This window comes from Candoia aspera, chromosome 8 (assembly GCF_035149785.1).
Source record: "Candoia aspera isolate rCanAsp1 chromosome 8, rCanAsp1.hap2, whole genome shotgun sequence".
Lineage (NCBI taxonomy): Eukaryota > Metazoa > Chordata > Lepidosauria > Squamata > Boidae > Candoia > Candoia aspera.
The window spans coordinates 42,459,180-42,531,268 of record NC_086160.1 but is presented as its reverse complement, the minus strand read 5'-3'; the positions used below and the strand labels follow the sequence as shown (position 1 = coordinate 42,531,268).

At 39.0% G+C, this 72,089-nt stretch overlaps 1 protein-coding gene across 1 annotated transcript; it reads right to left on the bottom strand.

The window, feature by feature from the left end:
• Positions 1-38,418: 38,418 nt before the first annotated feature.
• Positions 38,419-47,001, bottom strand: PCDH18 (protocadherin 18). The gene is made up of 4 exons (XM_063310336.1): positions 44,063-47,001; positions 42,839-42,924; positions 42,563-42,726; positions 38,419-39,591 (listed from the first exon to the last, which is right to left on the bottom strand). The coding sequence occupies exons 1-4, from the start codon at positions 46,547-46,549 to the stop codon at positions 38,924-38,926; spliced, it is 3,405 nt and encodes a 1,134-aa protein (XP_063166406.1). The 5' UTR covers positions 46,550-47,001; the 3' UTR covers positions 38,419-38,923.
• Between the last annotated feature and the right edge of the window lie 25,088 nt (positions 47,002-72,089).

Below are 72,089 nucleotides of genomic sequence, written 5' to 3'. Positions count from 1 at the left end.
GGATGGGAGCCCCCTGCTCGCCATCCTTACTCATGACAGCACCCTCCCCTCCAGATTCACATTCCATTTCAGCCCCCTCCCTTCCAGAGGCTTGATAAGAGTCAACATCTCCTTCTAAGGTCCCATGGGAACTGGGCAATGATGGAAAGTCTTCAAAGGAAAACTCCTCCAAGGACGAATCAGTGCTGCTCTCCAGGTCTGATAACGCTTCTGGTGGCCGCTGCTGGAAAATAGCTAGATAATTAGAAGAGTCATCCCCCCTCCCCCCTGGGAAATGCACGCCTGAGGTGGAGGGCTGTGCCCCCCCCCTCCTCTGTAACTGGAGTCAAGGCTTCAGGCGGGGGTGGAAGGTGCAAACTTACGAATTTCTCTGCCTGCTCATCCAAGTGAGGAATCTCTGGTAGAGTGCGAGGCTTGGGTTTGTGAGGGAAAAGCTGATGGAATCGATGAACCAGTGCTGGAACACGTACATCTCTGGCATTCTCCCACATGCGCTCTTCCTCAGGGTACCCCTTCCGGTGTATGAAATATTGGATGCCCCTTCCCCTCCTCCTAGAGTCCAGAATTTCCTCAACTTCGTATTCCTCCTCCCCCTCCACAATTACTGGAGGTGGGGGGGGGGCAGTTGCGATCGTAAGGCATTTGGGGGAGGGTCTTTGGCCAGCAATGATCTGTGAAACACTGGATGGACTTTCATGGATGCTGGTAGCTGTAAACGATAAGCCACTGGATTTATCTGCTGTACCACAGTGAAAGGGCCCACAAACTTAGAGTCCAATTTCTTGGAGGGTCTGGTAGAGTTCAAAAACTTGGTAGAGAGCACACTCTGTCTCCTACTGCAATTGCTGGCCCCTCCTGCCTGTGAGCATCTGCCACCCTCTTGTAAGCACTCTTTGCCCTGTTCAGCTGCTCCTTTAACAACTCCTGTGCAGCTTGTTGCTCAGGAGCAATAAGAAAATCAGCCGCGGCTGGAACAGTTCCCTGCTGGGAGGAGGTGGGCAACAACTCCTGTGCAGCTGTTGCTCTTTAAGAAAATCAGCCGCGGCTGGAACAGTCCCCTGCTGGGAGGAGGGTTAACCCCGTAGAGTGCCTGGAAAGGGGACATCTTGGTAGAGGACTGTACAGAATTATTATATGTAAATTCTGCCATGGGGAGTAGGGCTGGCCAATTGTCTTGCTGATAAGTGGTGTAACACCTGAGATACTGCTGTAACCATTGGTTAATTTTCTCGGCTTGTCCATTACTAGAAGGATGATGCGATGATGACAGGTGGATCTGGACCCCTAATGACTGGAAAAGGGCCCTCCAGAACCTGGAAGTGAACTGTGGGCCTCTGTCACTCACCAAGTGATTCACCATGCCTCTATTCCTAAAAACATGGTCCATGAACAACTGTGCTGTGGCTTGTGCAGATGGGAGGCCCTTGCAAGGAATAAAATGCGCCATTTTTGTGAAAAGGTCCACCACCACTAGTATGGAAGTCAGCCCCTGGACCAGGGGTAAATCAGTGATGAAATCCATTGAGATTGTATCCCAAGGCCTACTGGGGGTAGGTAGGGGTTGCAAGAGTCCTGTGGGCTTCCCTGGGAGAGGCTTGGCTCGTCTGCAAGTGTGACAAGAAGCAACGTAACCCTTTATGTCTGCAGTCATCTTAGGCCACCAGTAGTCTCTCAGAGCTCTATGGAGAGTTTTGAAAACACCTCCGTGGCCTGCCATTTGATGGTCATGGCAAAGTCTCAGTACTTCTTCCCTCAATGAAGGGGGAATATATAATCGCCCACTATGCCAGAGGATTCCTGCCTCCACATTGAATTGGGGGGGGGGGGAGTGTCTTGCGAGCCCCTCTGGAGGTCATCCATCCTGGCCCTGGCATACAGGTCCTGTTGCTGCTGAGCTCTGACTCTTGTAAATAGGTCCTCTGCTTGTCTGCCTGCTGCTAAAATCTCTGTTTGGTTCCCCCTCATAGACTGATCAAAGTTGTGAGGTTGTAATATAGTAGCCTGTACCTCCTGGTGAGTGGCGGGGGTTGCCTGAAAGAATCGAGACAGGGAGTCTGCCAAGCAGTTTTGCACCCCAGGCACATAAGAAATAACAAAATTGAAACGGGAGAAAAACTGGCCCCATCTGATTTGGCAAGGGGTGAGGGATCTGGTGTTTTGTACAAGCTGTAAATTCTTGTGATTGGTGCAAACTTTCACAGGAAAGGTTGCACCTTCTAGCCAGTGCCTCCACTCTTGGAATGCTGCTTTAATTGCCAGCAACTCCTTGTTAAAAACATCATAGTTTCTCTCTGCTGGTGAGAGCATGCGTGAAAAAAAGGCACACGGAAGCAATGTATTCTCGGTTTTGTTTGTATATTGCAATAACACTGCCCCAATGGCAATATCAGAAGCATCTGAATGCATTATGAATTGCTTCGTGAGATCAGGGTGTCTTAACAGCGGCTGGGATGCAAAGCGTTGCTTAAATTCTTGGAAGGCTGCTTGCTCTCTCTCCCCCCAAATAAATTTTGATCCTTTCTTCAAAAGCTGTGTGAGGGGTCTAGCCCTGTCACTAAAGTTTCTTATGAACCGCCTGTAGAAATTGCAAAATACTAGATATCTTTGTACTTCTTTAACATTTCGGGGAGGTGGCCAAGAGAGAATTGCATGGACCTTAGAAGGATCCATGGATATGCCTTCTGTTGATACCTTATAGCCAGGAAATGTAATTCAGTTAAATCAAAGGCACACTTCTCTAGCTTGACGAATAGCTTGTTCTCTCTCAGTCTTTGTAAGACATTACATACATGGGTTACATGAGTTGTAGCATCCTCAGAGAAAATTAATATGTCATCTAGATAAATCACCAGATACTTATCTAGTAAATCAGAGAAAATTTGATTCATAAATCAGGAAAATATGGCTCCTGCATTAGATAAGCCAAAGGGCAAAACAAGGTACTCAAATTTACCAAACCTGGTGTCGAAGCCAGTTAGATATTCATGCCCCTCTTTCATCCAGATCAGATTGTACGCATTCCTGAGATCCAACCTGGTAAAAATGCGTGCTTTCTGTAAGCGATCCAGCAGATCAGAGATTAGAGGCAGCAGGTAAGTTTCTTTTTTTGTGAGTTTATTTAAAAAACTGAAATTGTGGACCACTCTCATGGGTGTTTCCTGGTTTGCAGGTGCCAACGGGTCAGGCTTCTTTGGTACAAAGAAGGTAGGAGCAGGCGCTGGGGAAGTAGATGGTTGGATGAACCCCTTTTGGAGATTAGAGTCCAAGTAATCCTTTAAGGTGGCTAGTTCCTTGGGAGACATGGGATATTGTTTCCTTGCTGGAATCCTGCCTCCTAGTATCAACTCAATGGAGCAATCACAGTCCCTATGGGGGGGTAGTGCTGTGGCCTCTTGTTCGCTGAAAACGTCCGCAAAATCTGCATACTTGGCTGGCAACTGGACCCCCCCTGCTTCCCTGTCTGTGTTGGTTGCTGGAGAGCGGAGAGCGTCTTGAATCTTGTGGTGCTGGCATTCCTTAGCTGGGAAGGAGATTGCTCCCATTGTCCAGTTCAGCAATGGGTTGTGGATCCTCAGCCAAGGCGTGCCTAGGATTACAGGTGCATTAAGCGATGCAGTAACATAAAGCTGGATCCACTCAGTGTGGTCTCCCATTGTCAGTTGCACCGGTTCTGTGAACCTTCTAATTGGCCCTGCCTTGAGGGGCTGGCCGTCAATGGTCTCCACTTCTATGGGGCATGGCAATTCTCTGGTCGAGATGTTGAAGTCTTGTATGGTCTGCACATCAATAAAATTGGTTGAAGCTCCGGAATCCATGATGGCCTCTAGCTTGACCTGGTGCTCTGGGCTAACATGCATGATTACGGGTAAATAGTAAAAGACTTGCCTGGAATCCTCAGAATGAGCCCTCCTTAATTGATTTACGGTCTCCCTGCTGAGCTCTGTGGAGGGAGACTGACGGAGTTTCCCTGGTTGGAAGCAGAGGCGGAGATGGCTCTTGTTTCAGCTGCTTGCCCTGGGGGTCTTACTGAAGTTGCTTGGCTTCTCGCTGGGCAAGCTCTCACCATGTGCCCCTGGGCTCCGCAGTAAAAACAGAGGGCTCTCTCTCTCCTTCTCTGCCTCTCAGCCTCGGAAATAAGCCTCCTGCTCGCCCCGATCTGCATCGGCTCCTCTGGTCCTGAGTAAGGAAGTGCTACGGAGAGAGCTGGAAATCCTGGGAGCATCCTGAGGGCCCTGTTTCTCCCCGGCTGCATCTGTCTGAGCTCTTCTAGCCTGGCATCTATGACCACAGACAACTGATATAAGGCTTCTAGGTTAGCTGGTGTTCCCTGGCACACTAATTCATTCTTAATTTCTTCATCCAGCCCCTGTTTGAATTGGTCTTTTAATGCACTCTCATTCCAGTCCAGATCTCCTGCTAACAACTTGAAATCAGCAATGTAGATTCCCACCCTCTTGTTACCTTGCTTGAGCTTCCAAATTTTCCGGCTGGCAGTGACCTCTCTGATCGGGTCGTCAAAGTGTGCTCGGAACCCTGCCAAAAAGTTCTGGTAGTCGTTGAGAATCGGGTCGTTGTTCTCCACCATGGGAATAGCCCATTTGGCTGCTGGTCCCTTTAGCAGACTTAGGATGAAGGTGACTCTGGTTCTGTCTGTGGGAAACTCTGCCGGTCTGCTGTAGAAAAGCATTGTGCACTGTGTGAGAAAGGTTCTCAACTGTCCTGCTTCTCCTCCAAACTTCTCTGGTGGACTGCCCTGGGATCTCAAGACTACTGGTGGAGCTGCTGCTGCTGCTGGCACCGGTTGTGGGTTAATTGGAGCTGGTTGTTGTAACTGCTGTAGCATGGCAGCTTGTAATGTGTTGACCTGTAGATCTACCTGTTGTTGGTGTTGTTGCAGGGCTGCTGCCAATTGTTGGATGGCGAGCTGAATTTCTTGGTTTTCTGAAGACATTTTCAAATGTCTCCCCTTTAATTTCTTTGTTCCTCCCTCTTTCGATGGGAGTAGGAGTTTGTTAGGATTGATGTCCTAACAGCCAGGAATCATGCTGAGACAAGGAATAGGTCTCTAGTGTTTATTACTGCTACATAACAGAAAATCCTAACAAACTGAATAAGTGTGGGAAAAACCCAGACATATAAGCTCCAAAGGCTAAGGTGGGCCCGATCTGTGTCTCTTTGAATGGCTACCTAATTCCTCAGTACTACACATGCACTTTACAGCCTGGATGGGAGCCCCCTGCTCGCCATCCTTACTCATGACAGGTGGTTTGCCTTTGCCTTCCCCAGTTGTCAACTTCCCCAGCAAGCTGGATATTCATTTTACCAACCTTGTAAGGAGGGAAGGCTGAGTCGGCCTGAGCCAGCTACCCGAGAGACAATCCAGCTTCCATTGGGACCAAACCCGGGTCATGGGGAGAGTTTTGGTTGCAATACTGCCACGTACCACTCTGCGCCACACAAGGCTCACATATGAGAGCTTTCATAGTAACAAATCAACAGACTCTGGTGACCTCCACCTGAGTTTTTGGAGAACTAAAATGTGAAATTGCTGACTTCCCAGAAAAAATAAGTGTCCTTCAGATTGGGCTCAATGTCAGAGGACCTGAAGGTAGTCAAATTCACATTGTTTTTTTAAAAGGGACCCTGGACTGATCTGGGAAATCAATGAATGATCAATTTAACATCTGTTCTGGGCAAATTTGTAGAACAGATAATGAAAGGAAGAAAAAAATAACACATAAAGGAACATGTCTGGCTGAAAGAAAACAGCATAAACTCCACAGATGTAAATACTGCCTCCCCAAACTTCTAGAGTTTTTTGAGAAGGGATATAAATAACTTGGTCAAAATTGTATGCTTAGCTTTTCAAAAACCACCCAGAGTGCCCTTTTCAGGAGAGATGGGCAGTGATAGAAATTTGAAATATAAATAAATAAATAAATAAATAGCCTTTGACAAAGTTTATAATCAAAGGCTCCTGAGTAAACAGTTAATGCATAAGAAGACCTGTTTTTGTATTCATTGCTTATTAGTTAAAAACAGAAAGCCAAGTGTAAAAATAAATGGTCAATTTTCTCAAAAGAAAAAAGTAAGAAGTGGAATTTATCAAGAATCTGTACAGGAACTGCTGCTTTTTAATTTGTTCATAAATAATCTTAAGAGTAACCAGTGAACTGGCCAAATTTACCAGTTTCAAAGTAGTAAAAACTGAAAGTGATTGCAAAGAGCTCCAGAAGAATCTTCTTAAATTGGTTAAATGGTTAACCAAATACCAAATATAGTTTAAGCAAGCACTGAATTGACAGTGAAGATATTGAAGTGGTAGATAGCTTCTGCCTTTTAGGACCAACCATCAACAGTAAAGGAACAAGCAGTCAAGAAATATGCCTCAGATTAGCACTTCATATAGTGCTAGTATATGAAGTGCTTATAAAAGATATTCACATGCTGTGATGTATCTATACCTACAAAGATCAGAATTGTGTAAGCTATGGCACCCCCTGTGACACTCTTTGGAAGCAAAATTTGGACTTTGGAGAAGCAAAATAGGAATAGTATTGATGCTTTTGAACTTTGGCATTGGAGAAGATTCCTGAGAATACTGTGGAGAGCCAAGAAACAAATAAAAGGATCATCAAACAAGTAAACCCACAGTTTTGTTTCAAGGCACAAATGACCAGGCTCAAACTATCCTACTTCAGATACATTATGCAAAGTCCAAGCTCTTTGAAGAAGACTGTAATGCTGGGAAATGTAGAAAGACAGAGAAGAGGACAACCAGCAGCAAAGTGGATGGAGTCAGTTACAGTCACAATGAGTGCATAATTGGAAGACCTGAAAGATAAGGTTGGGGACAGATTGTCATGAAGAAATCTATATATGTGGTTTCTAAGAGTCGACATTGACTAGATGGCACATAATCAAAGAAATTTGGTTGAGAAAATAAAAAGGGATTACATGTACAAAATGGAATCATCTGAATCTCTCATAAAATTTCACGAATGAACTGCAACTGCCTTTCATATTCAAAGCTAGGTTTCTGTTCTCAAGTTCAAGAAAGAACATACATAATTTCCAGCAGGATTCAACTACCACTCCAAGGTGTGAGTGCCATCTTGTTCTTTGACTAACCAGCCTAATTGTTGACTTATTGAAAACATAAGACCTCTCTTTCTGCTTATCTACTCCTTGAAATCAATGAATTCTAAATATTTTATTCTGATTTAATTATGTCAATGTAAAGGTGGTAAAGAAATGTGTTTTGTGTGTATTTTAATACAAATTTACCTAATTCTTATTTCTCAAACCAATGTATGGATTAAACTGCAATATACTTTGAACTGTGTACTCTGCTAAATTGTGTTACTATTTATTTATTTATTTATTATTCACATTTCTATCACTGCCCATCTCCCCCTAAAAGGGGGACTCTGGGCGGTATACAATAAAATTCACCTTAAAAACCTGACATCATAAAATCAATACTAAAATAATATAAATATAAAATCCAAGTGGGAGATTCCCATTCCGTTGGGAGAACTCTACATCTACATCCCAGGCAAGGTGGCAAAACCAGGTCTTCAAGCCCCTCCGGAAGGTCTATGCCCCCAAATGATGTCTTTAGTGGGAAAAAAAATACAAGTCCTATTGCATTAGAGAATTTTTTTTGTGAAAAGTGTGTTATAAGAAAAAGAAAAGGTATATTAGTGGTTAAGGTATTAGACTGGGATCGGTGAGACCTCATTTCAAGTTTACCTTTAGTCATGGAAATGCACTGGATGACATTTGGCCACTAACTCTCTCTTGAACCAAACTTCCTGAGGCTGTTGTTGTGGTGATAAAATGAAGGTAGATTCCCATAGAAGTTGCTTTTTGCTCTAAGAGGATATGCACATACACCTTTTCATACATTTTTTTTAATTTTAAATTAAAAACCAACAGGGAAGGAGACAAAAGAAATTTAAGTCTCGAAAAATGAGGGACTGAGTAAAAATGAAATAGATGGATCTATTCCTATTCTACATGACTCAATGAATAGGAAAGATACTCTGAAATGCTATCCAATTCATTTTTGTTTTATCCATGTCAGGCCTGCATTGTTTCCTTCTGTTCAACATCTTTGGGCCAGAAGTGATGTGTACTTCATAAATAGCAGTTGGGAAAAAGGCACATGACACTTCTCATCCTTTCCAATCCCTACTTTCTAGAATGGACTTTCTTTCCAACCTACATTAACTTGCTTCTGTATCTCTTTCTACTTCTGCAAGAGCAAGCTGAAGCAACAAGCTTTGATTTTCTTTCAGAGATTTGATGTACGATCATTTCCAGTACAGCTGCAAATCTGGAATACTTCTAACTTGACTAAAAGCCCTCGCATTTTTATAATGTATTATTTGTAAAATATGCCATTAATTAAAATGCTGCACGGCACTGGCTTATCTTACCTCCACATATTCCAAGATCACAGGTTTTAACAATTTAACACACGTTTGTTATCATCTAATGTATTTTGTGATCTGAAACTCTTTTCATGCCTCTTTCACACTTAATGATTTTTGCATTTTATTTACATTTGCATGAAGGGATGAGATGAAAGGAATTCATTTTGGAAAAACTGTTATGGATTTCTGTCATTTAATTGTGTTAATTTCCTACTTATCTTCTGAAATAAATTGAACCAAAAGGAAATGCATTTTAATTGCTTGTGTTAGTTGAGATTATTGTTCTAAAAGGCTGTCCTGGGTGTACGGTAGAGACACTTGATATTTTTCTATCTTAAATTATAGGTAACAAGAATATACTATTTTTTTTTAATGACCTCTTGTGAGTTATCTATACCATAATAGATGACTCTTCTCTTTCCCATGACCCTTGCACTCTTGACCTTTTGCTGGAAATATATAGTATATTTTTGCAGTAAAGATGAACCATTCCATATGTGCATTTATATATTTATGAACTACTCTGAAAGATGCTTGTAAACATTATGTTAAGCATAGGTTACCAGGATGAAGATTTCTTGTTGATCTTTCTGCTACATTTTTTGCTAAAGTACCTTCAGTTGGAGCTGGGGCTGGGGAATGGCAATGTATGTATAATCACCAAACAGAATAACCCCTCTCTTCTTAAAATGGAGTAATAATGTACAAACACTTACAAAAACTAAACTATGCCTGGAGCAGATGCAGAGAAAATATCTGTACAAATAAAGATTTTACAAATAAAGAGTAGATAGGGTGCTTATTCAATGCCTTTTTTTTAATGACAGCCTATGGCTGAATGGTAAAGTCATTCAGGAGGGAGGGAACAAAATATTAGAATTCCTTTGTAACAGAAATGTTTCACCCCATCCATGTTGTCACATTTCATGATGTTGGTTTGGAGACCTTGCCTCAGAGACAGGCTTATTAATGGCTTGAAAATCTAGATGGTTTATTTTAGCCAAAAAATAAATAGTTTTTCTCTTCAGAACAGTTCACTCTTTCATATGGTATGGAATTGCTTCTTACCCTATTCCACAGTTTGAAAGTGAACAGCATAAATGTAGGGCTCCAGATGCTTCAGACTACAGTATGGTGTTTTTTTAATGCAATGGAACCTTGGCAAACATTGTAACAAAGAAAGAAGGAAGGGAAAGGAAGACTTTATGGAACAAAGTTTTTGCTTTTAAAAAACAGATGGTTTCTGAAACACTTTGCCAACCCACACAACTCATTCCAAGCGCATGCTGTAGAGCCTTGTCTTCCAATTCTATTTCTACATTAATGTTTTTTAAGGCTTGAAAAACCACTCTGTCTTTATTTTATTCTCCATGTGACCTCCTGTGCTTCTAGTGGCTGAAAAGAATGTGGTTTAAAAAAATAAAAACAAATTACAGAGGACAAAAAAAAGTCTTTTTTTCTTCCTTTGTTTTTAAAGTAGCCATTTTTAACCTTAAGGTCTTTTTTTCCCTTTTCATTTTTCCCTTTTTCCTCATTCAGATATTTTTTTCCTATAGTATCATCAAAGAACTATTTTATTATATCTAAAAATAACTATTTTATTAGTTATTATATTATACTGCCTATACATCCAAATTGCTGTCAAGCATCTCTACCTTTGGGACTTTTTGTCATCCAGAAGTTACATGTGAATCTGGTTTTCTCTTTTCTCAGTCTTTCACCCACTGATACATTCCCAATTACAATTTTTCAGGTATATTATAAAGCAAAACAATTACAAACTAAGAGCATAGCTATAAAATAGAGTAATGGGCTTTCTTCCTTTCCACCTAACCACAGTACTAAATCCTTTGGCAACCCATTTTTCTTGCCATGTTCCTAACCTATCTTGCCTTTATCTTGTGTCCAACCCAGTAAGCATTTTAAAGTATCCTTTATTGTTTGGGTGTTAAAGTACTTTATCACCTTCCCCCTCCCACCTGAATAAGCAGCCAAGTAGCTATGGCAGTAAATGTAATCTGATGCAATTCACCAACCATTCTGTCAGTGGTGTAGTCAGATGACTCCTAGGAGGCAGAATCAGTCCAGAAGCTACTGCTATGTTGGGTTGGTGTGAATTTGTCCTCTCCCCAAGAAGGGGCATTCTGCTTTGGGTAGAGGGAGAGTCCTGTTCTTCGAATTCATGTTGTCCCAACGAATGCAATGGATCAGAGACATGGATCAGCCTGAATAGCTGCTGACAGAGGAGTTTTATTCCAAAGTGTCTGGTCACTGTTCTTCAGGATGCTTTTGAACATTCGTTTGGTGTTTTTATAGAACAGTAACCCATGTCCAAAAACAATCCAACTATCAACGCTTAGTCAGACTCCTTTTATACATACTGCACAGAACACTTAGAATGGATTTGGCAAATGACTAAACCTGTCTAGCCATTGTTAAAATTCCATCCTCCCCAGCCCATATTAAGGGTGTGATTGATGGTTATATTCCTGCTGTCAGATTAAGCTAGTTGGAAAAGGAGATAAACAAAGTCAAGACAATCCGCCACTTCCTTTTCTTAAAATGCTGGTCATACAGCAAGGGCAACACCACTATTTGGTAGCACAGGACCTGTGACAGAATAGGGAGCAGCAGTGGGAGAAGCTATAGAAATCAAATAAATAAATAAAATGCATGATGATATAATTTTATGCTGCTCAAGGATTGATGTATAGCACTTTAACTCAGCAGTGAAGAAAGGATCAATTAAATGATTCAGCAATCTAGGCCTTTGCTTTCCTTCTTTTCAATGAGGACAATGACATTTTGCTATCTTACTGGCGTCATTTTTCATGTGGTCAAAAATTGTTTGGTATCTTCTTAATGCAGTTTATTTCTTTTGATGTTGGCTTTCCATAATCCTCAAAAAACACAAATTGAGGACAACTTCCTTCAAGCTGAGAAAGTCTGACTGTTGCTCAGTTTCGGATATAGCTAGAAGGGATATCAAGGACCGACATGAGTTGTGGTCTCCACTCTGTTTTCTCTATGAATTGTGAAACTTGGATTAGATGATTTGCATGCATTCTTCCATATCATGTTGCAGTGATTTAAATAGAAATGGAGCACTGTGCCTTTTTCATTCTTTCTGAATGTAATGCCAAAAATAATAAGATTTAAACAGTAATAAGACATTTTTCTTCTCCTTCTCAGCATTAGAGCAGTGAACCAACTTCCAAGCGGAAAGGAATTTAAGGGTTTCCAATACATTCTCTAGGGTATGGTTCCCATATTAATATGTCATTGGAGAGTTTCTATAATATTATTCTATAAAGATATATTTACACACAAATTGGAGGTTCATAGCATAATCAAAGGATCACTATTTCACAGGGATCACAGTTTCTGGTGGACATGTTACTATCACAGAATTTCTTGTACAGTCAGCATGTTATCTTTTTCTCAAATCACGTTCCAGTACAGACCACCTTCCTGATATGCATACTGAAGACACCCTGCTCTTGTATGATGAATAGATAAGTATCATTCATCACCAATCACTTCTGCCTTTTTGAACCATTATGTCATGTTCTCATTTCAATGTGCTGTTAACATTGTAACGTTTCACATGTCCTCTTCTGTTCCGTGTTCCTTCACCCGGAGTTTTTCCATTCCTTCACCCTCCGTTGTTTTGAGGGCTTGGAATGTATGTTTGGGTTTGCGCTCCTGCTCAAGGTTACTTTCCCAGGCGCGTCTAACGGCTTTTAGCACCTGGGAGGGGGAGCGTCCTGACGAGGGATGGGGCGGAACTTGCTCACAGGCAAGGCTTTTAAGTTTGTATTTGGCGCGCTTTTGCTCATTCTCAGCTTTCTCTGTATTTGCATACTATTCCTTTAATAAATCAGTTATCTTTAAGCCCGAGCTTGTGAGACTGAGTATTTGGGATTAGGCAACCGTTACATAAAGCTGAGAATCATTTCATCCATTTTCCGCTAGCCCCATCCAATCGTTGGATAAGAGGGAACGCTAGCGATGACAGAACCTCAGCTTCGCGCAAGTGAGGGAAGCGAGGAGGAACGGGAGGCGGCCAGAATCCGGCCAGCGCTAACCTCGAGAGCGCAAAGAGCAGCACGTCGGGAGTTGCGAGATATCCAATTAGACGAACTGCTGATATCCATGCAGGAGAGTCTCAGGAGTGAACATAGAACTGTTATGGAAAGAGCACCGGGGAGGGGGTCTCCACAATTGTCCTGGGAGCCCGAAGTCCCCTTGTCACCGAGGGTGGTGGTAACCAACCAACCTCTGGAAGAGCCGGTCACTCCAGCCCGAATGAGGGCATTAGAGGATAAAATGGATTTAATAGTGACGATCCTTAAGGATCTACCCAGAGAGGCAGAGCCCACCCCGGAGGATTGGGAGGAAGAGCCGTCACAGTACCCCAGGCACAGTACCCTATCAACCCGGGGGAGAAGCAAGACTCGATCAGGCCGTCAAGGGGGGGAGCGAGAGGCAAGACCTCCTAGGGATCGACCACCCATGGGGGCTCGGCGTACGCTGACATTCGCGGCACCGCCACAGCCAGCTGAGCTGGCGAGAACCTTCCCACCATTTGGAGTGAAATTCGATGGAGATCCCACAACGCTCTCCTTCTTTATCACTAATGCCAAGCATTATATAGAAGATTGGGGTCGGAACTTTCGGTCAGAACATGGCAAGATCAATTTCATTGCCAACAAGCTGAGAGGAAGGGCAGCGGATTGGTATGTGCAACTATGCCAGGCTGAGGCAACTGAGTTAGAGGACTTCGATGACTTTTTGTGGGCACTTAAACAGCATTTCGAAGACCCCCTAGCTCAAGAAACAGCTAAAAATGACCTGCGGAAACTCTACCAAGGGTCCCTCTCAGTTGCCAAATATGCGTTGGAATTTAAAGCTTTGGCAGGAAAAGTGGAAGACTGGTCTGAGCCAACAATAATTGAATTGTTCAAACAGGGGCTAGAACCCGAAATCCTTCGATGGGCACTAGGAAGAGATGATCCCAAAACGCTATATGGGTGGATTCAGTTGGCGGGCAGCGCAGAAAATGCCCTACAAACCTATGCCCATACCAAAGAGCTTAGACAAACGCGTCTTGCTAGAGGAGCGCGCACATCTGGACTTGCCAGCCGCCCCAAACCGAAAACTTGGGAAGAGGAGAGGGAGCGACGATTCTCCAAGGGTCAGTGCCTCAGATGTGGGAAAGAAGGGCATCGAGCCACGTCGTGCCCGAGACGCCGTCCAGAGGAACGACAGACGAAACCTACGATAAAGTCGCCTGCTCCTGCTCCACCGCGGAAACTGAAAGCAGCCGTCGCGGAACTGGACCCCCCAGAACTACCCTTCGGAGAAGAGGAAGAAGAGTTGCAATTCGAGCAGCCGGCGGGAAAAGCCTACCACCTGCCCTGAAGGGCGCCCTAGGGCAGGTGGAAGAAACCGGGCGTAACCACGATTCGGTGAGTGGAAATTTCCCCACACTGACTGTTAAAGTTAAACTGAGCTCAAAAACCAAAACTGTGGAAGTGTGGGCCATGCTAGACTCGGGTTGCTCCCGTTCCCTTATGCACCCTGATGTCGTAGCGGCTCTGGAACTGCCCACGTTCCCTTTGCCAAGACCTATGATTTTCACCCAATTGGATGGAACTATGGCGGGAGGGAAAGCAGTCAATCATTCCACGGGACTGGTCGCCTTGCAGATGGGCTCCCACCAAGAAAAGCTGCCATTTGTGGTAGCTCCAGTGGGGGGTCCTCTGGTAATCTTGGGGATGCCTTGGTTTGTACAGCAGAACCCTTTTATCAACTGGCTGCATAGAACTGTGACTTTTGCAGATGGATTTTACAAAGTACCCGAAAAGGACCTACTTGAAGACATGGAGGGTGGAGGGGTAGCGTATACTAATGTGCAAACGCTTCAACCTCTTGAGGGACTACCTAATCAGTATCAGGATTTTGCTGAGGTATTTGGGGAAAAGGAAGCGGATCGCTTGCCACCCCACCGAAAAACGGACTGTGCCATTGAGTTTTTACCAAATGTAAAATTGCCTCACCCAAAAATATACCCCATGTCTCCCAAAGAGCTCACTACGCTAAGGGAGTTCATTGACAAAAACCTGGCTAGGGGTTTCATTGAGCCGGCTAATTCCCCGGTAGGAGCCCCTGTCCTATTCAGGCCAAAAAAGGATGGGTCATTAAGGCTTTGTACCGATTTCCGCGGGCTCAATGCGGTCTCAATATTAAATAAATATCCTTTGCCCCTGATCAAAGATATGTTATCACATCTGGCCAGAGGCAAAATTTTCTCAAAACTGGATTTGAGAGAAGCTTATTTTCGTATTCGCATAAGGGAAGGGGATGAGTGGAAAACAGCATTTAACTGTCCTCTTGGGGCTTTCCAATACAAAGTCTTACCATTTGGTTTATCCGGAGCACCTGGAGTTTTTATGCAACTAATCAATGAGGTCTTGCATGACCACCTATTTAAGGGGGTACTGGTATATTTGGATGATGTATTGATTTATACTGAAACCATGTCAGAACATATCCACTTGGTGCGTCAGGTACTGGCTAAATTGAAAAAAGCAGAGTTGTACGCAAAACTGTCAAAATGTGCATTTCACCAGTCACAAATTGATTACCTAGGCTATCGAATTTCATCTCAGGGCATTGAAATGGACCCTGCAAAAGTAGAGGCTATTGTGGCATGGGAGCCTCCCCGTACCAGGAGACAATTACAAAGTTTCCTTGGATTCGCCAATTTCTATCGGGCATTCGCCCAAAATTTCGCTGAAATCGCCCTCCCTCTTACTGAACTGTTAAAAACTAAAGGACAGGGGGATACGCGACGTTCAAAGAACCCAGGCGCGCTCCTTAAATGGACTCCTGCCTGTCAGCAAGCATTCGAAGCGCTCAAACAAATATTTACCACAGAACCAATTTTACAGCATCCCAACCCCTCTAAACCCTTTGTTGTACAAGTTGATGCTTCTGATTTCTCCATAGGAGCAATTTTGTTACAATCTGACCAATCTGGCGCCTTAAAACCCTGTGCCTACCTCTCTCGCAAATTCACTGAAACGGAGAGAAGATGGCACGTTTGGGAAAAAGAGGCTTTTGCTGTAAAAACGGCTTTAGAAACATGGCGACACCTATTGGAAGGCACTTCAAGCCCTTTTGAAGTCTGGACCGACCATAAAAATCTGGAAGCTCTAAGCACCAGTCGAAAACTCAGTCCCAAACAGCTGCGCTGGGCTGAGTTTTTCAGCCGCTTCGACTTCACCCTTAAATTTATACCAGGCAAGAAAAACTTTTTAGCTGATGCACTCTCCCGCAGACCCCAAGATGCTGGCCCAGGGCCAACGGTCCAAGGCACCGTCTGGACCGACAAACAATTAAGTTTGGCAGCAGTGACTCGCAGCCAGACCCGCGCGCAATCAACGCAACCTCCAGCCGCTCTGCCTTCCAGCCGCTCGCCGCACTTGTCAATTCCCTCCGATTTGCAACAACAGTTGCTTTCCCACCTTAAAACAGATACTTGGTTGCAAACCAATAGACACATTTTAACTTTCACCGACGATCTTGCCTGGCGCAACGATCGCCTTTATGTACCCGATGCTATGAGAAAAACCATACTCCAGCGCTGCCACGATGACAAGCTGGCTGGACATTTTGGCTACGTAAAAACTTTGCACCTTGTGCGCCGGCAATTCTGGTGGCCAACTTTACTCAAAGACCTGAAGGCATATGTGACTGCGTGCCCTGTATGTGCGGCGATAAAGCGTAAACCAGGCAAACCCCAAGGTCTCCTTCAACCCGTTGCCACCCCATCTGTCCCTTGGCAGGACATTTCCATGGACTTTATCGTTGATCTACCCCCTAGTCAACGCAAAACTGTCATTTGGGTGGTCAAAGACTTTTTCTCCAAACAAGCCCACTTTATCCCATGCGCGTCTATCCCCACCGCACAACAGCTGGCACGCCTCTTCCTCACCCACGTGTACCGCCTCCACGGTATCCCCGCCCGTTTGGTGAGTGACAGAGGCACACAATTTACATCACAATTCTGGCGGGCATTTTTAAAACTTTTGGGTACAAAACAGTCACTTTCCACCGCCTGGCATCCGGAAACGGACGGATCTACAGAGGCGGTTAATTCCACACTGGAACAGTACCTCAGGGCTTTTGTTAACTACCAACAGGACAATTGGGTCGACTTACTCCCATTTGCTGAGGTCGCTTACAACAATGCCGTTCATCAAACCACTGGTCAAGTTCCTTTTAAAACAGTTTTTGGACGTGAGTTTGTTCCTATTCCTGAACTTCCTCATCCTCAACCGCTACCAGCCTCCCTTACTGACTGGGCGGACTCTCTACAAGACTCATGGTCTAATATTCAACTGGCTCTCCTCCATGCCCAGGCTACCTATAAACGCCATGCCGATGCAAAGCGTTCCCCAGACCCATCCTTTGCTGTCGGGGATAAAGTCTACTTATCCACTAAATTTATCAAGTCCCCACAGCCCTCTAAGAAACTTGGCCCTAAATTTGTCGGACCTTTTCCAATTATTGCTCAACTCAACCCTGTTACGTTTAAACTTGATTTGCCTCACAACCTTAAACGTTTACATCCTGTTTTCCATTGTAGTTTACTCAAACCCTGCCTGTCGTCGGACCGCTGGCATCCACAACCCATTCCACCACCTCCACTCATGATCGACAACCAGCAACACTTCGAGGTGACATCCATCCTCGACTCCCGACGCCAGCGCTCCACTTTACAATACCTCGTCCGCTGGAAACATTTCCCTCATCCTGAATGGGTTGCTGCTTCAGACGTCCTTTCCCCTCGACTCGTAACTCAATTCCACTCTGCCTACCCTGACAAACCTGCTCCATAGTTTTTTTTTTTAAGGGGGCAATATGTCATGTTCTCATTTCAATGTGCTGTTAACATTGTAACGTTTCACATGTCCTCTTCTGTTCCGTGTTCCTTCACCCGGAGTTTTTCCATTCCTTCACCCTCCGTTGTTTTGAGGGCTTGGAATGTATGTTTGGGTTTGCGCTCCTGCTCAAGGTTACTTTCCCAGGCGCGTCTAACGGCTTTTAGCACCTGGGAGGGGGAGCGTCCTGACGAGGGATGGGGCGGAACTTGCTTACAGGCAAGGCTTTTAAGTTTGTATTTGGCGCGCTTTTGCTCATTCTCAGCTTTCTCTGTATTTGCATACTATTCCTTTAATAAATCAGTTATCTTTAAGCCCGAGCTTGTGAGACTGAGTATTTGGGATTAGGCAACCGTTACATTATAACCCTCATTGAAACATATAATTAACATACTGATGATATGTTGTTTTTTGTCAGATCTTAATAGCCATGCAAATTAATAACTTTGTTCACATAAATAAAGTTTATGTGTAAAGTCAAGAATTTCAGAACTGAAGCAATCTTTACATACACATTCTGTACAGAGAACAATAATAATAAAAATTGGGCACTTTAGATGAAATGATTAAATACAGTACAGTTGAGTTAAAGTAAGCTTCCACTGAAATAAGTGGATATACAGTAGATGTGTTTAATCATAGTTTGACCATGAAGATAACTGTTGGCCTAAATTCAGTAATCAATAACCAATTCTACTATAAATCCACTTAAAGAAATACAAGGAAGATGGCAAGGCACCTCCAATTCTTCAAATGGCCTGCTGGTACCAACACATAACTAGAATGGAGTACAGTACAGTCCTACTTGCCAGTGCATTTTCACCTGAAGTTCTGTTCTTTCATTCACTTTTCAAGAGTTTATTCAGCTGAATGATGTGTTCTTTAAATACACTTAGCCATTTCTGTAGCATGCTAGCTAGAAGAATTTTTTTGAAAATCACACCTGTTCTACATACCTCAGGGCTTGATGTTTGTGCAATGGGGTAAATTTTCTTGAAGTGGTAACACTGTTCCAAGAGAGTTACTTTTTAGTGATTCAGTATTAATTTGGTTCATAGCATAGAATTTCCATCAATTCCTGCTACTTCCTCCTAATTCCCCTCCATCACACCATTCCCATTAATCTCTCAAATCTCAGGTGCAGGATTTGGGGAATTGTAAGGGAAACAGAAAAATGCTTGGGAACTGCTATTCTATGAACCTTAATTCCATTCCATTCTCAAAATTAAAGGTAAGGCCTAAACTTAATTTTAGTTGCAGTTAAATAATTATATTGCAAATGTACAGTCCTAAAAATGGATGAGTGATGTTTCTAGAGTATTTTCCATCGGTATTCAAAAGCATAATAATCCTCATTAATTATTTTTTTTTTTAGTTCAAGTTATCCCCACCAGAGGCTTGTATGATGCAACCACCTTTACTCACTCATATGAGATTCTGGATGATGTCATTTTTCTATTTGTGACCCACCTATGTTTTATTATTGCTTCCTCACTGCTTCTTTTTCTTTTCCCACATACACCAAATGTCTTTTAATGTGAAAACTATGTAATACAATTTTTGTATTTTCAGCAAGAGAGAATTGTGACCCCACCTACTTTTGTCTCTGACCACACCTCAGATAATTTCTGTCCCATCACCAATTAGTATACATCCCCAGCATAAACTGAGGCAATGTGGGTATGGAAAGTAAAAATGTTGCCCACACATGATTTACAAGCCCCCTTGGTTGAATTCTAATGAAATAAGCTGAATTTATTTCCAAGTAAATGTGTTAAGCAGTGCTATGCAAAACACTTAAGAGATGAAAGGGATTCAGTGCCATTATTTTCAATCTGCTAGATCATGATCTGAAGCTGGTATTGTTGTCAAAGGCAAATCCATTAAACACAAAAACTTTGATTCAGTCAAGAAAATAGCCACAACTACATTTCTCTCTTCTTTTCTATTCCTTTGTGCCTTTTTATGTATAACAATCACAGGCTTTCTATTGTCACCATCTGCTTGCTGAGGTCTTGAGAACATTGCATTCTGTGTCCTTCCATTAAACTTTGGCAATCTGTGTGCTGCTTTCTCCAATTAACTGTGGCAATCTATGTGCTACTGTCAGCAGTTGCCAACAGACTTATTATCAAAAAGACTGGCAATTATTGACAGAAAAATACGTTTGTCTAGCTTTTTTAAAAAAATATTTCTTCAGAACATAGAGAAAGCTAAGTCATTTTGATTGGTAAAAATTATTCTTGGGTTGGGCTACTTTAGAGGCATTTTTATATATTATCCATGCAGCACAACAGAAATACAGATGGGAATTCCGATGAGGGTGTATAAGATAACTAACTTCCTGAAGCTCATGAAGACAACACAATCCTTGAATCGAGACTATTGGGAATCCCATGTAAGCTGTTCTGAGTTCTAGATCAGAAGACAGGCTGACTATACTGTAAATATACACTACTAAATAAATAATTATCATTAATTTATTACCCTTTTGTGTGTGTGCCTTTGAGTCACTGTTGACTCCTGGTGACTGCCTGGACTAGTCCTTGCAGGTTTCATGGCAAGATTTGTGGCAGGTTTCATGCCTACTTCCTATGGCTGAGAGAAGTGACTGGCCCAAGATCACACAGCTGGCTTTGGGCCTAAGGAGGGACTATTAACTCATGATTTCCTGGTTTATAGATTGATGCCTTAACCACTACCCCAAACTGCCTCATATTAGTTATACTATGCTCTAAATATAAAGATAGGGAGACATTTTCTTTATTTTTTTTCACTTATACAGATTAAATTCTTGACTCCTGGAGTGAGGTATTTTCACAAAAGTTTTCCAAGTAGTTTTGGTGCAGTTTTATTTTGTTTTGGTCTCATTTTTAAAAGGATTTTGCCTCACTATGCTTCTAATGATGTACATGGTACACTACCCTTCCAGGAGCTTTGCCAGGTGAATAAAAGCATGGGAGTAGGCATATGCTCTCCTGTGATATCAGTGCACTTAGGAGGATGCTGAAATATGATATACTGTACCATCCTTCATCAGAGACACAGTGATCACATGGTCCTGGGAGGTATTAAAGACTTACTGTCAGGTTACCACAACTTGTGGTGGAGGAGGAAGAGGAGAAGGAGGAGGAACATAAGACTAGTACTAATAGTCATAGTAATAAGTACAAGTATATGCTACAACAGTGTTTCTCAAACTTGGCAACTTTAAGATGTGTGGACTTCAACTACCAAAATAACCCAGCCAGCATTCTGGCTGGGGAATTCTGAGAGTTGGTCCACACATCTTAAAGTTGCCAAGTTTGAGAAACTCTGTGCTACAATTTGTTTCTAAAAGGTAAGTTTTTTGTCCAATAAAGTAATTGTGCTTCTTCACCAATGTTCTTTCTCAATTTTGTCCATCTTCATAAATGCCCTGAAAAAGTTTCACTTCCTGCAAAAATTGTAAAATATATCTATCCACTGTGCATTTTTACATATATTGACTTAATTCAATATGTGGCATATAAAAACTCCAATTTTGGTTTGTATGCAAATATTTCAATCTAATTTTCAGCATTCTGATTCCTGTACAGGCTTTTAGACATCATCAAAGTACTTGCTAGAGCTAATGTATAAAAATATTATTTCACATCTTAGGTCAACTGTTGACTTTGAAGTGTTCAAGCTTATTGTTATAATAAATCTTCAATATATGAAAAGCAGCTTGATATTTAGAAGTATATCACAAAAGTAATGCTGCTTCATTATTCAGAACAAAATCTGAAAACATATCTCTTATTCTAATTCTACTCTGAAACCACTGAAGCGGTAATATCCATGTAAGAACATGTTTCTCAAAGAGTTACAACATGAAATAATAGTTAAATCTCTGATTATGAAAAGTTTGTCTTAAGGTTTGCTAAACAATGCAAATAATATATACTGTTGTTCTGGTTTACTTGTGCACCTACATTAGCTATTTACAAGTTTATGAAGACAAGCTGATTTTTAAAATATACGTCTCCACAACTGACAAATTCAATGTTTATACTGGAATATCTGTATTCAAAATTTCATTCGTAAAATATTAAAATATTTGAGACTTTAAGAATTCATTATCTACTAGCTATGTATTAAAACCCTGATGCCAGCAGGATAGAGGACTCTAATTTCTTTTAAATAATAGTGAAGAGGATAGAAGTGTTCTCTGGCATTGGATTACATGAATAAATGCATTTCCTAATTCTGTGATTCAGATTAATCAGACTAAGTACATATCAGCAAGTGATTCCAATGCAATGATATTAAGCAATAATTTATTCAAGGAATTTAAAGCAGTAACAGTGATATTATTGCCACATGGTCACCCTTCTTCCACTTCTGATTAAGCAGTAGTTGAAGTGCCTCAAAGTGCTGAAAAACCAGTTTCATTTGAAGATGAGAGCAGAAAAAAAAAACATATTGACTTCACCCAGAAGTGGCTGCCTATGACAGAGTGGGCATTTTTCACAGTTAGAGAGTCTTCTCCCACAGTGGCTTGGCTGGTAACTTCTTGAACATATTTCTACTACCAAGACAGTTACTTAGTTACCTTTGGCTACAGAAGCTTTTGTTTCCTATGGCACAGTGTTTCTCAATCTCAGCAACTTTAAGATGTGTGGACTTCAACTCCCAGAATTGGCTGGCTGGGAATTCTGAGTTAGGCTTAGGGAAGTCCACACATCTTAAACTCACTGAAGTTGAGAAACACTGCCATAGCAGATAACAAATAGGTTTTCTTGTTAAATTCTTCTGTGTAATTTGAGCTAAGTGATTACTTTCTCTCCCAGTAAAAACAGCTTTTATCCAAAATTTTACAGGTGCTAAGTTTGTTTGTTTGTTTATTTATTTATTTGTATTTTTAGCATTGACCCTTAGGGACATGGTGGCGCTGCGGGTTAAACCGCTGAGCTGTCGATCGGAAGGTCGGCGGTTCGAAACCGCGCGGCGGGGTGAGCTCCCGTTGCTCGTCCCAGCTCCTGCTCACCTAGCAGTTCGAAAACATGCAAATGTGAGTAGATCAATAGGTACCGCTTCGGCGGGAAGGTAACGGCGTTCCGAGTCGTCATGCTGGCCACATGACCCGGAAGTGTCTATGACAACGCCGGCTCCAAGGCTTAGAAACGGAGATGAGCACCGCCCCCTAGAGTTGGATTCGACTGGACTTTACGTCAAGGGAAACCTTTACCTTTACCTAGCATTGACCCTTAAGTTCAAAGAGACTAGTGCACAGATTTCATTGGTACTTATTTCCACTTTGCCGTCATTTTAATTATCCATCATAGCCTTTCTACTTTTATTTTTAGCATCTGACCTACTTGGGACTAGTAATTTTAAATATATAAAAAAAGCAAACAATAAGAGCAATTTGCTGCCATGTTTGCAAAAAACAGCAGTAATACTCCTTTTGGAGACAATTTGCACCAGGCCTTCCTCAAAGCCATATTTACATATTTTTATACGAAGGGATTTCTCAGTGTAATAAATATTCTACTCAGAAAAGCAGTTAGAAAGGTCTGCTTTGTGGGATTTCAGAGAATTTTGAACTTCTGAAATCACTCTAGCAAAATTACAGTTTATCATATGAAGGAGCTGAGCTCAGTTAATTCCTTAATATCTATATCGTGTTATTCTGCAATATACTGCAACTGAATCCCAGCAATGTCTCTTTGCTTTCCAGATTATTACATCACCAGTAGTGAAATAACAAACTTAATATAATTGGTGTTATATTACATTTCCTCAGGAGATGCTATTAAAGGTTTATGGCCTTTTCCAAATTTCCAAGCAACTACCTGACTTGCTAGCTATGCCTGACTTCTCTTAACATTGTTATCAGGAAATTTTGGGCACCTTGTCTGTTATAAACTATTAGGCTATTGGATTTGGACTATACCTAGATATATTTCTCACAATATATTGAATTTCCATGTTAAAATTAATAGATACTCTGTGCACAGGAGTAATTGTTGCATGAATGAAGATGCATCCTATTTATTAAATCACATACAATTATTTAATATCTGTAAGCTGCCCAGAATGATTTTTATAGTGAGATAGGCAGTGTATACATTTAAAAATAAATAAATAAATAAATTGCCTTAATAGGAATTTTTTAGTTTTTCTCATGCCCAGTAAGGCAACTTTTGTTTTTCGTGTAACTTAGAAAATTTAAGCTGCTCAATACTGGAAGAAAATGATTTTACTCTACTTGTATGTAGATTCTCTGGGAATCCATCTCCTCTAAAATAATAGTATCTGATATGGCTTTTATTGGATTGTTTAAAAATTAGTAAACTATACAAAACTATCTGCAGATGTGTTGGTGTAAATTCTGCCCAGTTTTGCTCTTTTTCCATTTCTAAATTCTATCTGCCAGGGAAAGTGGATGTATTATCGTTTAAAAATGGATATAAATTTGAGTTTGTCTCTGTGTGTACATGTATGAGTATGTGTGTGTTTACATGAGCAAACAAACGAACACAGTGTCAACTATTATTTCCTGCAGCACATACAAACTGGGACTTGACTGGAAAGAATTATAGTCATTAGAGAAAAGCAGGGACTTTTTTTATCTAGGACCTTGCCATAGAAATCAGGATACAGAGTTGGCCAAGAGGTAACTCAAGATGAAAAGTAATGCCTTGGGGAAAGAAAATGCGCAACCCAAAAATGACAGGTTTGTCTACCCTTGCATAGCATGGAAGAAATGGAATGTGCAATTTAAGGACAAAGTAACTGTATGAAGGTCCATTAAAATCCACTCCATTTTACCATTAACATTTTGAGGCAGATTTCTAGTTTAGTGGCATTTCCTATTATATTGTATAATTGTATTTTGGGAGGGGTTTATATCCTGCCTTACCTTCTTGAATTCAAGGCAATTTACATGGGATCTCACTTCATTTTATTTTCACTGTCACTGTCAGGTAAGGTTGGGCAGAGAGAGATTGACTGACCCAGAACCACCAATGGGTTTCTGTAGTTGAATGTAGGTTTCAGTGTGACTATGGATGTAAATGTCCTAGTCCAATACCTTAACAATTTTACCACATTCACAGCATTTCTTAGCAAGTCCATGTGATCATAAAAATCAACTTGATATTCCCTGAAGAGAAGGAAAGCCTAAAGCTTGTAAAAATAATTTATTTATAATATTTATAAACTACCTCATTCCAGAAATTCTAGGCAGTGCACAAAATCAAACACTATGAAAGTATAATTAAAACAATAAAACAATGAACAATAATAGACAATATTGGCACAGATCTTACTCTAGTGAAGCCTTTTTCAACTTTTTGACCCTGGCGCAACCCTTGAAATATTTCTCAGGCCTCAGGGAACCCCTGAACATTGAGGTTCAAACATAGACCAGAAGTTACCCAGAAGTTGCAAAATTATTATATTTGTTTCATGCATAGGCCTGTATACATGCATTAACAGTGTTCTTTAACTAAAAATAAAGAATGAAACTTACCACTTTAATGTGAAGTTGCCCAAATTTGAAATATATATATTTTTAAATAAACTGTGATCTCTCAAGGAACTGGGAGGTCACCTAGTGACCTCTTGTGGAACCCTAGCATTCCACAGAACCCTGCTTGAGAAACTCTGCTCTAGCAGCTTATCACTAAGTAGCTTTTTTAACCCATGAGATCTATTGACAATCTCATAGTCATTCTTAAAAAAAAAATGGTGAGTTACAAAAAAGGCATATTAAGTGTCTTTGCAGCATAAGCCATGTTGACTACAACTGCCTTTATTCCATTTAATTTCTCCTCAACCTTGGCAATCAGAGAAGGTACTTTGTAGTGATGGAAGTTACTTGAAACACTAGTTGACACTGATCGACATTTTAGCTTATTAGTAGCTTTATCAATAAGAGAAGTTTCTGATTGCAACATATATTCTGTCTGGAGAAGATGCTGGCATAAATGGTCCCAGACATGGAAAATAAAAAATTGCCTGTATTCTTGCTTGTATGCATATTTATCCAATACACATACTAATAAGCTGCACAACCAGTCAATGGGGGAAAGAAATGGGGAAGAATTTATCTATTTTACCACTTTCATCCAATATAGACATAAACCCAATGCTGTTCACCCCAGGCTGTGATGATGGTGAAAAGAAAGTCTAATTTTGCATATGGTTTTTATTAGCTAGTTGTAAAGGGTACTTTAACTGAGAAATGTGTCTTAAAGGGATTTTTTGTTTGTTTGTTTTAAGTCTAACCTTAACTATCTGTATTAATTTTCATTTTTCTATCTATTATAAGAGAACAGTTGTAGTTATTCAAGAAATGTTAGTCTGCAGAACCCTTTGTCTAATGGTAGATTACTATTATGATTATGGTTATAGTTGGTTAGGATAGCACCATGCCAAAGCACCTCTCTCTCCCCCTCCCAGTCTCTTACCACTGCCTTTTAAAGACTGAACTCTGAATACCCTTGAAAAGTCTCACACCTAATATTATAATCCTCTGTTATATTCAGAGGTGGTGTAATACAGCAAGAACTGCACTGCATAGTTTCCAATAGCTTGTATTTTAGACTTAATAAGAGGGCACATGCATGTATTTACCCTTTGACTTAAGTACATACTGTGTTTTTTTAAAAAAAAATCAGACCATGATGATAGGGAAAGAATCTATAATTGGGAAAAAAAGAGTTTGGAAAGGACACCAAAACAAAGTAGGCAGAGACATAATGATGAACAGGGTAAATTTTTCAACAACTGAGTAAGAAAGAGCTGCTATGGAGTACATAGAAAAAATATCTAGGCATGGTTCTTGCCTGCTTTACTTGTTAGCCAGTTCTCTTCAGAATTCAAATATATGCCTTATTGTAAAGATACAACTTTGTCCTAATAGAAGGTTATGCACATATGACAAGGGACTGAACTGGTAACTAGCAAAGGACTTTTTGAAACTATGTTGAAGAACACATAAAACTAGTCTGTAAGACACATGTGACTGCAGGTCTGTAGTTTGTCCACTCTTGCCTAAGGAAATTTAGCCATGGTGGCCAAAATTTCTTTCTTTAGCTTCCTCAAGACACTACATCATGGTCTGTATTGAGGAAATGGGATGTACATGATGTGTGCACAGATTGGTTTGGGCACAATCCACAATCTCCATTTGGTGATTGATTGGACCCCTAAGCCTGTGCACTCCTGCTATACTGTAACAGTGCTAGTAAAGGTAAAGGTTTCCCTTGACATTAAGTCCAGTTGTGTCTGAATCTAGGGGGTGGTGCTCATCTCCGTTTCAAAGCGGAAGAGCTGGCATTTGTTTGTAGACACTTCCGTGGTCATGTGGCTGGCATGACTAAACAGAATGCCGTTACCTGCCCGCCAAAGCAGTACCTATTAATCTACTCACATTTGCATGTTTTCGAACTGCTAGGTTGGCAGGAGCTGGGACTAGCAATGGAAGCTCACCCTGTTACGCAGATTCAAACCACCGACCTTCCGATCGGCAAGCTCAGCAGCTCAGCAGTTTAACCCGAAGCGCCACTGCATCCCTGTAACAGTGCTACATCATAGTTATTACACAGCAATATTCAGTTCAATATCTGGAGGATGTTCTTATTGTCCATCAGTAACTCCAAAATGCAGAAATTTATCCCAGATTAGGAGCATTACTATATTTTGAGACCAGACACTGAATTTTCTACTGTGTTTCTTAAAATAGAAATCTCTTTGGTTCCAAGTAGCTTAAACACTGACAATTTCTTATTTAATGTAGCTTGTATACAACAAGTAATTATTCAAGAAAAAATTTTTAATACAGACATATTGTACAGACATTCTCTACAGAGGAACATTTTCATATGTGATTTATCAGAGGGGTATTCCTATTACAGATTTAAATCTGACACAACCCATCAGACAAATCTGACTGTACTCAAATTTGCTCAAATTTGCTTTACATTGGTACTAGTTTCTGCTGCTTTTAAGAGCCAGGTTGGGCCACATTTTGTTTTTGCACAGATGTTTCATTGGACCAGGTTTTCACACTGGGGAGATACAAAGTGCAGTTGAGCATTCCAGATTCAAAACCAACAGGAACTGTTTCTAAAAACCAGCAGGCTTGCATTGCTAATGTACAGTATTAACCCCAAAGAGAACTGATAATTCTTTCACTTGTAAAAAATAATAATTTAATTGGAAGAAGATTGTACATCATAGAGCCTTTTGGCTCTGTTCAAATTATGTGTCTTCTTTTGGTCTATTTTCAAGCACTTGAAAACCTGAATTGAGGAAGAGATTTAATGTTACAGGTATTAACTAAGAAATGGAAAAAAGAAATGTTCAGAACAGAAGGAGCTTGAACAGAATTTATTCCCTGAAACTTAACCACAGAAATGGCAAACGAGCTAGCAGAGTGAGCAACGATTCCGCCTGCCAGTCTGAGGATTTCTGCCCACAAAGCAGGAACCATATGTTTGGCTTCCAACCAGACCACAGTCCCAGGGATGAGACACAGAATTCAAAGAGATTCCTCTCAGAAGAGCTTATGGAGCATGAGCACTTCCAATGGTTTGCCAAGCTTCTTCAAGCAACAATGCTGGTAATGTCTGATACAGCACATATAGTAGTATCTTACAGACTTAATATGTCCCAAACAGTATCTACCAGGATGACACATGCACAATAAAGAAGCAATTACCACTGAATGCTTACCTAATAAGCAAAATAGATGAAACAGATCAATGAACATATTCAGAAGCTGGTTCTGTTTATCTTTAGTTTATTATAAAATGCCCACAGGAATTGTATACCAGCTTAATGTTTATATGTTGTTTGGCCATAGATTCTCAGACCCAGCTTCATGATGGCATTTTGTGCAGTACCTACTGAAAACCATGCTCTGTCAGGCATGAATGAATAATCCAGCATAGCTTGGTTCACACTGCACACTACAGTACACCAAAATGGAGTTGGATAAGTTGCAGTTCAGTATGCTGTGTATACCCAGCCATCATCCTAACATTGTATGTGAAGCAGACCATAATGTTGGAGATATAAGATTTCTTTGCTTTGGCATAGCACATTATGTGAACAAAACAAAAGCTATAGGGTTTAGCATATTGTGTGAACTGAGCCAAGATAAACATAGTCTCAGAAGATCATAGAGGGACCAGATTTGTTTTGAATTAGTACTAGGATGCTTATTAATAAACCTGATTTTGCCTCCTGCATCTCTAATGTTGTCTTTGCATGTTTGATATTAGACATGAAAAAATTGCCATATTCATAATGAAATGAATTTTTTCTTCACAAAGTGTAATTTTTATTTTCCTTTAAAAGGTACAAGCTGTGGAAATAATAACTGTGCCTGCGGGGAGTTTTCCTTTCTATATTTCAAAAAAAGCACAACATTTTAAATCAAAAGGTATTAGCTGGAAGTTACTTATTCTTTTCATATCCCCCTTCCCCTCCTTTTGCATGTGTTTAAAGCTTGGTATTCAAACATTACATCATAAAGAACAGAGAAGAAATGTTGTAGACTAAAGACTTAAAAGACTTTATGCTCATAAAATTATGAAAAGTGCACCTGATTATCTCTGACTTTTGAAATACTGTTTTATATAGTCCCTCAAGCAACACTTCGTTAGATTTGCATGAATTCCTTCCACATATATGTATGTATGTATGTATGTCTCTATTTATTCACAATAGAACTAAGGTTGAACAATTTGTTTGCTCTGGGCCACTGAAGGAGTGAAATGTAAAAATACAGACTGCTTCCCATATGATATGATGGATTTTCTATATAGATATGAAGAGAAAAGCCCATTATGTATAACATAATGTATGAATAAAGGTGTTAACATAAGTTACTATAACTTTTCAAAACTCACATTCACAGAGGAGAACATACAACTTAAGATGTCTCACCTCCCAATGCTTTATTTACGGATTTAAACCTCATCTACTTTAGAGCTGTGCACTCTCCAAAAATGATTTGGCAGAAGTACTTTGGACCTCATCCAATCACAGCCCTGCTTTTTTTTAGGTCTTATGTATATATTTTTATTTAATGAATAAGAGCAATATGATGTGCTATTATTTCAAATTCTTTCTGAAGAGCACAAAGCCCTAAAATATATTTCAGAAGTCCTGTATATGTGTTACTAACATGTAACAAAATTGTGATGGTAGAGCTAACATATGAGCATGATTTCAGAGGAAGGCGTATGAGCATGGTCCCAATTAGCTACTGTATAGAAATGGTCCATAGGAAAATAGAACTAGAATTGGTTCTCATCTATGTTGCCTGGAATAGCGTAATTGCATCTATTTTCATATGACTCGGTGTGTGTACATATGGAGCTGTAGAGGATAGAAGTGGTGTAGAGGATAGAAATGTAACCCAGATTTGTATGAGAACATCACATCGCAGTCTATATCAGAAGATCTCCCAACTTTGCAGTGGCCCTAAGGACTAACCTAGGATATCCAAATATGTTCAGGTTCATAACGTGCCATCCCTGCATCAAAACTTTTATGTATTTATATATTAAATGTAAAAAGGAACACAGTGATAGCATGGGAAGAGCAGAATGGATACATCTGAAATGCCTCTGATGTGGCTTTTAAAGGATCTTTTTAGCCACTTCTAAGCTATCTAATTTAGTACAATTTTGTCATCATTACCTGGCAATAATCATGCACTTACTAAGCACAGAAGCCCATTGTAGCTACATTGGCACAAACTACCCTTTGTCACAACTCTCCGTAGCTATGATAGGAGAGCTGCAAAAAATTGCCAAATCAAACCAGTGTTCATAGAAAATGTCTTGCTTAGTCTTGGATTTCAGCTCTTCGTTGCTAAGTCTGAAGTATAAGTCTTCAAAATTTCTACTATCCTTTTCAATTCCATTCCAATGATTTAAACCCATTTTTGACAATATGCCTGTTATAGCTGACATGAAGTATGAGCTATATGGAAATAGGGTAAAATTTTAAACTGTTTAAGCTATTGATAAAATGTGGAAATGAAATGGGATTTCCTAAGATTTTTTATTTTAGATTTGTTCCATGATAAAATCATTATCATTATCATCCTCCTCCATCTCCTCCTCATCATCATCAAATTTCACCATAGTTAATTTGAACTATATTCTTAATTTAAACTGAAAGGATAAGTAGAAAATAACATCTAACCAAATTAATCTTACATTTGCTTTTCTGTTTTTTATATAGGCTTTATTGATTAAAAAAGAATTAGCTAAAGGAGAAGGACTGGCTAATTCAAAAATATTTAGAAACAGTACAGTATTTTTTTAAAAAATCAAGAGCTCATAAATAATTTTAAAAAATAAATCCTAAAATATCATTTATGTCATAAGTGCACCCAAATAAAAGCAAAATTTCTTGGTATTTTATATCAGGAAATTTTGACATGGAAATTCTCAGTTTAGGCAACATTTGGAATAAAGACACCTCCTGTCTATGCACCAACTGGAGCAGCATTTTCACAAACCTGTGTCAATATGCAGAATTGTGTGATAGAAATAATCACTTCTTAGACTGGCCCACTGGATTTTGAACAGAGATCATTGTGAAGGATGCTGTCACAGGTACATGTAAGAGTTCAAAGGCTATGTTTGAAAGACAGTACAAAACTGCTTTCCAGTCTCCTCCCCCCCCCCATTTCTTAAATTTTTAATTCAAACTTTTAATCTTCTTGTCTTCTGTCGTCTTCAACCCCATTGATCATTCTCTGTGATAAGTATATCGTGTCCTGCATCTCCTCAGAATTCATCCCTTAGATCACACCCTCATATGCTTCATGGACTTCAGATGTCTCATGAATGAATGAGCCTTCAGCAGTGCAACACTGCCTAATTCATTTAAGGATCATTAGTTACTCTACCTTGGCCTGAAATCAACAGTCTATTGTCAACAGCCACTAGAACTGTTTATGTTAGCCATTTTAGCTGCCAGTCATCACCTCTATTTTCAAGCATGTTCTTCCCATGGTCTTCTTAGGTATTTTTAATATACCTTTGCCATTCCATATCTGCCACCCAACTTTCTCCTATGAGCTATAAACTAACGCCAGTTCTCAATAATTAAGCACACCTATTTTTCAATGGTCTTGTTTCACTAGACTTTACCAAGGACAAGTAGTACAAGTGTACCTTATCTTGGAATGCTTTGTCCTCCTGTCAAAAATGAGACCAGCTTGCTGTTGTTGAGAATTGCCTTGAAGACCTCATTCTTCACTGAGACCTTTGGCAAGAGAGAGTGAAGACACTTTGCTTTGTAATTGTCATTTGTCATCCTTGCTATCTTTTATTTGTCACTACTTATTAATTGTATTTCTCTTGTTTTAGTTGCTATGAGCTGCTCAGAGTCACTGGACGTCAAGCAGCATACATAATAGATAGACAGATAGGTGGCTATAAGACCATCTCAGAGTTAGAGTACGTTTCTCAAGGTTAACTGAATTGAAGATGAGAATGATCATCCTACCCTACAGAGGTGTCTTGCCAAGGTGTCTTCCTGACAAGGAAGAACAAAATATAATCCAAGTACAGTATGACCTTTTAGTGACTAAAATAAATGTTTGCTTCATTCTTCACTACAATATTGAATCATTACAGAAAATATAAAATCATATGGTATTCCATGTACCATGAACCTAAGGGAAGAAAGTACATACCCCTATTCAATTCCATCTTTACCAATCTTCTGGTAAAACCACCAGCACTATAAAGGAACATGAAGAACCACCAAGGAGTCATGTCCAAAGGCAGGCTTGTCACAGGCACCACAAAGATTTTTTGGCTTATACTGGTAATTAATTCACTTCAGAGTAGGATGCTGTGTGCTGAATTACCAGTAAACATTTCCCAGACATATAGGGATCCATCTCCTCTGTTTTTATGTTTATATAGTCTAGGACTATATCTAGGACAATCAGTTTTATACCTAAAATAATTTTAGCGGTATCACATTCTGTATAATTCCCTATAATCTGAAGTATGTATGTCTATGTATTCTGGTTATTAATACAAGTCAGTGTTATTGTTTTTTAATGTAAGAATACTGTATTTTGATATTTACACTTACAGTTCTTTAATGAACTCTGTGGCAAAGTATTTAAGGAAACAACTATATTTTCAAGCCTGGAGAAAGAGTCACATTATTTGCTAATACATTTGAAATGGCCAGATATCACCATTATTAAATTAGTGTCATCTGAGTGGGACAACATTAGTTTAAAAGAAAAGTGGTATCTTCCTCCTGTTTGTCTTCTAGGCACAAACTGATTTAAAGATTTTGCATCTCAAACTGTTAATCCCCAGTAGACTGTGAAAACTGAATGTAATCCAATATACTTGCTTAGATCTGGAGGCATTCCTGGTATTTATTCTTCTTAGAAAAGCTAAATTTAGATGGGAACAGAAAATATGTATCCCAGACTTTGGAAATTAAATGTTATAACTTCAGGGTGTATGGTCATGTTTTTAGCTAATTCACTATGTATTTTGGCACACACAATATTCAAGATCAATTGTTTGAAACTTTAAGCTGTCATGTTCACATGCTCATCTTCAGGGTCATATATACTGTGACCAACCATTAATATATTTTTGGATCCTACATTATGTTTGGGTCCCCTTAACTTCCATGCAGGAAGATGAAAAGAAGCACCCAGGCTATGGATAATAATCCCAGCAGCAAACCTTCCCTCCCTTTTTCTGTGAACCATTCATTTGTCAACTTCAGCAGGTAGGCAAGAAAAGCAGTGACTTCTACCTGGTTTCTCTTTCTTGCTTCCTGAGAGAAAAAAGAAAGGAGAATAAAATAGCATAGAGTGCTCTAACTCTAAGGAACTGCTTTGCTTCTCATTCCTGACCACTCTGGAAATTACTAGAAGATATATATTTCCTTTTCCTTGTTCCTACCATACCATATCACAATGACCTCAACTTTTACAGTCAGCTAGGTGCATCAGAGTGAGATAAAGCAGCACCTAGTCCACTTACATTTAACCATAGTACAAGCATACACTTGGCAACATATGCTTTCATAACATTCCCAGCCCATAAGTGAGCCACCCTTAATTCATCCTTTTTTTAAATAGAGCTTTATTAATTTTCAGGATATAATTAAAACACAAAATACAGACTATAAGAACAGATAGAATACAAGTCTAAAAAAGAAACAAGAGAAACTAAAACAGTGCAAGAATAGGCAGAAAAAACATATGGTGGCTTCTGACCTTCTCCAACACAAATATAAAAATACATAGAAGTTAATCCCTTGCTATTAATTAAACATTTAATAACATTATTTCTCTGAAATCAAACCATTTAATCATCAAAACCCAAAATCAGAACTTCATTTTTTTCCATTACAAGCAAATAGTCCAAAAGTGGCTCCAAACAGAAACAAATCCAGTTACAGTATTTTCTCTTATCAATGCTGTCAGTTTAGCCATTTGTGCCAATTCCATTAACTTAATTATCCAGTTCTCCATTGAGGGAATGTGTGCATCCTTCCATCTTTGAGCATATAAGAGTCTTGCTACTGTTATCATATATAAGAACAGAATTCCATGTTGCTTCTCAAACTGTTGGTCCATCAAACCCAAGAGAAAAAACTCCGGTTTCAATTGTAAGTCCACTTTGAGAATCTTTTTAATAAATATACATATTTGATTCCAGAATTTCTTAGCTTTTCCACAAGTCCACCATGAATGATAGAAAGTTCCTTCAGCCTGTAAACATTTCCAACAAACATTTGATACCTCATTATACATTTTGGACAGCTTATCATGAGTTAAATACAAAAGGTACATCATTTTATAAAAATTCTCTTTCAAATTATAATTCAAAGTAAACTTCATACCTTTTTTCCACATATTCTTCCATTGTTCAAGCATATTATACCCAAAATTCCTAGCCCATTTAATCATACGATCTTTAACATACTCATCTTCTAAATTCAACTGCAACAACATTTTATACATTTTCTTAATAAGATTCTCATTGTTCGTACAAAGTTCCATTTCAAATTGTGTTTTTTCGTTAACAAAATTATATACCTTCTTATCCAAATTAAACTGTTTTGACAAATGTGCAAAATTAAACCAGTCACACATAGGACCTTCCAATGCTAGTTGTTTCCTTATTTTATGTCTAGCTATCCCTTCTTCAAAATTCAGCAAATCTTCATATCTCAACCAGCTTAGTTTTCCTGCCATCTCTCTTCCAAAAAAAGCTTCTTGGGGGCACAACCACATAGGTACATTAGGCAGCAATATTGGTTTATGTTTATTCCAAACCTCAGTATGGCACACTTAACTAAATGATTTTTAAAATCTTTATTAACTTTAACTTTATCATACCACAAGTAGGCTTGCCACCCAAATCAGAGATCATGTCCTTCTAATTCCAATAATGTCTTGTCCTTCAAAGTCATCCAATCCTTCATCCATAGCAAACAGCAGGCAACAAAATACAATTTCAAATCAGGCAAACCTAGACCTCCTAGTTCTTTGGCATCTTGTAACAATTTATACTTGATTCTTGGTTCGTTCCCTTGCTATATGAACTTAGAACCATCCTTCTGCCATTGTTTAAATGGTAAATCGGTTGTCAGAATTGGTATTGTCTGGAACAAAACCAACATTCTAGGTAAAGCATTCATCTTAATCACAAATATCTGACCCTTCACTGACAGTTGTAATTTTTTTCTGCCTTAACAAGTCTTTCTTAACATCACTCCACAATTTAACATAGTTATTCTGAAACAACATACAATTTGTGTTTGATAATGTCACCCCAAATATCTGACTTTTTTTTTTTCAATTTTAAAACCAGTCTTACCCATGAAACCTTTATTCACCCTTGGTGGTACTGATATTAAAGTAGTGTTATTCTGACATTTTCACAAGGTCAAGCCCACAGTGTATAAAATCTGTTAGACACTACCTTTCATTGTCTTGCAGAGAATTCAGAGACATTAGTGCCAGAATATGGATCATCAGTGGGGCAATAAATTTCATGCCAGTATAGTTTCATAGAGCCAGCCTTCATTCTAGGGATAGAAGAGTTGCTGGCAAAATGATGCCTTGTCTAGATTCTCTTCACTCTCCTTTGTGTTTTGCAATTGGTGGGTGCCTGCACATACCTACATTTTGCTGCTGGCATCCTCTGTTCCTCCTTCAGTATCTTGGTGTTTTCTATCTTTACATAGTTGGAAATTGCCACTGAATCCCTGCTGGGTTTATTTCATTCTCCCTGCTACTAAATATGCTGCAAAGCTGGATGTTTATGAAAAATGCAGCCATTTCTTTGCTTAGTGATTCCTTGCCTACTTCCCAAATGCTATTTAAAAGCTTAATATATTTATTGAAATTCATTCAAATGTAATTTTTGCAGTCTCAACTATAGCTCCTGAATCTAATTTTGAACTTATTACTGCCAATATATTTTTCAGGGGAGGAGGAGGAAAAGGTAGAAGTTTTCTCCCTTTGGTAAATAAATAACTCTTCCAATGCCATTTAATTCCCTATAAGGTTTTGGCTATCCTGCCTTACCAACAACTCATGTGCTTATCTCTACAATGATATGTATGTGGAAAATTGCTTTGAAGCTCAAAATGAAAAAAAAAAGTCTTTTTGTCTTGATACTTTCCCTCTATCATCTCTTTGCAGAGGGATAAATTCTTACATACTTGGCTCTGCTGAAAAGCATTGGTTTTATTGGCTCTAGAAATAAAGTTGAGCAAAATTATGCATAAGGATAAAAATATCATTGTCTGGCACACTGAGTTCTTTTTCATAACACCACAGAAGAAGCTGCAAGCTGAAGACAGATTCTGGAAAGGTATGGAGCTTAACTGATTTGTAGAATTAGTATGTATGTATGTATGAGCCAGTTTGGTGTAGTGGTTAAGACAACAGGCTAGAAACCAGGAGACCATTCTAGTCCCACCTGAGGCCCAAAGCCAGCTGGGTGACCTTGGGCCAGTCACTCTCTCTCAGCCCTAGGAAGGAGGCAGTTGCAAACCACTTCTGAAAACCTTGCCAATAAAACTGCAGGTATTTGTCCAGGCAGTCTCTGACAATCAGACATGATTGAACAGATTAAAAAAAAAAAAGTATGTATATATGTATAGTGTCCAGTTTCAAGTTCAAAGCTTAGAGTCATTTTAATTATTAGACACTGTACCCAAATAGTACACAAAAGAAGCAAGGAGGCCAACTGTTCTTATCAACCTCTCCTAATGTTTATGCATAATAACAAACCAGAGGTCCTTAAGGAATATAAGACCAGGTATTACTTCAGCTGTTGATCTTTTTTCTGGATGGGGGCATCGTAGAAATTGGGTGATACAAACCAAATAAGAGGATGGTGTCACAATATAAATAACATGATGTAAGTAAAATTAATTAAAATCGGTTGAACAAATGGAACATATTTAATATGGGAATGCCCATGAATTTAATAATTTGGTCACAATTTTAGGTTTTTCATTTGTGGTCCACATGCAGTCAGAAGCCCTTGCTGTGTATCTCTGTGTTATATTAACTACATGGCATAGACTGACACTCATGCTCTTAAGTGACACTAAATATAATTAGTCACATGAGAACTCACCTGTGCCCTTTTCAAAGCAGAACTATGCAGAAGAAATTATTAAACAAGAGAAGTGGTTTAGAAAAGGTTTAACCCTCCCCTAATCATATCCACAGGTAGCTTTGATCTAGACTGTTTATTTCACATGTGTATATATAAGTAGATTAAAAATATGGGGAAATCTGAATTATGCAAAATTTCAAGGCTGATTCAAGACATGTCACTGCCTGAAGTAGAGCATAAAATGGCACTGCACATGAACACTCCAAATCAGTCATGTTATTTTGACACTTGAAGCAGAACACACTAGACCAGTGATTCTTAAACTTTGACCCACTTACTCCTTTCATGGTCTTGTATAATGTCATTATCCCCCTCCCTCCCCCAAAAAACCAGCCTCAGTAGTTTTACACAAGCATCTCAGTAGTGCCAGTCCCAAACTGTATCCTTGACTCACAAACAAAAAATTACAAATTATACCCTTACTCCCAGGATATTCCCAGATTACCCACTTGGGGTAATCAACCCCAGTTTAAGAAGCACTGATCTAGAATGATCTTTTCACCATTATGGAAAAATGTAATTATAATAATTCAAATAAATCTACTGCTGCCTTCAAATAATTTTCTTCCTTCTCATGAAAGCCAAAAGCAACTGTCTGGTTCTATTCCTTCCTGCAAAATGCACCACACTGTGGGGGTGGGGGGTGGGGGTGGACCTTCTACATAGAAAAGCCATATTGGTCATATTCTAGCTCTAGCAGTAGGTTTAAATTCTATTTGAACTAGCAGCTGGCTTGCTTGACCAAAGGTTTATTTCCTGTGAGAAATACAATATACAGTACATATTCAATACATATTTAGAAAGGTTTATTATTGAAATAGGAATCTGTATTTATTCAGAAGGAGCCTATTAACTGAAACATATGCATAGGATAACCTTGTTAGTTTTAAAATTTGCTTTTTATGGATGACAACTGTGTCTATCAACTGTGTCAGCCTCAGTGCTGGTTAAAAAAATGTATATTAGCATCATTTATACCTTGTACTTCAGTAATGGAGCAGATGCAAACATATTTTGTTGTCATGTAAAAAAGCAAAACAAAAAACAGGCCACATTGCATGGTTAGTGTGGAAGGAGAATTAGACACAATACCTGAAAGGGAATTTACCAAACAGAACACTACAACTGACTTCAGTGGACCAGTTTCAATCTAAATGCTCCATTAAATTAAATTAAATACAACGCAAAAGTGAAATATTCACAATTTCATTCTTGGAATTATTTGCCCACTTGGGAATTAGGCCATGATTTACAATCAGAATAATGTTTCTTTCCTCTTTAATTATATAGAATTATTCCAGCTTCAAAATAAAAAGAACTTCTAGGCTTCCAGAGAGTTGACAACTCTTTATTATAAGAATTGAAACACTGCAACAAGATCTTAGATCATTAATTATTGAAATTGCCATTTGGATAAAGTTTCAATTGATTTGATTTTGTATCGTAACATTAAACGTTTGTGGAGAAATCCATGGAAAATGGCATCCCTTAGCTTTTGGGTATTTATACACTTTTGTGATAGAAATACTGAATGCTGACACAAATGGTGTCAGCTGCTTATATGTAGGAAAACATGCTTGCCATGGGAGTACAAAAATAAAATTTATTTGTTAAATTACACATAAATATAAGATACAAATGTATTTTTAAAATACAGTTAAAGATAATCACACTTGCATTGTGTACATATGAAAATACAGTATTTTAAGATTCAACATACACAGACACATTTATGATAAATGTAACTAATTGGCAATGCCAGTTCTTCTCATTCTGGGTTCCCATCCCTTCATTTTCCATAAATATGGAAAATTAAGATGCTATGAAATAAGACACTCTAGTTCTGCCGGACATCATGTAGCAGCTTGTTAATTTCTGCCACCAGTTCACTAGCATCCATGAGTTCATGTTTACCATCACTGAGGTGGTTAAGCACATTGTCAAAGTCATCTTCTTCATAGTTCTCTGGAATTTCCTCCATGGCAGGTAGCCATTTTGAAGATGGCTGGGCACCTGAATGAGTTCCCAAAGTAAGCCCAGTGCTGTTTGCAGGATTTTGAAAGTGTGTACTCGCTGCCCATGCTGCCACCCCTTGTGGATAGCCTACAGTCTTGGCTGGAAAATGTCCTTTCCTGCGCTCTAGTGAGCTGGGAGGCTCTATTTCATTACACTCTGTGTAAGCATCCAATGAAGGAGGCAAGAGACGCTGGAATACACTGTTCATTTCAGAGAGCAGAGATGAGGTACACATTTCACCCGCTTCTTCCTCATTCTGATTATCTTTGCCAAAAGTTGAAAAGCTTTTTTTCTTTTCAGATGATTCAGCCTCCTGATGGTCCTCTTCCAGCACCTGCTGCTGTGGTGGCTGGCTTTGTTGAGGCTGAAATTCTTCTCCTGGAATAAACATATTACTTCTGTAATCAGAAGATGGGGAAGGCAGCGGTGGCATCCAGCATTGGTCAGAATGCCCTAGGACTCTGCATTCCTCTGTGCATAATCTCATTGCTGAAAGCAAAATGAAGCCAGCCATTAAAACCTGCAAGACTTCAGGCACGATTCAAGGTGTTACTCTGAATATTTAAAACCTTACTTAGTCTAGAAATAGTTTGAACAAATATACATATATTTTCTGCTCAAGAAACACTTTCAGTAAATCAGTGCTTAATTCTTCTCACCGCATCTTAGAATAGTGGTGCCTAGCTTTGTCAAAGGTTTGGCTTTTGACCTTTGAGTGGCATTCTGAGGCTATACTCCAAAGAAATATGTGGGGACAAGGACAAAAACTAAATTTCACTTCCCTTTAAAATGAATTAAAGCATAAATCCAGTCCAATCATGGGTTTAATCATTTGTTTGATTACATTTGGCATTTTAAACTTGAAATATATGGGTTTAAAGTCTTGTGTTGCTTTGGTACTGTAGTTATTTGAGACTGTTTTAATTGGCTTTATTTATATCTTATTTCAATTTTTTTGCTCTCAAAACTTTTTCGCTACCCAGAAAAGCATAATAAAAACACCCTAATTATAAAGGCTGCCCTGGTTTTGAATGCCCTCAAAACCAGAGTTCTTGATCAACTTCATAAATCAGAGCTCCAACAGGAATTTTTATTAATTAAGGATAGTAAGAGGGCGATGTGACATCTACTCCTGCCACTGATTTTCATAAATGTGTTGCTTTCCATTTTGAGATCTATGTTTTAATTCAGATATTTAAATAGTTGTCATTTATATCTTTAAATCAATCTAGAACTCCATATATGATATCATACACATCTATTTTCACTAAATATACTTGAATTTGCTTATAACTGCTCTAGTTTATACTTCTTATACACTTTTATAGAACAAGTTTAAATGGCTGAGTTATTATGAATTTACTGATAAGATTCAAAGCACCTTTGTTTGTTAAATGTATACTGTACTCATTCCTCCAGGTGCTCAAAGTGCAATATAGCAGTACCTTATCCATGTCTTCCTGTGAGAACAAACCTGTGAGGGAAGTTTAGTCGAGAGAGGCTGGCCCAAAGTCATGGTTAAGGCTGTATTTGAAACTGCATCTGCCCAGTCATAATTCAAGATTTTGACTACTATACCACACTTGCTCTTATACATATAAATAACTTGGAATTATATGCAAATATTTGTATTTGGCAACTAGGCAAAATATTCGCAGCCTGAAATGATAAAAACTGGACAGTCTTTGAGCAAGTTTCTTCCTGGTATTAATTCAGTTAAGTAGTCCATTTATGAAGATGGAGACAAAAAGCAGAATTTTGCATCTTTCTTTCTACTGTGATTAAACAAAACCTTTGTTTAATCCAACTCATGACTATGGTTAGACCTATCATAATTAACTCACAGTGAGGGCCACTAATTTGTATGACTTTAAAAGGGGGCCATATACATTTATGGAAGACAAATCTATCAAGAGTTATCAGTCTTGAAGACTTATCAGTACCTCTGAACTGAAAGCAGCATGTCCCATGCAGTTGCAGGGGAACAATGGTGGGAAAGCTGCATGTGTCCATCTCCTGCTTTGGAGCACTTCAGAGTCTGGCTACTATGAGAAATAAATGCTGTACTAAGGTGGACCTTGGACTGATCCAGCAAGCCAGTATTTATGACCTCATGCTCTCATGTCTGGAAAACCCACATTTGGAGAAGAGCATGATATTAGTATGAATACAAATATCTACAGTACATTGACAAAAGTCATTACCACTAGATTTAAATATGGAAAATATTTGCAAGATGGAATAAAAATATAGTAATCAGAAATGTATCCCTTATGAACAGGAATGCCTTACAGTATTGTAATATACTATTTTACACCTGACAACCAGAAACCCTAGCTCAGCTTTAGTGTTTTCAAAATATACAGAAAAAATTATCATGCTATAATCTTCAACATGGAGTCCAGGGACCAATATATTCATAAGCAATTCTCTTGATACCTATCCAGCTTAGTAGTAATAACTAATCATCCAGTGTATGCCGAATTTAAGGCAGGATCTTTAATCTATAAGGTTGGACTGTAAGAGAATTCTATCATTTTGTTGCCCTATAATGGCTTATACATAAAGCATTTTGAGGGCAAAAGTAGGAAGATTCCCACTGTAAGGTTTACAGCCCTAATGAGTGTTTCTTTTACAACTGAGATGGGACCACACCCTTTTTATTTTATTTTTTTTTGTCTCAAAGGGTCACAGGGAGGCTCAATTTGTGATGGGAGTGGCAAGGATGTTCAGGCCATGGAGGAAGGTAATTTAAGAAGTGAAATGCCTTTAACATCCAAAACTCCAACCTTCCCCCCAAAAGCCAATAATTTGGCCCACACCCAGTAAAGGAATATCCTGGGAATGGTGCAGGGTCAGAAGGGTGCCCAGAAAGCCAAGTATGGAAATGGATTGCTCACTTGTGATTTAGCAGTAACAGTGCTTATAAAACAGTGCTTTAGTCCAAGCATTGAGTGAACAAATATCTATTTGCCATAAACATGTGATATCCTATTTCACACAAGACTGCCCTTTTCAACATACTGAATCTTGCAGTCCAAGCCCCTTAACACAGAATAGGTAATTAGGTGTGGTACACATGCAGTGAGTCTCACCCTCATATTTATGTACTAAATAAACATCTGCTCCATTTTTACTTCAGCATACTAAACTGATTCCATTACAATTTGATGGATTCAATTCATTTATTATAGGGAAAATTTAAAGAGTCTGTTCATGGGATAGCAATACATTCCAGAAAAGTTGTGACTGTTAAGTTTTAGGCAAACTGGTAAGACTTCATATGACAAATCTTTATTGCTTTTAAGGTCCTAAGTAAGTTTTAGATGTTGTTCAGTACAAGAAAGCAAAAGATAAAGAGTTTATTTTCACCAGTGCAAACTTTTCTCTGTATTATTGTCTCAGAATACTGGAAATAAGCTATTGAATGTAAGTTGTTTAATTTTCACTGAATTTTTACCTGCAGGAATTCTCCCATCTGTAAGGAAAAGGTCACTGAATCCTTCTCCAAGAAGCCTGTCAATAGGAGAATCTCTCCCTAAATCATAATCACTGTCTCCTGCTTCACTGTCACCACGGCCACTATCTTTCAGGCTGAACTTATCCATATCTTGAAGGGCATATCTGTGATAAAACAAAAGAGACACGTGGATTGAACTGGGCTTCATTAGCTTATGTGCTAAGCCTATATCCTCTGGTAATGCTACTTTGAATTTTGATCAAAGAAAATCCTCACCTGTAGCTTCTGGAATACTTGTTGCCTCGAAAACTTGGCCTTGGTTGATATTGGCCTTGATGAAGCATTGAGAGAAGCTGAGACACCTGTTATGAAACACACAACAACAACAACAACAACAACAAATGAATCCTGATAAAGGATACCCATATAACTGCCCAAGAAACCCATGTATATTAATCATCCTCCTTTTTTAAACCATAAACTGTCAGTTGAAATAATCTGTCAGAGCCTATCTGGATTGTAAAGAAGTGATACAATCCAGTCCAAAACAAAAGACAGTAAGAAATATCTTAGGGTACTTCAGTGATAAACTTTAGCCTTGTGCATTAGCCTCATGATCCAAAACAACTAAAAACCTGTACTCTGATTCTTAAGCTAGTTAAATTCAAGTGTTTGGCCATAAATAGATTTACCTCAATTGAAGTCAGTGGGACTAGAAAATTAGCTGAATTTAACTGCTCTGAGCAATGGCTCAGGACCTTAAACACATTCATTAACAATTTGCATGCACAGTTGACACAAGCAGTTAGAACAGATGTAGTTAAAATTGTACTACTGTTAGTAATATATTTCTTCATTCTTTTGTACCCTTTGAATACGTAAATACATTATGAAATATACTGAAAAACTGAAGCAGAGAAGAACATGTGATTTTTACATCCTGGAAATATTTGTGTAGACTGTTCCATTGAATAAAGATATTTAATTAGCTGGACTAATATTACTGGTACCCTTTTAAGATATAGTTAGTATTGTATCATGACACCAATAACTACAAATTAGGGTTAACAGATATGGGCTGCAAAAGTCTGGGTGACCACTAGGTAACAGCAAAATGATATGCTTTGGTCCCATCTAGTGGTCATCAGGAATTTTGTAGCAAGATCCTGTTACCCTATTATTCATGGCTTTTGTGATTCATACAGAAACTGAAATCATACTCACAGCTAGCAATTCCATATATTTTGTTATATTTTCTACACAATAGTGCAATAAGAAATGGAAATATCATCCATACAGTATTTTACTGTGGAAACTGCAACATATCTTCCCAGTGAATCTCTGGATATGTATACACACATATTATAAATACAGGTTTGTGCAGTCATCATATATAGTAGTTGAAACAATACATTGCAAATTAACTATTCTACAAAATGGACATAGGAATTGCTTACTTATGTGAACTAATTTTAATCAATGCGATCTATCTGATCTTACCTCAACCGCAGGAGTTGCATGAGTGAGCTCAAGAGAGAAATTCTCTGGTACATGATTTGATGAGATGGTCACCAGACTATTTAAAGACTGGTGACTGTGATGGCTTTGTCGACTGCTCATTTGCCCTCTTTCTAGTGTTGGAGATGATGAAGGTGAAGCTTTGTGGTGGGATCTGATTGGTAAGGTACCATTAATTGTAGGTACTAATGTAATGTCCCCTTTGTGAATCTGTCTTGATGGCCTTTTGGGATGATGCTGGTACGTAGACTCTGCAACACGACAGTTATAGGACCTGGTGTCTTTCTTCTCACGATTACACCTTGTAGCAAAGACAACCATGACCACTAACAAAACTGCACATATTGCTCCTAAGGATATTATTGTGATCATGGAAATATCTAGAGGAGGTTGGTTGGTGTATGTTGCTTCTGTAGATGAAGGCTGATAAATATTTTTAACAACACTGCATTTCAGAAGTGCTTTGGTACTCAGTTGAGGACTTCCTTTGTCCTGAACAATCACTGTAAGTTCCCATTCTGTTGATTTAACAGATTCAATGGTAGCATTAAGACAAATGTCACATGTCTGTGGATCCATTATGAAGAGGCCTTCTTCACTACTAGTTGCTAATGAGCAGCTTAGCTCTGAGTTCACCCCTGAGTCTCTATCTATGGCTCTTATCCTAGTGATGCAATGGTTACTTTCAGCTTCTTTAGAGATTGAAATCTCTGCTGTATTGTTGTGCAGTGCTGGCCCCACAATCAAAGGGGCATTGTCATTTTCATCAATAATAGTTAGTACCACTGTTGTATTGCTAGCCAACTGTTGAGTCCCTCCATCTCTAGCTTGAACCATAAAGACAATCTGGTTTACTTCTTCATGATCAAAAGTCCTAAGTGCATAGATGGCTCCATTAGAGGGATCAATGGTCACATATGTAGTTATGGAGCTTCCCAAAATAAAGCTCTCCAAGATAGTGTAGGTTACCTGCCCATTATCTCCTAGATCTGGATCAGTTGCTGTAACAGAGGTGATATATGCACCTGGAGAATTATTTTCCAAAATTACAATTTCATATTTGTTTGTCTGGAATTGGGGTGGGTTGTCATTTTCATCAATGATCTGGACAGTAAAATGTTTCACTGCAGAAAGACTTGGGGTTCCCTTGTCTTCTGCTATGACAGTCAGGCTGTATTCAGATCGCTTTTCTCGATCCAAAGTAGTATTTGTTAAGATGAAATAGTTGTTCTCGTAGGTCTTCTGCAGTTTGAAATGCCCATGTCCATGAAGCTTGCAAACCACTTCTCCATTAACCCCAGAATCTTTGTCTTGCACCCTAACAATGGCCACAAAAGTCTCTGTGGATGCTTTTTCAGAAATATAAGCAATTTCCTCCTTTCCTGGAGACATCAGGTTTAAATTGATTTCAGGTTTATTGTCATTCACATCAACAACCTTAATGATGATTTTGCAGTGAGCCGGAATTGAATTTGGACCCAAATCCTGTGCCTGAGCATCAATTTCATAGGATTTGGTGGTCTCATAATCCACTGGTTTGAGAAGAGTTAGTTGACCCCTTTCAGAGTCCATTTTAAAGGTCTCTATAATTTTGGAAGACACGTGACTACTAAAGGAATAGACAACTTTGCCATTGGCACCCTCATCTGGATCGGTGGCATTGAGATCAATAAGTAATGTCCCAACACGTGAATTTTCTAAAAGTTGAATAACATATGTCTGTTGCTCAAAAACTGGACTATTGTCATTAGAATCTGAAATGCTGATTTTTAATAGAGATGATCCACTTCTCTGAGGCACACCATTGTCAGAGGCAGTTAGTTGGAGTTCGTAGCTTGATTTCAGCTCCCGGTCCAATTCACGCACCACAATCAACTCTGCATATTTGGCCCCATCTGTCCTTGTTCTAACTTCAATGGTAAAGAAATCATTGGCAGAAAGTGAGTATGTGTACAGAGAATTTTCCCCAACATCTGGATCAAAAGCACTGTCCAAAGGAATCCGTGTACCCACAGCTGCACTCTCTGAGATTTCAAGAGGAATAAGAGCTCTGGAGAATTGAGGCGAATTGTCATTAATATCCAGCACTTCAACCTCGACGTGGAAAAGCTGCAGATGTTCAGTCGGCAGAGTGATCACGTCAAACTCTATGGAACAGTTTAAGTTTTTCTGGCAGAGCTGCTCCCGGTCGATTTTAGCTCCAATGCTGATCTCTCCGTTGTCCTCCCGAACCAGCAGCAATGGAGAATTCCCCCTTTGCATGGCTCTGAACCGCACCGAAGAGGGATTAGGCAACCTGTACAAAACATCGGCGACATCTTCAGAGAGCCTGGCAATGACCGAGCCAACCCTCTGCTCCTCGTAAATCCTGTATTTCAGATTTTTGCCCGCTGCGCCTTCCCAGCAGGACATGACGGTTGTCAGTGCAAAGAGAAGCATAAAGTGCATTTTTCGACCCAAACGATGCATCGGCAAAGGCTCAGGGTTCCTTTCTGCCAACAAGTTACAAAGCAATTTGCTCAACTTAATCTCGGTCCCTCAAACCCAACGTACATTTGGTTCTTTGAAAACTGGGAGAAAAACAAAAGCACTTGCACACCTTCCTTCTGAAACGGATGCTACGTCCCAGCCGCTTATTCTCTCAGGAAAAGTTGCCTACTGCGAGACCGAGGTGGCGGAGCTCCCAACATACATCCCGTAGGCAAGCCGAGCTGGATTCCTCCGCTTCTCTTCGTCCAAGAGGTTAGTCACATCAAGGCTTCTTCCTTCCGCTGCAGCTATTATTCACCGAATGTCGGGGGAAGGATCCGAGGCTGCGCGGCGGCGGCGCGGCTTCTTCCCGAAGAGACCTTCTTGCGTTCGCCCTCCTCAGCTCCTGGCGACTAAACAGCCCAGATTGCTGACTCCCGTCTAAAAATCGGTGGAACTTCACTTCAACTCAGACAAAGCTTTTGCCCGGCTGGATGTGTTGAATTGCTTCCAGCCAATCAGCTTGCTTCCAAATCAAAGGACAGTGAAGTCACACATGCTCACAGACCAAAAGAGAGAGAGGCGGGAGGTGGGAGCGGCTTCCGCCCTCTTCCTCCCCCCCCCCACCCCACCGCGCACCACTACCACAAAAGGAAACAAATTGCTCAAGAATGCCTTAAAATACTTCGTCTTCTCCCGTTTTTATGAAGATTTCAATTGGGATGGGCTTCTTTCTTTGTAATTTTATTGATAACTTTCACTAATATCCTCATATGTATACTTCAGGGTTTGGTTAAAAAGCAAACCAAATCTTTTGAGTGAGTTTGCTTAATGAGAAGTTTGTCCTCCATCGTTCTTGGTCCTCTTGCCCCTTTCTAGAAGTTGGTCCTTCTGATTTTTAGTTAACTTCTCTTATCTCACAAGAGCCTTTGGTTTTTAATCAGACACTTCCCTTCTTACAAATCAAGAAAAATCCCTACATAGCTTTTCCCTTTTATGTGGTTTCAGAATGTGTCTATACAGCATCTGACATCATTGGGCTCTTGGGCTGCCTGAGTTTGGTTGTTTTCTTGCAGATGTTTCATAGCCTGGTAATGAAACATCTGCAAAAAAGCACCTAAGCTCAGAAAGCACCAAGAGCCCAACATTCAACCCTTAACTAAATATATTCTCTTCTATTTGACATTGTTTGGTAGGTAAGTTATCTTCCACAGAAGGCTTTTCTTTCTTCTTACTACAGTACAGTCCTTGAAACTTCAGAAGGTCTCCCTTCCTCTTTGTTTTAAAAGCAGCTTTTGTCTTTAACACGATGGGACACGCTAAACCATTTTGCCCATATGTGAAATCAATTTAAAATCAGCCTTGGGACAGGATATTAGAAAAACAGGCTGGCCAACTCCAAAGGACAATTTATTTTATTTTTATTTTATTTTATTTATTTTAGTATTTCCTAGATTCATATGCTTCTTTTCTTTCAGGAGCTCAGTATGGTGTTCATAGCACTCCCTCTGCCTGTTTTTCCACACAACACAGCACTCTGAGGTGTGTTGTGCTGAGAGTTACTAGCCCAAAACCACCCAACACAGGTAGACCTGAACATGGGTCTCCCCAATTCTAGTCAAACAATTTAACCACTACACCACACTAGTTTCCCATTGGCTCATACCATTAAGGAGAAGTTCTCATTGGTTTCAATGGAACCAAATCTAATTACTTGTAGTCCCTTACCTTATCATTTATAGCAGCTTTGCTCCAATTATGCTTGCATAATTCCCAGCCAGGAGAAATTTGATTGATGATAATGGGTTAACTGGGTTAGCTTCAAACTAGGTTCTAAATTTAGCTTTTACAAGTTTCCAGTATGGTCTGCAGCAATGGCATCTGATTTTAAAGTTCTGATCTTCCACCCATGCCAAACTCTGCTTACACTGTAAGGCCTGACAAGGGTCAGCCGACTGCTGCTTCCTTGCTGAGATTTGGGACTGCAGGCTACCATTGTAATCCCAGCACAACTCAAAGACTGAGAAAGCTACTGGTGAGTGAGTCTTGATGCATTTGGGGACTATCCAGCTCATTCTACCAATATGGGTAGAGCACTTACATTCTGTGCAGAAGGTCCCAATTCAGTCCCTGGCATCTCCAGGTAGGACTGGAAAAACTCCAGGCTGAAACACTGGAGAACTTCTATTAATTACATTGACAGTACTGCAGTAGATAAAGCTCCAGCATTGGAACTATCATCTAGCTCAGAACAAGGCAGCTTCTTCTGTTCCAAACTGTATAGGTGCCTTATACCTCACATATCCTCTGTTGTGTAGTTATGTTCCTAGTTATACTTTAGTTCATAGCAGTTGAGAATACCTCTGGCAGTGTCTCTTAAATGAATTAGAGGAGTTCAGGAATGACTTGGCTCATGCAGAAGTGAATCAGTGAGAGAAGCCAAGGTTCCTGACCCATGAGCTTTTAAATCAGTTCAAAATTATGGTTTATGCTAAATAACGATTACCAAACAGCAATTAAAATCTTCATTGGGTTCTAGTTTGTTTAATAGTATTTCTGTTTGAGCTCTGAACTATAAATTGGTTGGCTTTGTCATGTTTGAATGTGAATCAATATTTTAAAAAGTATTTTCTGGAACTCTTCCAAATATCTCCACCTGATAAATTTTGGCAGATAATGATGACCCAGGGATGACCCCTGTTGAGATACTATGTCTGGAGAAACCTGTTCAATGCCAGAAATAAATAAGTAAATAAACCAGATTATCATTGTTTTATTCCCCCCAACTTTTGATAATTAAAGTTTTACCTCTTTATTTTGCTGTATGCTAATTATATCTTATGTTTATATTTTGCTCTGTGAGGTTATCTGAAGTTTTTAAAAGCCAAAATTAATACTATAACTTAAAAAAAATACTAATATAAATGTTTTCCAAAACAGAAATGTTTTAGTCGGCATTAGCACAGAACCTGCAATGTATTTGTGGAAAACCACATTTGAAATAATTGTTCAGCTCATTTATAAGTAGGAATTGAGATCCATGTATGAATCCCTTTGCACACTGCTGTGGCTTAACTATTTATGAATGAGGCAGATGGGATATAGAATGTATGTGATCTAATGGGAGAGCAAGCTTCCCATGTCCACTAAAACACACTGATTCTGGGCTGGATAATATATTGTCATCAGTTAGTTATGAACTTTATATTATAATGTATGTGTGTGTGTGTGCATGTTTGTGTGTGTGTTTATTGGTAATGTGAACTGAATTACTAATCTGCCTAAAAATTGTGTGCATCTTCATCACAAGGCTATTGAAGATCTGCCTAATAACTGGGCACAATTAATTCTTCATGAACAGATTAAAGTGAACATTTTCCATGATAGTGGCATACGTATCAATTGTCCAGTTGCTTATATATATATATATATATATATATATATGTATATATATATATGTGTGTGTGTATATATATATATATATATATATATATATATATTCAACTCATACATATTCATTGAATTGGGGGGGGGGAAGCAAAAGAGTCATCTATCTTTGTCCTACCCTCCCCCCCATGTTCTTTATGCATTGTATCTAAGTTCAAGATTTACCATGTTGAGTGGCAAAACATGAAAGGAGCTTCTATTCAGCTAATCATGAGTAGAAATCTCCTAACTGTGGGACCTGAATCCAACTGAATTCAGATAGAAACTCTTTCTATTACTCAGTTCATCAAGGTCTGTAACTGAACATGAACTGCATCCACAGAGAATGTGGATTGGAGAAAGCCAGCTTTTACAGTTCTGTTTCTTACTCAGTTTAAAATTGTTATGACTTTAGATGTGGGCTATAGACTTACAGTATCTGCTTAAGTTGTGCTATTTTGATTACCCTTGTAATTAAAATAGGATGAGCTATTTTGCCCTGATGGATAGCTATATCAGTGGAATACAGATGGCTTTTCCAGTTGTCTTCCACTCAACTGGAGTCTTTCCATCTTTCTGAATCCAGTTTGATCTGGAATGTTTTCTTTCAGATCAATTTGAATATCAGGCTGTTTCAGCACAGGCATGTTTAGAAGTCTAATGCTTTCAGAGATCACCAACTGCTGGGTGTTTTCTTCTGGCCAAGAACAATCTATTCTTTAGTGTTCACTTATCAGCCAGTAGCAGAGACTTTGTCTTGTCCCCATCATTCTCCGTGTCCAAAAGTACATCTCTTTCTCCTCTTCACAAACATAAAAGAATAAATTGCATCTGTGTTCATCATGGTAGCAAACTGTGATTGCCATCTATTTTCTAATGTTGGTGTCCTGGCAATTCTACATTTTGGCTTCATCACCTAATGTTTCCAGCACACCTCTAGGAATTGGGACTGGGGACAAGCCAAAGCTCTCCATCAATGAAAGCAGAGATTGCTCTTTAAACACAAGGTAATTATACATTGTCATTTTTGAATGGCGTTCACTATCTTGAAATGGTGTTTGCCATTCATAGATGCAGTGCCACTGTCACAGGGATATTTTGAAATGTTTTGCGATTGCAAATGTCTGGCTATAATATTGCTTAATCAACAGAGGTGGGGGAACTTATCAAGCCTGTCCTCTCATATTTAGCTGTGGCTTTTGACAGTATCTGCTAAACACACACTTTTGTTCTTATTAGGACTACCAAATCAGATATGCAAAAATATGAGCAACCCCTAGATGGCTACAAAGAATTACAGTATTCTGTATGACTTTGCTGCCATCTAGGGGTCATCCATATTTTCGTAGCCCTGATCTTATAGTCATGCTGCATATTTCCATTTTCCCATCCAATTAGGCTTCCATCCCTGACCTTATGAAACTACTTCTTGAGCATCACTTGATTCTCATACTTTTTTTCTTTCAAGTGGTAGGTAACCCTAAGCATGTGAGTTTATACTCATATGCATGCACCAAGCACACTAATTACACACTATGTATAGCGGTTAAAATGCTGGACAGCAATTGCAGAGACCCAAGTTAAAATAGGCCTTCAGCCCAAACACACCCTGCTTGATTTTGTGCAAGTTCTTGTCTTCTGGTCTGACTTCAAACAGCCTTGAGTGTTTGGAGGAAAAGCGGATACTAATCTATTTTTTTTTTACAATACAAATGTACACTCACAATGACACAAACATCACAAAAGATACAGATTTGCCATGCTGTGCTGGGCACGATAAAACCATGCAGTAAACTCTGACATGATGAAGTGCTAGATTTCTACCCTTAATATATTGAGTAGTTGGGAATGCGGATTTTAAATATTAGAATATAATTGATTATTAGATGATATTGATTCTCCTTCCAGGGTAAAGAAATGTATATATTGTTTTCCAGGAGGGTTTTGGTTTTGGTTTTGGTTTTCTATGCATTTTCCTTCAGGTACATGTTGCTTCCTTCTCCTTCTATTTCTATAGGTACATGCTGCTTCCCTCTCCCTTTTTTCCCTTTTATTTATTTGATTGTTTTATCTGCTAGTTTGGATAATATTCCAATCACTTCTTGAAGTCCTTCCTTCCTTCCTTCCTTCCTTCCTTCCTTCCTTCCTTCCTTCCTTCCTTCCTTCCTTCCTTCCTTCCTTCCTTCCTGTTCCTCCTAAACCATTCCAAACCTTTGCAACCATGGCCTAAATGTAATTGTACAATTCTGTTTCTCCCTCCTGCCCCTTCTACCTCCAGGGCTGTTGTTCGCATCAGAATTCAGCCAAAGTCACTATAAGGCTTCTTGCGATAAAGAAAGCAGAAGAGTCTCAGTGTGAACTCTCCTTTTTAAGGATTCAAAAGCAGTTTATATGCTATTGTCTCTTCTTTCTTTTTTTCAGAAACCAGTGTCGTGTATCAAATTGCACAGAATAGACATGGCTATAATGAATGTATTTAGCAGTGAGTCATGCAGATGAACACTGTGCCCCCCATGAATAGTACTGTTTTACAAGTTTGCAGCCTTTTCAAAGTTAAGATTCCTAAACCCTATAGGCAAACTGAAAAACCTAACTCAAGCAACTGGTACTTTAGAAACATATAGCCATCTGGCCTAAACCATTAACAATCCAAGGCAATAATTATATCAATTCAGGCTTTAGTGAACCCATTTGCAAACACCAAAAGAGCAAACCAGGGAATTAGTGTCCATTCTAAGTTGGGTAGGAAGAATTGAAAGATAACTTAATTCCATTAGCTCAAGAGCACCCATTTGTGTTGCTCTGCTGTATATTGCCAAAGCATATTTTAACATCTCAAAGTATAATTTCTTGTTTTAAAATATTGAAATACAATTTCTTATTTGCTTTTCTTTCCCTTTTCTCATTGCTCATAACTGAGAATATTTTTAAGGTTCTTTTAAATGTCAGGTAATAATATAATATTTCATTGTTGGAATTGGATTTGTCACCTTTTCAAAGAGTGTCAAGTGACTAATTCATGGTAGAAAATCATTTCAGAGCTGAGTCTTAAAATATTTAAACTCTGTCTCTATATATTCTCCTTTTCCTAAGAATAATAATTAAGTTAATGCAGGGAAGCTGAACAATACTGTAGTGTAACCATTTGTCTTCTACTATTTCACATGCAGTAATTTACCATTTCCTGCTAAGCAACAAAACATATCTGAAATCATATCCTAAAGCAAGAATTTGATCTTTGAACTTTTATCTGTTTTATTATTTATTTATTTATTTATTTATTTATTTATTGGATTTATATCACCGCCCATCTCCCCCAATGGGGGACTCTGGGCAGTTTACAATAAATAGCATTAAAAACATAACCACATAAAAATTACATTAAAATATACATAAAAACAAATGTAAAATCCAAGTGGATTATTATTATTATTATTTATGTTTTGAATTGTTTTCAGTTTTATATTGGATGTTGTAAACCATCCAGAGTCTTTTGAAATGGCTGTAATAAATCATCATCATCATCATCATCGCAGATATTTCTGCATTGTAATTTGGTTTAGTTCATAGTATCCTAATGTGGGCAAATATTTGTGGAAAAACTAGCTTATTCTCAATTAATATTAGGAAAAAACCAGGAGAAAAATGCATGCTTAAATTATTCTGCAATTATAAATTTAACTTAAAAATATTGAATTCTCCATTGAATTTTTAGGGTTTTTTTATTTCTATTTTTGCATATACTGTGTTTACAAATAGAGCATACTTAAGCTTTTCTACATTCCATAGCCTTAGAGTTTTATTGGATGTCCTCAGTACATTTTTGATGTGGTAGACTAAGGTCATAAAAAAAGGAGATAATTCCATGTACAAACAACAGATATTTTTTACACAAGCATTTATTATGGGATGTTGTTAGGCACATATGAGGTAAAAGTAAAATGTCCATTGAATTGAACTCAAGTTCTTGTAACTTCATGATCATATGCATGTTTTTTTCTTGGCAACAATACAGGAAGTGGTTTGCCATTGCCTCCTTCCAGGATATATTTTTATATGAGTGGAAGTGTTTAGTTTCTGGGAAGGTTAAAATGATTTCTTCTGACTTAAAACAGTTCTTTTTTACCTCATAACTTTCCAGAATTTTTATTTCAAAAAAAAATCTCAAGCATTCTACCCAGGTGAAACAAAGCAAGCTGACTCTCAGAAGCCCTCCTGATATCACAACACTACTTCGCAAACTACCAATTTCTGGCACTTCAATTAACTTTTATCATAGTGCATACTTCTTCTTTGCATATGCATATAACAAACATTAAAACTGGCTGCTTTTGTAAGCTTATAAGCATGTTATTGTTTTGCTATAATAACCTTGCATGTTAAAAACAAAACAAAACACAATAAATCAAAACAAAGCTAGAAAGCAAGAAACTGCTAGATAATGTTCCTGGTACAACCAGACTCAGTGCTTCAGAACAATAAGCAATTCAATCAATACTCTCTGATTTGTTTTGAAAAGATAAATTTATATTTTGCATATTACCTAGTACATTGCATTATGTCACATCATGTTATATCATGTCATCCCATGCTTTAGGAATCAAGATTTATGGGGAACAGATGTAATTTGACACCTATATAATTAATGTGAAAGACATGACTTTCCAAAATGAATTTACATTTTTGGAAAATATTTTCATTGTAATAGAGGAGACAACAGCCATATGCTTATAATTGCCATCCTGTAGAATGGCTCTTCCTGGAGAGGAAAATTATGGCATTCATAAGGGGGCTTCTCATAGGAATATATAGCATAAAGGGTACAAAGCAGCAACAATGGAAACTTTGGCAAGTTCCTATATCAAAGGAAACACCTCTGGCTCCAAACCAGCATCAAGAGATAATGTGGTACCATGTTTATAACAGGGCTTGAAAAATGGGAAATCCAGGTTCAAATGTAAGTAGCAAATATAATGGTTACTGGAAGAGTTCAGCCAGTTTTTCTTTCTTAGTTCAATGCTGCATTAAAAATTGTAATTACATATGAGAAGGTTGTGGTGAGAGAAAAAAAAATAAAAATTATAATAATTGAACATTGCTTGCAGACATAAAAAGGAGTCTGGATTAGAACTACCACTTACCAAAGTAAGATTGCCTGATTGATCTTATCCTTTAAGATTTTATCTCACTGGCAGCATGGAATTTCAGATTTACAATTGTATAATAAATTATAGTTCCTTGATTTTAGCCTTTGGAAAGATAATCTTGGCAGTGGCTAGGAATATGAATTATTATATATTAAGAAGAAATAGAAGGCTGATGATAAATTATTATATACTAAGAAAAAATATAAGACTGATGATAGCATTCTAAAATTGGAATTGAGATCTAACCATATAAACAATTGAGAAACCTCAGATTTTAATGAAGCAATATATTATTCATTCTCCCATTTAATTATACATAGAATTTCCTTTCTGTGATAATCAATGTGGACTTGGAAGTTCCATCTCTACATAATGACTTAAATTATTCTAATTTTCTTGTACATTTTCTCTCAGCATTATGTACATCCTGAAACTCACAATGGCATATTATTATTATTATTATTATTATTATTATTATTATTATTATTATTATTATTATTATTATTTACCATCATCACTATCAGACAAATATACAATATATATAAGAAATACCTTTCTTAAATAGGTGGAAACTATTACCTATTTTGGGGTAGTCTATTTTGCTTATGAACTGATATTTAGGAAAACTATACAAGTTTACCACCACAGAAGAACAGGCTATAGGATGAAAAAAGCCAATATTTTACAGACAACAGGTAAGATTAGAGTTGGCGAAGTCATTCTAATGAGGACTGTAAATAAAAAAGAGAAAAATGGCTGAAAGCATAATTTGCCTGATCTTCCCCTTTCCTATTAAGAACATCAAAACACAGGCAATGTTTGAAGACTTATTTTAAATGAATATTTCCTAGGGAAAATGTTCTTGATATTCTCTTCTGCTATCCACCACTTCTACTACTTCCTTGAAGTCATAATAAATGTAGGAAAATAGGATTATAACAGCTATAAATGCACTAAATAGCTCTAGGCCATTTTAGCATGTGTGAATAGTTCAACATAATATTTATGTGAAAATAAGTCAGCTTCACAAAACTGTCATGAAAATTTACTCACACAACATAAAATCTTATCACTTGCCCTTTCTTCTGGTGCATGAATACTGGAAAAGAGGATTGTACAAACATGGCATAATTTAATATATTATTTGATTTTCAATTTTGTCTTTACAAGATAATCAGACCATTTAAACCTATAGTTTCACAACGTATTTTTTAAAATAAAATAATGTTATATTCCTACATCCTAGATTCTTCTCAATGTCTGTTAAAACTAATCTATTTCAATTATGGTAAGGATGATTAACGTTGTAATATTTCTATATTATATTAATGTTCCTCAAGAATCATGAATTTTGAAATAAAATCTCAGAAAAACTGTTTTCTAATATATTTCTTATTGTCTATAGTCTGATTGGTCATTGAAGATCACTAGAGAGGATGACCCTTTGACTTGACCAGCAAAATTCTTTTTATGGTTTGTTGATATGTGACAAGGTTCTCAGTCTATCAGACTTTCAAGATTATAGAAGAACATATTCTGGAATGGACATAGAAACAGAACATGCATGAAAAATGTAAGATATAATCTATGGAAAGTCTTGTCAAGCTTAAAAGGAAGGATATTTCATATAAGAGAAACAGGCTTTTAACTACGAAGTATGCAATTGAGCCTTGCTAGGTGGCATCTTGGCTAATCTCAAAAAGGTAGGGAAGGTTAGATCTGGTTAGTATTTTGATGGGACACCACTGTATGCTAGACTAGGAAGTGAGAAAAAAATCCAAAAAGAAGCAGCAGCAAACCATTTCCATACTGTTATCATGGCAACTACACTGATGTTCATGAATTCACCAGGAACTGAGTTTGCTGAAGTAGAATATAAGTAACTGAGGTAAAATCTCCCATTGTTATCATCTAGGTGAAACTATACATTATATCGCTTAAGTAGTTTGCCTTTGAATTCAGTTTTTTTTTTTTTTAATTTCACAAATAGCCGGCTGACCTGAACACTTGGATAGATAGATTTATTTATTTGGGTTTATACACCACATATGTATTTATGTATGTATGTATGTATGTATGTATGTATGTATGTATGTATGTATTTAAGCTTATAAACCAATTCTAATATAATATAATCTTATATTCCCAAATAAGAACAAAAAGGTTAAAAAATAAATATCATAGAATTAAACAATAATTCTTTCACATCAAAACCCAATAAAAAAAAACAACAATCCAAACTTCACATAATCCATTGCCTTTCTATAGGAAAGAATCTAATCATTTCAGGCCCCGATGTCTTCTGGAACAGCTAGGTGATATATGCTGAGGGTTATTTTAGATATAGTCTACTGCTATCCTCCTGGGCTTCATTGTCAAATGGGAATTAACTTCCTTTCAATCCCTGAGTCCAATGTTGTACTGAAAGTCATACCTAGTATATGATAGCAACTTCTTAACAGGACTCTGTACATAAACTGTTCATTACTTGTGTTGTTCATATCCAATACTTTAGGACAGTGATTTTTCATGAAGAAATCATGCCAGCCTAACCTGATAAATTAGAGAGACAGACAGACAGACAGACAGACAGACAAACCATCAGAGTTACTGGTTTAATGGATCAGGGAGGTGCCCTGGACAGAATGTACCTTGATCTCAGCAAAGCATTCAGCAAAGTCTCTCATATATTTACATTAGTAAAATAGTAGAATAGAACTCAGGTATAAAAGTGTTAGATAGTTTAGCCAATTGTCTGAATGATGAAAACTGATTACTAGAGTAATCATAAATGGATCCACATTTTTTTGGACAGTTGAATCATGTGGAATGCCACGTGTTTCAGTCCTGGGTGATATGCTGTGCAACCTTTTCATTAATTATTTGGATGATCGTCTATCATTTGCAAATGATACAAAACTATTTAGAACATAGCCTAAATAGGACATCAACAAACTGGAAAAAGGTTAAGAGGAATGCTACCATGGTGTTGAGGCAACTGAAAATCAAGTCCTATTAGGAATGGTTAAAGGAACTACTGTATGTCCAAAATCTGATCAAGTAAAGGAGCACACAGGTGACCTCAGGGAAGTTATGTGGAGACCGTTAACAAAACATGAGTCAGTTTAGGAACACAAGAAATCATTAAAAAGAAATAAATAAAGTTGCCCGTCCTTACTCCCTTTGATATCAGAAAGAAGGAAGGGGAAACCCTGTCAGGTTTTCAAGATTCTATTAGTATAGCCTCATCAATAAAGTAGAGTACTAGTATTTCTTGTGGTGTCTATTTCCTAATCTGATCTACCTCAAAGGGCTGACTTCCAGCAATATTCAAATATCTAAAGGGATATACTGTACATATAGAGAAGAGAAGGAATGGACTTGTTCTGTATTACTGCAGATGGCAGGACCAGAACGAATGGGTTGAAACTTCAAAAAGCAGGATTAGGTTAGATGTTAGGAGGAATCTTCTGATGGTAAGAGCCACCAACTAATGGAAGAGGTTGTCTCATAAAATAGTAAATTTGCTGCTGGAATAAATACTTCAAACAATGATTGGATACCCATCTATCCAAATGTTTTAGCAGCTTCTGTATAGGCTAGGGGGTTGACTAGATAACCTTGGAGATGATTCCCAACTATGATTCTAAGAATACATTGTAGCATCATCCAAGTTCAACTTAAAACATTATAATACAAGAAAGAATGACAACATGCTTTCATTTCAGATACAGGAACTTATCAGACTGGAAGCTGAATATTCCTTCAGACTCTCACCCTGTTTGCTTGTTCATTAGCCCATAAATGGTCCAATGTAGCAGAATAATGGGCATGCTCATATGATGCCAGTTGAAGTGTCCACACTGAGGTGACTGCTGTTATTTTTGCTTGTTTTGGGGAGAATGGTATTTTCTCACTTTTGCTGTTTGTGAGGCACTAGAAGTAGGCCAACAAAAAGCAGGTGTCAATGATCCCAGAGTCTCATGAGGAGGTATCTAAGGGACATTTTCATGTCTAATGCAGCTGACTCAAACTCTGTAATAATAGGACCAGCTTTCTCAGTAGCAATCCTTTCAAAGGTTCAGGACCTCTCTGAGTTACATGAAAAACTTTAAAACATGAAAATAATAGGCTGTGAATGTGGTTGAACAGAATGTGAATGAAACAACCCTCTTTGATCATTCTAGTTCAAACAGTAAATGTATTTGGGTTTTTTGAATTCTGGTAAAGAGTGGAATATAATCATTTCAATTCTTCTTTCCTCTGATTGCTTTCAAAAGTAGGATTATGTTTCTAAGTGTAGCAGTGCCTGATTGGAAACAATTATTTTAATAAAAATGAGCAGAGTATTTTGAAGAGGCATTCAGAATTTTAAGCATATCCACTGCTAGTTCATATTTTAGAATGTTTAATGAAGGAAGCACTATCTTTTTTTTTAAGCCTTCCTTCTATTTCTATGCTGCCTTGTTTCATCAGTCTCAACATTTCAGCTGAAATCATTGTGCATGATTGCCATTTCCCAGTTTATAGGATTCTATTAAATATTAGTTTGGTATCTCACAAATGCACTCAATTAGGAGTACTCTGTTTCCCTTTTTTGGAAGAATCTCTAATTATCTGATCAAGTTGAATGACACTGAACTCAAGAGCAGGGAGAAATAGCAAAATAACTTTAAATATTCAGTTGATAGCTGGGGCAAATTCTAACAAGATTATTACAAAACTTCAGGTTTAGCTTAACCACAAACCATACACTAAAGCATAGCACTGCTGAGGAGCCATATGCTCAATACCTGCTTCCAAGCATCTCAGCAGAAGATTTCCCAATTGCTTCCCATGAGCTGTCCTCACACAACCTTCCTAAGCAGGTTCATTTAAGACCTAGTGGATGAACTTGCAAAGCATGCCTAATTTGGTTGGTTGTTACCTTGATTACCTGGTCATTTTTTTTTTTTTTGTTTGTTTTGTTTTGTTTTGTTTCTGTGACATAGCATGATGTACCGTATAAATCAAGAAGTTAATTTATAAGAGAATGTATTGTGGAACTCCAGAAATTGAATTAATTTAGTATCCATTAAGCATGTGTAGAGCCAGCTACTATATATACTGAGGGTCATCAGTGGTCTTTGCTGTAAATCATGCCACAGTTTAACAACCCTATGAGAAGACTTGCCTCACAATTTTGTTGGAGTTTAAACACATTCCAGTTATAAATGCAACTTAGGAAAAATCATGAAAACACAGAAATAAACACTCATGTGATTACACCCAGGCAACTGACAATGGGAGAAGAAATATGATACCCTTTGGGGACATTTTTTTTTTTTTGGCTTTCAGTAAGAAATGACACTACAGACCAGTATGTAGTCCAAGAAAATGGATAAATCATAGGTATTGGGAGATACTCTTAATATAAAAGGTCAGCATTACTTCTTGTTTCTTAGCCACTTAGCCACTTAGGCATAGAAATGTAATTTATTCTTGATTACAATGTCTGTGGAATCATATGCCAAGAAGTATAAAAATTACTGTTAAGAAACAATATATTTATTTATTTATTTATCTATCAAATTTGTCACCGCCCATCTCCTCTGAACGGAGGGACTCTGGGTGGTTTACAGCATAAAACTATAACTATACAATAAAATTCCAATATAAAAAGAGGCTAGAACAATTTTAAAAACTACCTAATATAATAAAATCCCGATGGCTATGATCTCATTCAATGCTTGCATAGAAGGGGCACTTCAAGGCACTAGCCAACCCCATTATGATTATTCTCCTCCCTGCCCCAAGCCCGATGGCAGAGACAGGTCTTCAATTCCCTCTGGAAGGCTAGGAGCGATGGGTCTAATCTCACTTCCGGGGGCAAGATGTTCCAGAGGGTGGGTGCTACTGCAGAGAAGTCCTGCCTCCTGGACCCCACCAGATGGAATTCTCTTGCAGACAGGGTCCACAGCATGCCCTCTGTGCATGACCGGGTGGGACAGGCTGATGAAGTGGGGATGAGGCTGTCCATCAGGTAACCCGGTCCCATGCCATGTAGGGCTTTAAAGTTGATAACCAACACCTTGAATTGGACCCGGAAGCAAACTGGTATCCAGTGCAGCTCACAAAGCAAAGGTGTTATATTGTAACGATTGCCTAAACCCAAATACTCAGTCTCACAAGCTCGGGCTTAAAGATAACTGATTTATTAAAGGAATAGTATGCAAATACAGAGAAAGCTGAGAATGAGCAAAAGCGCGCCAAATACAAACTAAATACCCTCGCTTCAAACCCAATCCCGCCCCTCGCCCCACCATAGCAACCACCCCCTCCCAGGTGTTGGCAACCGTCACACATCGGCCTGGGAAAGTAACCTTGAAGACATGTCATAACCCAAACATACATTCCTGCAGAACAGCAAGGAGATTACAGCCTGGCACGGCTGAAATTCCCCTCCCCGCAAATGACAGACACGGAACAGGAGAGTGACATGTGAAACGTTACGATGTATTCAAACCATTGGAACGATGAACATGACATATCGCCCCCCTTAAAGAAACTAAACTAAGCAGCAAGTTCATGCGGCTAGGCAGAATAAAGACGGGCTAAGTGATTTTACAGTGTGGGACACGCATCAGCACCTATACATAGGAAGACACGCATCAAAGAATCCACATGTGAAACGCTCCCATTCATCTCTACACAAGATCTAAGCATTGGCATGAAAATTTTCACGATGCAGATATTAGCATTGAACATTGCGATCATGACAAAACGCAAGGAACAGGTTACAGTGGTTAAACAGCATATAAATGCAAAAGGCTAAACAGCATGAGAATGCTAAAGCAAACCACAGAGCCCCGCCCCTCCACTCAGTCCGGAGGGACATGCTTCCAGCAAACAAAGCCCTGAAACCCACCCCTATCTCGCCCGAAATCCAGGATTTCTCGCTGATCGCCAGCCTCGCTCGGTGGGTCCACCTCCTCCGCCCTCAGTGCGATGAATGCGTCGCCTTCTTCCTCGGGCCCCAAGGCGGGCTGTCTCACCTCGGCCTCTCCGCTGCATCCCGCCCGACCGCCGCCACTCTCCACGCAGCCCAGGCCCCTCGAGGCCGCACCCTTCTTGGCGCTGACACAGGCAGGAACGATGGCTCTCTCCTGCCGCGCTTGCATCCCGTGGAGCAGCGCCATCTCCAGCCACAGGAAGTTCCTCATCCAGTCCCGCTGCGCCTCCGAGCGCTCGCACCGCAGCTCGGCTTCGGTCAGCAGGAACACCCACCACTCCAACGAAAATGCCGATGTGCCGCCCTCCTTCGCCGGAACCATGCAGCCACGCCGCGTCCCAGCCTGGGCCATCAAGGATGCCAGCCACTCCGGGGACCACACCGGGGCGCCGCTCTCCACCTCCAAACCCATCCCCGACTCCGGAACATCGCTACCGGCCACCGCGCTGAGGTCGCTCCCCCGCGACTCTGCCCGTTGCGGCCTGACCCGCCGATCAGCGAATTCCACCTCCGGAAACGTGGGGTATTGGGGTCTCCAGGTGGCATGAGCTAGCCCCGACCGAGCTTCCGCCATGCCGTCCCCGCTGGAGCGCTGTTGCGCCCCGATTCGTCCATCCATTGTTAAAGTCATCGCTAGCTCTCCCCTTCACCAAAGGCTTGGATGGGGGCTAGCGGAAAATTTCATTATGATTCTCAGCTTTATGTAACGATTGCCTAAACCCAAATACTCAGTCTCACAAGCTCGGGCTTAAAGATAACTGATTTATTAAAGGAATAGTATGCAAATACAGAGAAAGCTGAGAATGAGCAAAAGCGCGCCAAATACAAACTAAATACCCTCGCTTCAAACCCAATCCCGCCCCTCGCCCCACCATAGCAACCACCCCCTCCCAGGTGTTGGCAACCGTCACACATCGGCCTGGGAAAGTAACCTTGAAGACATGTCATAACCCAAACATACATTCCTGCAGAACAGCAAGGAGATTACAGCCTGGCACGGCTGAAATTCCCCTCCCCGCAAATGACAGACACGGAACAGGAGAGTGACATGTGAAACGTTACGATGTATTCAAACCATTGGAACGATGAACATGACATATATGCGCCCTTCTAGGGGCACCAAAAATAGCCTGCATGGCCGCATTCTGGACCAGCTGCAGCTTCCGGATATTCTTCAAGGGTAGCCCCATGTAGAACACATTACAATAGTCTAAATGGGAGATAACAAGGGCATGAGTGACTGTCCGAATATATGATAAATTCAGCATCTAGAAATCTGACCTTGGCTTTGTATACACTGGGACATCACAGAATTCAGAACTTTTAAAAGAGACAGAGGACCTTGACCATTTTCCTCTCTCACACAATTGATTTTCAGTTTTCTAAGCTGCTGTTATAGAGGAAATGACTATGGATAATTTATGATTCTGCATGAATGAAAAATCATGTATGATATTTTTCATTGTCAGTATAGCTCACCATGTAACAACTATTTGTATCCTATTATTTTTCCCATGTATTCTTAAAATTCATGTAAATGGAAGGGACTATTTATAATTTACCCACAGCATGAGTCATAAATGTGGTAGACCAGTCACATTACCTAATTTTATTTCTCTGCTACACATCTTCTAACTAATGCTTATGTTCATTTTAACAACAGTTTCAGACTGTTTATTTCTTTAAATCGCATACATTTAACATGCATGTTTGTCTCTGGCTGATTTATCATGTAAAATATTGATTGTTGACCAATAAGTATTCCAGTAAAAGTATTGAAATAAAATGGTGGAGAAACTGCATGAGCCTATCTTCTCACGTTGAAATGTGTGAGAAATGAGGGCTTTGTGTAAACAACCAACCAGTATGGAGGCTTACTTCATGTGAGTGGTTGGAATTAGAGGCTTCCTGGTTCCTGAATGGTGTAGATTAGGATATTAACTCAACCTGGTAAATATATGGATGTGTGAGATGGAACAGTGAATTATTGTTCTGACTATGAATTTATTTCAAGCTTTGTGTGCATATCAGTGTATGAGTGTATGGTCCATACAAACAAAGTGAATAGATAGTGCTATTTTGGAAGATCGGTAATTGATGACCCAACAGCAGAAGCTCATGATTGATCCTATATCCTAAAGTTATATGACAAAAAGCACTGTGTTTCCACTCTTAATACTGATTTTTCCCTTGTCTCCTCTGTTTTCTTTTATAGAATTAATTAGGATATAGAATGCAAAGAAAAGAATAATCATTGCAGGATATTTGCTAATAAGTAATCATTTAGTAGTAGCTATACAGTATTCATATAAAGTATATTCAGAAATACACAGAAGGAAAGTGTAAACATTATATTCCTTAGGTAAATATTCAGGAAAGAGAAACCACAGTTGGGATCATATCTGATAGGAATCAAAAAGAGAAGAAAGTAGGAATGCTTTAAGAACCAATCATAGGTGAATTCTGTGTGCTTTCTTTAGAGTCAGATGTTTCAATAGCCTCACGATAATAAACCTAGCACCATAAAGTCATTGCAGAAGACAGCAATCAACTTGGCAAACGTAACAGTTTTTTCTTTCTTTCTTTTTCAAATGTAAACAATAGTTCTAGCAGGTGGCAAGTGGCTGAGAGTGAGTCTATCACCATCTCTGGGGTGCCAAGATATCCCTGAAAGTTTCAGTGGGAGGAATTTGTTGGTGGGATTTGGATTGTAAAGGCACGCGAGCATCTGCTGTCTGCTCAGTCTCATTACCATTCACACAATTAACTCCTGCAGCTCTCAGCCTAGCAGCAAAGGATGGGATTCAATTTTACTGCCTGTTTGACAGTTCTCATTATCATTCATTTGAATGCAGAGCTCTTCTTCAAATCACTAAAGCAAGCAAGCAAGAAAGAAAGAAATCTACAAACTCTGGAAGAACTTGGAGAAAAACTGCTCCTATAACTGAATTGACTATAGAAGTTACTTTAAAACATTTTAAAACAACCTTTGTGATCTGTGTCAAAAGTAAATCCTAATAGTAATAATGGCATTGCATTACTACATTGCTACAGAAGTCACTTTGGATCCCTATTTTAAAGCTATTTTATATGTGATATCTTTTCTAGGGATGCCCCATTTTTCTCACTTGCCTTCTTTTCTATTTACAGGTAAACAGGTGCCACTGAATATCAACAGGCTGAATATTCATATTCATGAATATTCACATATTATGTGAACAAGTTAGTTCATTTTCCCAACATTTTAAACTAGTTTGGAAATCACTTGATGCATTTATTTATGTGATTTTTTTTCCTTTCCTTGGTCCAAAAGAATGCTAGGTAGTTTACAGGAACAAAAACAACAATAATAAACAATAAATTACAATACTAACATTCACAGACTGCAAGTTCCAATAAGACACTAATATATTAAGTAAAAGAGGCAAGGATCCAAAACAACAGACAATGTTTCCAGTCCTTCATGTCCATATTTCCTGAAAGGAAATCAAGAAGAATAGACCAAAAGAGTGGACAACTTCATGTAATGGGAAATCATAGCAAAGAGTTAGTTATGAATGAGCTAGAAAAAATAGAATTCTAAGAAAAATAATAATATCAAATGCTGTTTAAGAGAAGCCTCTGCATAATCAAAGAGAAAGAAATGCCTACCTACACCAACACATTTACAGAGCAGAAAACCTGTTATTTTTCAGATGTGATTGGATTACAACTTCTATCATTTCCTATCACTGGTCTGGGTACCTGGGAATGTCAAAGCATTTGGGGATCACAGTTTCCCCATTTTTTTTCAGACCAGCCTCCTATTCCTTAGCCCTGAATCAAGCCCAGAGTCATTGAGTATGACATGGGTGGCGGAGAAATTTGATAGATAGATAGATAGATAGATAGATAGATAGATAGATAGATAGATAGATAGATAGTAAAGGTAAAGGTTTCCCTTGACGTAAAGTCCAGTCGTGTCCGACTCTAGGGGGCGGTGCTCATCTCCATTTCAAAGCCTTGGAGCCGGCGTTGTCATAGACACTTCCGGGTCATGTGGCCAGCATGACTCACGGAACGCCGTTACCTTCCCGCCGAAGCGGTACCAATTAATCTACTCACATTTGCATGTTTTCGAACTGCTTGGTGTGCAGAAGCTGGGACGAGCAACGGGAGCTCACCCCGCCGCGCGGTTTCGAACCGCCGACCTTCCGATCGACAGCTCAGCGGTTTAACCCGCAGCGCCACCGCGTCCCTTAGATAGATAGATAGATAGATAGATAGATAGATAGATAGATAGATAGATAGATATTATTCTATTCTTTGTTCTTTGTATGGTGAGTTCTGTTTTTTCCCCATTCTGTCTGTCTTCCTCTCAGTCTCTCAGGCATTGAGCCTCTCTTCCAAGTCCTCCTCCTAAGGGCTGTGAGGGGCTGCATAATACAAGGCTTCTGCAGCTCTCAGCATTTTCTTCTGATGTTATGTGGGGTTGTTGGAAAGTATTTGATCACCACTTAGGGTGCTTAGCTGGCAGATTGTGACTCGGCCTCAATAGTAGGGAGTGCTTCAGAATGATACTGGTTATCAAACAGGCAGAAGTAGAAAAGGACTGAAGAAGGAAGCTGCATAGCTACAGGGATGACTAGGTAGTGAATGAACCCACTGAACTCAATTTTGTTCTGGGTTTATTTGAAAATGGCTATGCTGCTCCTTTTTATTCTCTCACAAAACATTTTTTGCAGTCTTTCTCAGAGGAAAAATTGAAATTGCTTGTGTTTCCTTCCTCCTCCCAGATCTTAGAGCAGCAGCTGCTACTATTTCAGCATAGCCATTTCCTTTCTTATTTGGCATATTAATACTTGCTTCATTCATTGCTTTTGTTGATTGTGATAGTTTGTGTGTTTGTGTTTATTTGCCCTAATTATTTAAGCCTCAGGGAAAAGTCCAGGGTCACTGTCTTCCACACAATAGTTAGTTATATTGTATTTACTTAGCAAGTATTTCAAAATTGACATTTATTTATATAAATTAGCATATTATTATGTGTCTTCTTTTGGTGGGGTAATGCATCCCTATCTACAAAAGAGGAGGTATTGTTAATAGGCAAAATGGGTTCATGACACAATGTTCATGACATTCTGATGAAACCTTGAAATGTTTCAGTCTTACTTGAATATGAGACATCTGAAACATCTCCTCACATTGGCACGGTAAGCCAGTTATGAAAAAAAGGCTTTCTTTCCTTTGAAAAAGTTTTCAAAACATTTGTTTGTTTGTTTGTTTGTTTATATCTTTCTCTGTATATATTTTTTTCTTAAATATGCTTACTTCATTCTAGCAAAAGGGGAAGACAGTGACTTAGATACATAGTGATCTAAATGCATTCATCATACTAAGCCATTGTTTGCTTAAACATAGCTTATCAAAGAAGATACCATTGTCTGAGTTTATACAGGCACCAAACCAAAGTTGAACCAAACCTATTATGATGTAGTATGTTGTAGCTGCCAGGCAAGTCCTGTGTCTTCTGGATTACAATGTAAAAGAAATAACACAAAAGAATGCTAGAAGTTGAGTAAGAAGAGAAGATATAAACTCAGCTATCCATTATTAAAGTTATACACTGATTATAATATTCATATGTAAGGAAAGAGTTCAGATTCTGTGGAAACAAAGTGGAACTCTTCTTAGCAATGATCATGTAGAAAGCCCTGCTTTCCATCTAACTCTCTGCTGTATCTAGATGGAGTTATAACTACTAAACAGTCTCATGGAGCTGATATCTCAGTACACTTGACAATTTAAGCCCTGCTTCTGATACTGTTTTAATGCAAGCACATGCATGCTCTTTATCCAAGATTCCCCTGGCAACATTCCACATCTAGAATTACCAGGTATTGATTACCCCTGGAACAGTCACTGTGTTGCTTCTTTAATTGGAAAGAATGAAGGTTCCAAAGAGTCATCATCAAAATTAATTTGCCAAGGTCCTGGCAAAGTTGTGCCAATGTAGCTAAACTTAATGAAAGGGATTGATTCTACTTTATTTATACTCTTGCTTTATTAAGGCCCTGTTAGTTCAAATGAAAGTTTTGTATTACTTTATCTTCTATAAGATTCTGGCCATGTCTGTGATTTAATGAAAAGAGAAACTACCTCAAATAAACTATATGGAGGCAATTCATAGTCTTACCTTCCAATGTAATTTCAATAAAACAAAATCAGTGACTTTTTGTATCTGATGGATATCAAGCAATAATAAAAACAAAAAGTCAATCGATCAATACTATTTTTAAAAGATAACATATTTCTACCCACAGATTATAAGAGTGAAAAATACAAAGGATAAGCCATGTATTGACTGATTGATTGATTGACTGACTGACTGATCGATTGATTGGAAAAATAATACAATATCTCTTTAGTACAAATGTGTGTTTGTCTAGATGAGGTAGACGTCAGTTTAGTTATGCAAACATAATGAGCTTTCACTTAGTGAAGTATAAATTCTTTTTAGAATTATAACCATGGCATAATTCAATTTGACATAAATAAACTCTCAGCTAAATCACTCTAATCCTACTTTGTATGATTTTGTAATTTTAAAATGTTCAACCTTTTTGTCGCTGAGTACTTTTATTCCTTAAGCAAAATCCACTCCCATTTTTTTATTAGATTGTTCTGCTGCTATGCATCCACAAAAATTATCCCTACAATAAATCCATTAAGCAAATGCAGAATAAGTCAAGAATGCATAATATGGCATATGGGTAATTTCACTGAAGAATATATTTTTAAAAATAAAATTTGACACAAAGAAATACTAGTGTCTAATACCATTGATAGTAGTTATAGTGATTTAAGCATTGTATGACTTAAGCCTAAAAAATGCATCATTGTACTGTATCTGATTGTTTGTTTTCACATGATGTATTTTGTTGATTCCATTTAGATAAGTTAACAAATATACATTGAAATAGTTGCATAAACACTGTATGTGCACATCATTTAGAATTTTGTCAAACTAATCTTGGTGTAAGGTTTTCATATTTTATTCATTCTTTGATATAATGTAATGATTGCCATTTCTCAAGAGTTCAAGGTAAAAAAGAACATAAGGATTTGCAGGCCTGGTTGAATCATATCACATTCATATTCTGTTTTCCACAGGGGTGAAACAACTGTAAATATTTGCTTCAATTGCTTAGTCTTGTCTTAACTTTCTCCAGCCCTTTTCTCCAAAATTTAATATGAAATAAAACAGCTTGTGCCATAGCCAAATAATATGTAGAATTGGTCTGGCAAGTTCTCAGTAGTGCAAGGGGCACAAAGAACAGCTACAAAGAAAACTTACCTGTTCCTAGTTAACTGTTCCTAGTAATTTATAATAGTTCTGAACAGCATAGTTAGGATATTCATGTGGAATATATGTTGTATGTGTTGCAATTAGGGTTGAATTTCAGGGCCAAAGTACAGAGCCCATTGCACAGTTCACAAGGGTCCAAATTACTACTTTTAGAGATAACTCATAAAGGCTGTGATACAGGTAACAACAAACAATTAGTAGCAATTCCTGTATCAGTATTATTTGCCACAAAGGTAAACTGGCTAGATATGTACATAATTTTTTATTTTTATTTATTTATTTATTTGATTTCTATAGCCGCCCATCTCAACAAGTGACTCTGGGAGGCTTACAACAATAAAACTATAGAACAATTAAAACAATTACACTTAAAACAGTTAAAATATAAAATAAATACAAAATAAATATACATGGCTGCCAAGTAAGCAATGTATAGATGTTAATACAGCCAAGAGATGGGACCATCCACACGCTCAAGGCCCCAGGCCCGGGCACAAAGCCAGGTTTTTATGGCCTTACGAAAGGCCAACAGGGTCGGGGAATCCTAATTTCTGGAGGCAGGATGTTCCAGAGGGCAGGCGCTACGGAGGAGAAGGCACGCCTTCTAGTTCCCACCAGCCAACACTCCCTGGCTGACAGGACCCACAGCATACCCAACCTACTAGATCGAATTGGATGGGCAGAAACAACTGGGAGAAGGTGGTCCCTTAGAGAACCCGGCCCCAAGCCATGAAGGGCTTTAAAGGTGACAACCAGCACCTTGAATTGCACCTGGAAGCACACTGGCAACCAATGCAGCTCATGTCGCAGTGGTGTTACATGTGCCGAGGAGACAACACTATTTACTATCCATGCAGCTGCATTCTGCACCAGTTGAAGCTTCCGAATGCTCTTCAAGGGCAGCCCCGAGCTCCCTCTGAAACCTAATTGGGTCCATCAGTTACCTGGGGTGGGCCAATCTAATAGGCCCAGCCTCCCTGCCCACCAGGCAGTGATCTGACCATGAAACCTCCCCCAATTTCAGAGCACTCTGCCACTGCTCCAACAGAAAAACCAGGTCAGGCGAATGACCACCATTATGCGTCGGGCCCTGGATTACTTGGAACAGGCCCATGGCTGTCATGGTAACCATGAACTCCTGAGCTACCTCCAACCCAGACCCCAAGGAAGGCAGGTTGAAATCCCCCAAGACCCTAAGCCTGGGGAACTCCACCGCCAACCCGGCTACAGAGTCAAGGAGCTCAGGCAGGGAAGTTGCTACACAGCAGGGAGGCTGGTACAATAGCAACAGTCCCAGCTGATCCCTAGAGCCCAACTTAACAAACAAGGTCTCACACCCAGCAATCTGAGGAGCAGCACCCCTGAATGCCTCCCAAGTGTCTCGGATGACCACCGCCACCCCATCGCCCTACTCTGGAGTCTCAGCTGGTGCCACACTCGGTAACCAGCTGGGCACATTTCAGAAAGGGGAATTCCCCCTTCCTCTCCCAGCCAGATTTCTGTGATACAAGCCAGGTCAGCTTTCTCATCCATGATCAAATCATGGATGAGGGTGGCCTTATTATGAACTGACCTGGCATTCAGTAGCAGCAGCCGACAGCCCAGGACCTTGAAAGTCTGCCAACCAGGACCCGGGAGTGAGTTTGAGGGGCTGGAATGTGCCACAGGAACAATATACCTGTGACCCCTTCCACATACAAATCTTGCCCCTCGTCTCCTGCCATTTCTCCCTCTACCCGTCACTACTGGGATATTATAGCCTGCCCTCATCCCTTCAGAACCCTTCCCCCTCCCCTGTCTATCAAATTCCATGCCCAGACCTGCACCCCCCCCCACCTCACAACAACCTACAATCCAACAAAACTCCTTAATACTAAGGTGTTTCTGCAGTATTAGCACTCAGCACCTCAAGTTAATTAAGGGTCACCTCCTTAAACCCCATCCACCAGCCACACCAACCATTCCTTGACATAAGCCAGTCTCCTTTCACTGCTCAGGCCCCAATTATACAATCCCTGTGATTCAAACTCCTCCCTGGCTCTCACCCAGAGACAGGGGACAAAATCCAGGGCATAAGCGTAACTCTTCTGATTGCAGTACTTTGATCGGTTCTTCAATCGGTAGTCTTGGGTTATAATGACTGTCACTTAGAAACAGTTCATGCAGATAACTCTCAGCAACTCTCCAGCCAGGGAGATGGTGAAACGGCTGCCTGCCCGCAGGAGGGGAGGGTGAGTTGTAGCCACAGAGCCGTTGCAACCAGCCTGGCCCAGCTCTGCTTCCGCCACAGCAATCCCTCACCTTCACGCAGCTACACACTCCAGCAGCTTCAACCTCCTCAACGTTTCACAACTTGGCACAGTCCCTCCTGCAGGGCAATAGGAGAGTCTTCTGTCTCCAGTGCCAGCTTCCTTCCCTCTGCCATGCTGCCAATTGGTACAAAAGGCCTAAAGCACTTCCTGTGCGAGGCTGCCGATCCACATTCCTGGCGGCTCTGCAATCCAGCCCTCCTGCAGGGCAATAGGAGAGTCTTCTGTCTTCAGTGCCAGCTTCCTTCCCTCTGCCATGCTGCCAATTGGTACAAAAGGCCTGAAGCACTTCCTGTGCGAGGCTGCTGATCCACATTCC

Coding starts and splice junctions, on each gene's coding strand:
- PCDH18 (XM_063310336.1), bottom strand. CDS start 46,549: ATGCATCGTTTGGGTCGAAAAATGCACTTTATGCTTCTCTTTGCACTG. Junction 42,925..44,062: donor ATGCAACTCCTGCGGTTGAG/GTAAGATCAGAT, acceptor GTTTCATAACAG/GTGTCTCAGCTTCTCTCAAT. Junction 39,592..42,562: donor AGATGGGAGAATTCCTGCAG/GTAAAAATTCAG, acceptor TTTTGCTTTCAG/CAATGAGATTATGCACAGAG.